Here is a 72,089-nt window from a genome sequence, read left to right as displayed (position 1 = left end):
CTAGGAGTAGTAGACTCCTAGCCAGGAGCAAAACACACCAGTTCAAGTGCATGACTGGCACACATTCAAACAAGTCTCATGAACTTTCATGCTGGTGCTGGCTTCAAACCATGATCCTCAGATTTCAGTGATTGTGAGCAGCTTGGATTTCAGGCGAGTGTAAAGGTTTCAAAACCTTTAATTGGCTCTTTTTCTTGCCTGCATTTTCACTTATTCTGGGTCTTTTTTTGTTTCATTTTTTCAGTGCATGATTTATATCTCATACTTAAAGGCCTAGTGTCTCTCCTTGAGGGTTCTTGTTTTTAAACAGGCAAGCAGTCTTCACACATTGAGCCACAGCTCAACCACTTGAGCTTTTTTTGTTGTTTGGTGCTGGTCATAGGGCTTGAATTCAGGGCCCAGTTAATATCCCTGAGATATTTTGCTCAAGGCTAGGCTCCACAACTCAGCTTTTGGCTTTTTTTCTTTTCTTGGTGTTTAATAGGAGATACATCTTATGTGAGGCCAGACACTACACAGGGGCCTGAAATCTGAGGATTGTGGTTAGAAGGGGTGGGAGGGGGAGACACTAAGTCTCTGTATGCGGCAATGTGTGGGACAGCTCAAGATGAACAGTAGGAGGGAGCTGCTGAGAGGTGGGCAAGACATGAATCGTGGGTATAAAGTACGGGGTCTGCCTAAAGCCATGCTCTAGTTGAAGTGACTTCTTTAGTCACTGAGAAGATGGACCCCTACCTGGGTTGCCATCTCTTCTTCTCACCAATCATAAACGCACAGGAAAACTTTGCCAAGGTGCCTTCCAGACACTTTGATTCCTGGAAATGGCTCTACTGATGGAAAGAGAAGCTAAAATCTGGTTTCACATTTTTGTTCCTCAAATGCAGCACTCTGCAAGTTGCGACTACTGCCAAATTCTTGTGAGGTTAAAACAGAAACCAGAGATAGTCCCATACATATCATAGTGAAGGCCAGATCCTTTTACCTATGCAGTGGCCAAGTGAGGAGTTACCAAGTGAGGAGAATTAGTGCAGAAATGGATTCTTGTACCCAGGGCAGTCCTAGTAACCTAGTATTTTCTCCTTTACCAACAGGTATACTTGCAGGCCTATGCTGGCACCAGAAATATTCTTTTCTCTCAGGAATGTGTGTGTGTGTGTGTGTGTGTGTGTGTGTGTGTGTGTGTGTGTGACACATTGAATTTTAAAGTGTTGGACAGAGGGATTATCATTTAATAAGACAGGAAATGAGTACATTTCTTTTAAGAAAATGTGAGAAATTATTTCGATCACAGGCCTAAAAAAGAACTTTAGTTCTATAGGTCTGAAGTTTAGGGAAGCTGGATGAACTATTTGGGGTACCATGAACTTACAAGACTGAGAGACAAAGTGGGTAGAGGGACAAAGTGGATGAATTCTCTGTACCAGAGAATTTCAATACTTGTGACAAATTTCAGAGGATAGCCAGAGACAACCTAATTCTTCTGTTTGTAAAAGGACAGTACAAAAGACAAGGAATCAAGGAATAAGCATTATCAGAAGACAGGGCATAAGCCATCCTCCCTAAAAGCCTTTTGCTGAAAAGTAAAAGGATATTATCTGATCACAAAACTCACATCATGGGGAAAGACAGCATATAAGGATGGAAAGGTGACTTTGATCATGATGCATTACACTCATAATCTACCTTGTGGAATTGAAACTCCTTTACACAACTACATAAAAATAAATAAACCCATACACACACATACTCGTGAGCCTGATACTGGTTGCTCACACCTTTAATCTAGGTACTCAGGAGACTGAGATCTGAAGATTGAGGTTCAAAGCCTGCCTATGTAGACAAATCAAAGGGATGTATTAATTCTTATCAATCAGTAGAAAGCTAGAAGTAGAGGTGTGGCTGCAGTGATAGAGCACCAGTACTGAGTGGGTATTGGGTAAGAAAGAGCACCAAGCTCTGAGTTCAAGCCCTAGTACTAACAATAACAACAACAACAAAACACACAAGGTGCTCTGACTTCAAGCCCCAATACTAACAACGAGGAAAAAACCCAAAAGCCCACATATCTTCAAGAGTGGATTTCGCATCTCTCCCCCAAAAGGTGTGCTTGGCCTTTGTCCCTTTGTGAAGAGCTCTGCATTTGAAGGGAATTCACCTTGAATCTCAACTCTGGACTTTGGTAACAGTAGGACCCTAGTTGTGTCATAATATTTTACTTTCTTAATTTTATGTTAGTTTTTCAGGTGAAAACCATTAAGTGTATTATTAAGGCTGTTAGACATAATATACCCAAATGTATAAAAATCAACCTATACTAGAGGTACCTGTATACCAATATGTATCTGGGTTCAATTCACAACAGCTATTGTACATCAGCCTAAGTGCCCATCAACAGATGAATGGATAAAAAAAGGTGCATGCTAACAAAATGGAGTATTACTTCAGCCATAAAGATGTATGAAATTATATGACATATGCAGGAAAATGAATTAAACTGGCTATCATCATGTTAAAGTAAGCCAGACAGAAAATATCACATATTTTTCTCCTATGTAGAATCTAGATTGATAAGTACAATGAAAAGATAGGAACCTAATTAAGAGACCATTTTGTGGAGGAAGAATCAGATAAGTATGAAATGGAGACAAGAGAAGGTGATGAGGGGACAATAGGATCAAAATGTGTGTGTGTGTGTGTGTGTGTGTGTGTGTGTGTGTGTGTGTAGAAGTGGCATAATAAACCACATAATTTTGTACAACAACAGAAAAATATTGCATGAAGGAATATATGAGTATAGACATTCTATCTCCAGAAAAGAGATAACAAATGTAGCCAGGATACTGGTAGGAATGTATTTGTTCATGACTATGGAAATCAGCAGGGAAATGCCTCATGAAATGAAATTTTCCATACAATACAGCCATACTATGGCTACATACTAATAAGAACTTACCACAGAGCTATTTTTGTACTCACACCTATATTAGCATTGTACACAACAATCAAATCATGAATATAGCCTCAATGACCATCATCACGAGGATAAATAAACATAAAGATATTAAATACAGGGGCTGGGATAGTGGCTCAGTGGTAGGGTGCTTGCCTTGCATGCATGAGGCCCTGGGTTCGATTCCTCAGTACCGCATAAGCAAAAAGAAAAAAGCCAGAAGTGGAGCTGTGGCTCAAGTGGTAGAGTGCTAGCTTTGAGCTGAAAAGCTGAGGGACAGCGCCCAGGCCCAGAGTCAGACCCCTCGACCGGATCCCCCCCCCAAAGAAAGATAATAATACATTAGTATAACATACTTATAGACATTATATCAAATATTTTATATTCAACAGAATATTACTTAGCCATAAACAGAATAGAATTCTCTTCCTTTGCTAGAAAATAGATAGAATGGAAGGTTATCTTTTTAAATGAAATAATCTAGTCTCACAGAAGCAAATATCACATTTTCTCTCTCACTATATAAATTAGAAAAAAAGAAAACAAAGGACAGTTTAAAAAGATCATGAAAGTAAAAAGAAGCATGGGAGGGTGGAACAGGAAGAGGGAAAGTGATAGGGTGAAGAGGAAGGGGTATAAATCAGAATAATGGGTTAGATCAGCACTACTTACTAGACCCTATGGTGAAAATGAACTATACAAATTTTGAATGGTAATGGTAGAGCGAGGGAAGGGATAACATTCTTTAAAAACAAATGTACTCTTTTTTTTGTCAGTTGTGGGGCTTGAACTCAGGGCGTGGCCACTGTCCCTGATCCTCTATGGCTCAAGGCTACTGCTCTACTACTTGAGCCATGATTCCTTTAAATTTTTGAGTGGATACTGGAGATAAGAGTCTTATAAGGTCTTTTATGCCTGGGATGGCTTGGAATTATGATCCTAAGGCTGAGTAGCTAGGATGCACTAGCACCCAGAGAGAAATGCACTCTTTTATATAACCCCTCTGTACATCATGTTCATGGTGACTCACCAGGTCCAGGTGACTCACACCTGTAATCCTACCTACTCAGGAGGCTGAGATCTGAGGATCAAGGTTTAAAGCCAGCCCTGGCAGGAAAGTCCATAAGATACTTATCTCTAATTAACCACCAGAAAACCAGAGTGGTGCTATGGCTCAAGTGGTAGACCCATTTACCTTGAGCTGAAGAGCTCAGGGACAGTGCTCAGCCTCAGACTTCAAGCCCCATGACCAACAATAAATAATAATCAAATAAATAATCAAATATATAAAGCACAAAAAAGGAGAATAATAGAGTGACAAAGAGGAGAGACAGAGAAAATGACAGGGTTAGAGACTGACTCAAGACCAGATGGAGAGGGAAAGGAAATGGAAGCAGGAGGTGAGGGGAAGAAGGGAAGGGGAAGTGCAGTAGGAGATGGTATGGGGTGGAAGAAGAGGATGGAAGAGAGATGGTAAAGCAAGAAACAATGGGAAAAGGGAAGAGAGGAAAGAGAAGAAGGAACAGAAAGAGAAGTAAAAAGCACTGATCGCCAGCCCAGTACCAGCACATACTCAGAAAAACACACAAAAAGGAAAAAGGAAAAGAAAGAACACTGAGACATTATGAAAATCAACAATATTTCCATCCCCACCCAGCCTCTTCACTGAACACTGCTCCTTAAGGACTTCAGGATTCCTTAGCTTCCTCCGGAAAGCTCTCCTGTATCACTGCCATCTCTGTCTATCAGCAAGCTGCCCATCCTTTGCCCAATGTGGCCTACATTGCTTCTCTCACCAGAAACTCATTTCATTTTTGATCTGAGCTCTTCTCCTCAAATACCACTGAGCTGGGCCATTGATTTGACGAGAGCTGTAGCCCATCTCCTCGTGAATTCCTCCTCAGTTGGCTTTGCTAGCTCAGCCTCCTGACCCCAGTGCACACATAGCAAAGACCAGGTGTGCCCAACTCCTCCCCATCACACCCTTGTCTCCCAAGGGTAGCATCAGCCCTCAGCAGTACCTCTGTGTGGAAAGTCTGATGCCTGTGTATGAATCAGCAAAATAATCATGGGGCAAAGGGTCATATTCAGTCTTACCAAATTTCTCTATGTCCTAGGAAGGGTCCATCCACAGGTACCATTGTATCTCCATGGTTTCTCAGGTGTCTTGCCTCCTTCCAAGCCTTCTCTCCTCTAGTTGAATGGAAGAAAAAAATGTTTTATTTTGTATACTTTGTAATGCCAGACATCACCTTTGCAAGTTTAGAGTGTTCTAATATTTGAAACTCAGTTTTCTCCCCACTGTGGTTCCCTGAGGACAAAAATCATGCCCTACTAGTCTTCCATGAGACTTATAGGCTTCCCTTGGGACTGCCAGGGGAAAGGAAGCACCATACCCAAAGCCTGGTGCTCTGGGAAGGGGGTGTCAGCTGAGGGCCTCTCTGGGGACTCACAGGATCTCTACTAAGATCAGACACCTCTCAGGGCTGACCCCCTACCACTGTGAAAATGTAATTCTGTTGGGTCTTCAACTGTCCCACAAAAGACTGACAGGGTCCGAGGAAAGCTAAGTGCAGTGCTTGCCGTTCCCAAGCCTCCCTCAGCCCAGGAGACAATCAGACACAGCGGGGAGCCAAATCCAGCAAGTAGAAAACTCATTTATTAACAGAGAGCAGCCCCTTTTAAAGACAAAAAGGGTGGGTGGCATGGTAAGGGAGGAAGAGGAACCAATCACTATCAAGGTCACACCCTATCATTCACCTGAGCCTTCATGGGCTGGTTAGGCACTGATCGGCAGATCAATTGGGCTCTGCCCACTCTACTCTCTCCCAGCGCCATCTTGGCTGCCCATGTGCTCCACAGATTCCCCCCCCTTTTTTTTTTTTGTTTTAATGGCAGACCCACCTAGCACAGTAATAAACATCAGTCCCACCACAGTTAGAAATGTCCGAAGCAGTTCAATTAATTCCTGGGCACCTGGTGTCTTTTAAGTAAGCCAGTTCCTTGTATGTGCCTTTAAGCTAGCACAGGGGTCAAGATGACCTTTGAGCTTTACTGTCAGCTCCCAATGGCTCCCAACATCTTTGTTTAAAGAAGCGAACCTGCCTGTCTTAGGTTGGGTGTATCGCCTTGTCTGCCTTACCCGTCATCGGGAACTTCTTCAGAGCAAAGCTGAAGGCCCTGTCTTAGGTTGGTCAGACTGACACGCCCTCTTACCTGTCTCTGGCTGCGATTCCTCTGGGGGGGGGGGGGATTCATTCATTTGGAGCTTGTAACTGGCTGGCTAAGCTCATAAGAGTTTTGCAGTGCATGTATAATGCAAGGAAGGCATAGAAAAAACCATCAGCAAAAGCATTACCAGGCCAGGAAATGTCACTAGTAGTCCTTTAACCTTAGTGAAGGATGGGATAGCAGTCTTTGCCATTTCAGAGTCTGGAGGTGGGGATTGTTGTAATCCAGCTATTTGCCTGTGGGGTTGGACAAGATCTAAACTGGAAGCATAACAAAAGGTGGTTGTTTAACAATAAGTATGGATTCAATGCTGCTATACAAGCAATTAGTAAAAGAACAATTAAAGCAGGTAACATTAAAATAACTCCTACAAAAATATTAAACAGTCCATAGGGTGGTGATCAAAATGAAGGTCAGGCCACCAGGTCGAAGGGACAGCTTCTCTTGTGGTGTTCCTGACGATTTCTGCATTGTCAGCGTTGATCACTGCCCAGGTCACCTGTTGAGGTTGATGCAGATTCCATAGGGCCGTTCACAGGATTGGGAGTCAGGACAGCCAACAGCTGGAGTGTCAGGACAGCCAACAGCTGGAGTATCGCCATCTGCAATTGTTAGAGAACACAAGAGCTTCTCAAGGGCTGGTTGCCCTTAGGGATGGTTAATAATTGTCTTTCTGGCTTTTGTCTTTAAAACACAAGCCTCGGCCATGGCCTTTTTTTGTTGTTGTTGTTGTTGGTTAGCTTATTCTTGGGCATCCTCCTGTATAGAGGAAACGGGTAAAAAACTTAAGGTTCCTGGCAGGGATCTAAATGGGAGAGGACTCCCCTATGGGGAAAACGCATCCAAATCCCCTGCCCATAGTAACTAGGGGGTCAGGTCCTCTTCATTGTTGTGTCAGGGGGTCCTTCCACCTGACTTTCCCTTGGGGCTTAGGGTTTAGCTGTCCCAAGTGCTTCTGAAATCTGGATTCAGTTGCCTCTTTTGAAAAATTTAAAATGTTAATGGTAAACAAAGCTATCTGTAACTGTATATGGGGGCTAACTCCCATTTTTTGTTTTAATAATTGCTCTTTAAGACATTGATGATTTCTTTCTATAATTGCTTGGCCTTGGGGATTATAGGGAATTCCTGTAGTATGATTAATATGCCATTTGACAAAATCTCTGACATTGCTTTGCTAACAAAACAGGGTCCATTATCAGTTTTAACTTGTGCTGGTATACCCAAGGTGGCAAAGCATTGAAGAAAATGTGCTTGTGAATGTTTAGTTCTTTCTCCTGTATGTGCTGTTGCCCAGCATGCTCCTGAGTAGGTATCTATAGAGACAAAGATATATTTAAACTTACCAAAGGCCAGGAAATGAGTAACATCTGTTTGCCAGAGGACGTCGGGTTTAAGGCCTCTGGGATTTACCCCTGGTGGTTGTAACGGGGTACTTTTAAGAAAGGCTGGCATGTTTTACAGGTATGTACTAGCCTTTTGAGGTCCTTAACAGGAATCTGAGGAAATCTATGCTGAAGACCTCTCCAATTAATATGGGTTAAATCATGCAAACAGGTAGCCTCTTGTAATGTTAATGCTTGTGGGCCAGTAGCTAACTGGTTTGCCCACTTATTGCCTAGGGAAAAAAACCCAGGAAGATTTGAATGCCCTCTCAAATGTTGAATATGCATAGGGACTCCCCGCCATTCTAATAGGCCCTTAAGGGTAACCATAAGGGGGGAAATAGGGTTTTCATCCAGCTTAATATGTGCCTGGGGAATATGAGGGAGCAAGTTAATCATATATAGGCTATCAGAATATAAATTAAAGGGTTTTTGAAGGTCCTGAAGGGCCATAATTAGGGCCAGCATTTCCTTATATTGTGCTGACCCTTGACAAGGTTGAAATCTTTGTTGGCTTGGGGTCTTTTGTTGCTCCTCAAAGGCTGCATATGCAGAGCCTGCTTTACCCGTCAGTAAAAACATGGAGGGCGCCAGAAATAGGCGTAGGAGAAAATAGAGATGGTATTTTGAGGGGAAGTCGCCATAACATGACAGTCCATTTGGATGGCCCATAATGGCAGTCAATTTGGCCTAGAAACCCTTCCAAGGAGAAAGCAAGACAAGCATTGGCTCGAGTGAGCCACTCAACGTCTGCCATCCGAAAAGGAAAAACAATGGAGTGAGGGTCGAGGCCATAATGCCTTTGAGCTTGCGTCCTTCCCTTCACAATAGCATCTGCAAGTTGGTCTGCTTGAGAGTACACCCGAGGTGTGCCCCCCAGGTGAGTGTGAACCCACTCTAATGGCTCCCAACTTTGAGTTAAAACTGCAGATATTAATGTGACCCCGGCAAACAACCAAAGGGAAATGGGCTCACTAATAGAATACCTCTTTAGAGAAACTTTATCCAGAGCCTTTTGGAACTGCAAAAATATTGTCCTATGGCTGTCTGTAATTGTAATAACTTCTTGTGGCATCCTGTCTTTTAGCAGGGCAAATAAGGGCACAAGACTATCTTTAGGGACAGAAACCCATGGCAACAGCCAATTGATTTCCCCTAAAAGACTCTGAAGTTGGGTTAAGGTTAGAGAGGCTGGAATATCCAGTAAAGGCTTAAGGGGACTGGTCTGAGTCAAGGTAAGGTGGGTCCTGAGCACCTTAAATGGAGCTACCTTTTGAATTTTATTAAGGGCTATGGTAAAACCCACCTTTTTTAATATTGCCAGAACCTGGGCCAGAAGGCCCTCCAGGCAGCTTGGGTCTCAATGCCCCAGAATCATATCATCCATGTAGGCATAGACAAGGGAGGTATCTGAACCCAGCACAGGCCCTAAAATTGTGGCCAAGTATTGTTAGCAGAAGGCCAGACTATTGGCCATACCCTGTGGCAGCACCGTCCATTCAAACCTCCGATCAGGCTGGGAAAAATTAAGAGAAGGTATAGAGAAAGCAAACTTCTCCCAGTCATCTGGATGCAGAGGGATAGAAAAAAAAAACAATCTTTAATATCAATCACAACCAAGGTATATTCTGAAGTTATAGCAGGAGTCCAGGACATGCCTCTTAGGGGTATTCCTACTAGCTCCATCCATTCATTTACCTTACATAAGTCTTGGAGCATACGCCAAGCCCCGGAGGTTTTTTTTTTTTTTTTGGTCCGGTTGTGGGGCCTGAACTCTGGGCCTGAGCACTGTCCCTCAGCCCTTCAGCTCAAGGCTAGTGCTCTACCACTTGAGCCACAGCGCCACTTCCGGCTTTTTTCTTTTTGCTTATGTGGTGCTGAGGAATTGAACCCAGGGCCTCAGGCTTGCAAGGCAAGCGCTCTACCACTGAGCCAACTTCCCAGCCCCCCGGAGGCTTTTTGAATAACAAATACAGGTGTGTTCCAAGGACTTATAGAGGGGCGAATATGCCCGAGGATTATCTGTTCCTCCACCAGAAGGTGGAGGGCTTCAAGTTTAGGTTTGGTCAATGGCCACTGCTCCACCCAGATTGGGCTTCCTGGCTTCCACCTAATGGGAGGTACTCGGGGGACAGTGGCCTTTAGGATTGGGGGTGCACCCGAGCGGGTCCCCTATGTTTTTCTCTGTAATTATGAAAGTTAAAAAAATCCCTTTCCTTAACTCCCTCTCGATCCTGTTTAAGCCTTTGTGCTTCTTCCCCATCCAGGATATCATCATATGATGCTCGATGGTCTGTAGTGACCACAGCATCCATTTGTCTTAGCATATCTTGTCCTAGTAAATTGGTAGTGAAGTTCTTTGCCCCTAAAGGGCGTATCTTTCCCTGTTTTCTATCTGGGCTAGTCCATGTCATAAGGGCAATCGTCTCTTTGTATTGTGAGTTGCCCCCTACGCCCAATATCGGGGGCCCAGGTGCAAGCTTCCAGTCCAAGGGCACTTCCTCCTCCCTGAGTATGTTTTGGTCTGCACCAGTGTCAATTAAGCAGTGAAACCTCTTTCTGCCTATGCGAATACTCATTTTAGGGCAGAGTCCATCCACCAGGGGGACGGTCCAATGGGCCTGGGCTGCCCTGCCATGAGGCTGCCTGGGCCTCACAGCAGAGGGGGTTTCTCCTTGAGTTAAAGGGGCTAGAGGATGCCCGTCCCCAAGTTTAAAGACTTCTCATTTAAATCAAACTTGTATCCCTCCATGCCCCTGGGGCAGGGTGTAGGGGGTGGTTTGCCCTCAGGCCGGTTGGTGGGGGATTGTTGTAAACAGTCCCTCTTAAAGTGCCCCTCCAGCCTGCATTTAAAACAAGTCCCTCTCCCTGATAATCTTGGGGTTCCTTGGCCCTGGGCTGCCAGCACCTGAGTAATAGCCTCAGTCATTGCAGACATCTGAGCCTGTAAAGCTAAAGCTAGTGATTGGGACTGGTGCTGTTGCGTTCCCACATCCTGTGAGGCTACCACCCATCTGCTCAGGGAACTCTCTCTCAATCCCACGCAGGCTATGCGGTGGTCTGCATTCATCCCTTCCCAGACCAGCAGCTTTACAAACTGATCTCGGAGGTTCCCTGTCGGCAGCTTGCGGTGAACACTCTGTTGGACTCGGTCTATGAAATCAGGTAGAGACTCACCCGGTTTTTGTCTCACTCCTGCTATGGGGGACTCAGTAGGCCCATCATCTAGTTTGTACCACGCGGCAAGTCCTGCCTGCCTCACCTGGTCATGGTACGGGCCAGGTATTGCGGCCTGTTGGGCACTGGTAGAGTACCCTTTCCCCATCCCTGCTAGCATGGCATAGGTAATAGGTATCGCTGGTTGAGCCTGCCGGTTACTCTTTGCCCGCACTCTGCATTCCTCCTTAAAGTAAGCACACCATTTAATAAACTGAGAACTAGTAAGAACGGCTTTGGCCACATCCATCCAGTCCTTAGGGACACACGAGTGATAGGCAATGTCTTGTAATAGGGTCTGGGCCCAGGGAGAGTTTGGGCCATCCTCCGCCACTGCCTTGCGGAGCTCTTTAAGATCCTTAGCTTCCCATGGATACCATTCCAAGGGCCTGTTAGCTCCTGGTGCCAGATTGACTGGATACGCTTGGGGAAGCGAATCCTGTGGCCTAGAGTCTGGGCTCTCGAGTGGCCCTTCCTTTCAAGAGGAGGTCTCCGAGTAGGTTACTTTCCCGGCCCTCGGCCCCTCCAATGAAGGTTGGTAGGGGTCTGGGTCTTCCAAGTCCCTCTCACAGGTGTCATAGGGCGCAGTATCTCCCCTCCAATCGGGGGAATAGGGAGGGGGCTAGGACCATCAGTATCAGCTGGGTCAGAGGGGGTAATTTTTACCCTCGTTTTGACTTCTACTGTGCACATCTCAGTGCGTTCTCGATCGGATTTGACCCTTTCCTTTTCCTTCTCATTTCCCAAGTCCTCCTGTACTCCTTCTAGGCCTAAGGTTGCCTCCTCCTCCTTCTTCTGTGATATAGCATTACCCATATTTAGGGTTTCACTTACCCAGAGAGATCGCTTAGCCTCAGCCGGTATCTTTTCTTTCGTGCCCCACGTTGGGTGCCAGATGTTGGGTCTTTGTCCATCCCACAAAAGACGGACAGGGTCCGAGGAAAGCTAAGTGCGGTGCTCGCCCATTCCCCAGCCTCCCTCAGCCCAGGAGACAATCAGACACAGCGGGGAGCCAAATCCAGCAAGTAGAAAACTCGTTTATTAACAGAGAGCAGCCCCTTTTACAGACAAAAAGGGTGGGTGGCATGGTAAGGGAGGAAGAGGAACCAATCACTGTCAAGGTCACACCCTATCATTCCCCTGAGCCTTCACGGGCTGGTTAGGCATTGATCGGCAGATCAATTGGGCTCTGCCCACTCTACTCTCTCCCAGCGCCATCTTCTCTGCACATGTGCTCCACATAATTCTCTACTTGTCCATTCTCCACTTGCAGCCCAAACCAACACCCTTTCCTTCCCCAAACATTTGTAAGTTGTCCCTCACACAAGTACACAAATTTCTTTGTAACAACAAAAAAAAACAACTGAAGGCTGAAGGTTCATGTGTATAACCCTAATTATTTCACATGCTGACACTGAGAAGATTGCAGATAAAGCCAGCTTGGGCAGACTCCATGTCCAACGCAGTAGAAATATCAGACCTAGAGGTATGACTCCACTGGGAGAATACTAGAGAGAAACATGCCCATGGCCAAGAGAGAGAAACTGAGGGAGGGAGGGAGAGGGATGGAGGAAGAGAACTCAAATGAACAGAGAGAAAAACAGAGAAAAACACATACATACACACATACATAAAGACAGAGAGACAGATTCAGGAGAAAGGAGCTCGTGAGAAGGAATGGAAAATGGAGAAAAAATCATTAGAGGGAGGAGAGTAGGGGAAGTCAAGGAATGTGGGCATAAGAGAGATGACAGACAGTAGAAGGAGGCTGCAAGGAAAGGACACAGAGGGAAAGGAGACAGAAAGAGAAAAGAACAAACTTCAAGCCTTACTTCCAGCACACTCCCAAATGCATACACACGATGAACTAAAAGAAAGACAATAAAAAGTATGGAGAAATAATGGACATAACAGTACTTCCCTCCCCACCCACCTTTCACTGAACACTGATTGATGAGGAGTTCTGGATTCCTTACATTCCTGCTCTCAGCTCTCCTGCAGCATCAGTATCAACCCTGTCTTGCACCAGGTACCCATTATTTGGCATATTTTGGCCCTTATTTTTTCTCTCACCTGAAACCCATCTCATTCTCTTCGAAGAGTTCCATTCCACAAATACCCCTGAGCATTTCCACTGATCCACCAGGAACCCCAACCCTCCTTCTTGATGTTAATCTCATCAGTCTGCTCTGCAGTCTCAGCCTCCTGACCCTGTGTACATATAGAAAACACCAAGTGTGTCCAACTCCTCCCCATCACACACTTGTCACCCAAAGGCAGCATCACTCCTCAGCACTGCCTCTGTGTGCAAATCTAATGCCCTGGCTGACCTAATACAAATATCCTAGTAGTGAAGGCTCATATCCAATCTTACTGAATTTCTGTTCTTGTGGGAAGGCAGCCATCCTAGGCAGGTTCCATCCACAGGTGTGATCCATCCACAACCCAAGTCCATCCAGCCCCATCCATCCACATGCACAGTAGATCGCCATGCTTCCTAAGTTGAACTGTTCCTTGACAACCTCTACCTGAAAGGAAGGGAATGTATTTTAATTCAAACACTCGGTCATTCCAAAATTGAACTCTTGATTTTCAGAGTGTTCAAATATTTAAAACTTGGCTAAGTTAGATCTTTGGTTCTGTAAGGGGAAGAACTGGACTCTGAATTCTTCTATGTGGCTTAGTCTTTACCTGGGAACTGCCAGGGGAAAGGAAGCACCATGCCCAAAGCCTGCTGCTTTGGGAAATGGGGAATCATCTGTGGGCCTCTCTGGGGACTCATAGAATCTCTACTAAGACTCTAACACCTCTCAGTGCACTTGTACAGTGCACAAGTTAACCTTCCTTGTCCATTTACACCAACCCACCATCCTCTTCCTCCCACAAAGATTTGTAAGGTAACCCTCACACAGTGGTTCCTCAGAAAAGTACACAAATCCCTTTCATGTTAGAGAAAGAAACCTTTGCCATACCAGACTAACAAAGCCCAATGCATTCTCTGATGCTGTAGGCTCTTGCCTGTGATCTTACCTATCCCACAAATTGCCACCTAGAAGACTGCATTTACAGCAAGTCTGGGAAAATTAAGTAGAGAAATGCAAACCTGGAAGTGTGACTCAAGCAGTAGAGAATCAGACATGACCATGAAAACTGAAAGAAAAAGAAAAAAAGGGAGAAAGACAGAGAGGGAGAAGGGGAGAGATAAAGAACACCAGAGAGCAGGAAGAGAAGGAGAGGGACTGAGAAGAGGGCATGAGAAGAGGGAATGAGAATGAGGGCATGAGAAGAATAAGAAGAGGGACAGGGGAAGTAGAGTAGGAGTAGTTATGGGGGCATAAAAACAAGGTTAAGAGAGAAGGCAGAAGGGGGAAGGTGAGAAAAGTGGAGAGTACAGAGAAGGAAAGGAAACAGAGCATAAGAAAAAAGCATGGATGTACCAGCACACACTCACAAACACATATACACAATGAACAAAACTGAAAAAATAAAAGAAAATGGATTGAGAAATAATGGAAATCAATGGTAATTCTCTCCCACCCCACTTCTTCACTGAAGAGTGGTCCATGTGGAATTCAGGATTCCTCAGCTCCTGTCATTTCTCCTTTACATTTAGTGTCCACCCTGTCATTTCTCATGTACTCATCTTTTCCCTCTTGTGGCACACATTGAGTTTTTCACCAGAATCCCATTTTGTTCTTTCATGGGAGATCTGCTCTCCCCAAAGAGCCCTGAGCAGTACCACTGATCCACCAGGAGCCCCAGCCCTCCTCTTGCTGCTAATCTCATTAGTCTCCTCTGCAGGTTCAGCCTCCTGACCTAGTGTACACATAGAAAAGACCAGATTTTCCCAACTCCTCCCCATCAAACACTTGTTACCCAAAAGCAACATCAGTCCTCAGCACTACCTCTTTGTGCAATTCTAAATGCCCTAGGTGAACCAATACAAATATTGTAGTGTGAAGGCTCATATTCAATCTTAACAATTTTTTTTTTCTTGTGGGAAGGCAGTCATCCCAGGCAGGGTCCATCCACGGGTGTGGTCCATCCACAACCAATGTCCATCCAGGCTATGTCCTTCCATAGGCCCCAGTTTATCTCTATAATTCCTCAGGTCTCCTGTTCTTTGACCACCTCTAGCTGAAAAGAGGGGAATATGTTTTAATCACTTTGTGATTCCAAAAAAGTCATCCTTCCCTGTCCATTTACACCAGCCCATCACTGCCTTCCTTCCACAACCATTTGTAAGGTGAACCATACACAGTTGTCCCTCACATAAATACACAAATATCCTTTCAAAATAGAGAAACCAACCTTTGCCACATCAGATTAACAAAGTCAATTGCATTCCCTGATGCTGTAGGCTCTTGTCTGTAATCCTACCTATCTCCCAAGTTGACAACTTGAAGACTGCATTTACAGCAAGGCTGGGAAGATACCATCTTCAAGTAACTAGAGAAGTGCAAGCCTGGAAGCGTGACTCAAACAGAAGAGAACCAGACATATCCATGAAAACTGAGAGAAGAAAAAGAAAGACAGAGAAGGAGAAAGGGAAAGAGGGAGAGAGGGAGAGATGTAGAGAGAGAGAAGGAGTTAGGGAGGGGGAGGGAAAGAGAGTGAGAGATTCAAGAGTAGGAAGAGAGGGAGAGGAAATGGTAGAGGGTAGGAGAACAACAAGTGGAGGAAGAGGGGAAGTAGAATAGGAGTAGGTATGGGAGGAATGAAAACAAGGGAAGGGAGATGGCTGGCCAAGGCAGGGGGAAGGTGAGAAAAGTGGAGAGAGGACAGAGAAGGGAAAGGAAACAGCATAAGAAAAAAAGCACTGAGATGTAGCAGCACACACTCACAAACACATACACACAACAAACATACAAAAGGGAAAAAAATTAAAGCCATTGAGAAATCTTACAAATCAACAGTAATTCCTTCCCACCCACCTTCTGCAGTGAAGAATGGCCCATGTGGAATTCAGAATTCCTCAGCTCCCTTCTTAACCTGCCTCCTGTCACTTCTCCTTTACATTTAGTGTCCACCCAGTCATTTACCCTGTACGCATCTTTTCCCTCATGGAGCCCTTATTGGGTCTCTCACCAGAATGCCATTTTGCTCTTTCAGGGGAGATATGCACCCGAATAGCCCTGAGCTGGACCACTGATCCAACAGGAGCTCCCGTCCACCTCCTGCTGAAAATCTCATCAGTTTTCTCTACAGGCACAGCCTCCTGACATCAGTGCACACATAGCAAAAGCCAGGTGTGCCCAAATCCTCTCCATCACACACTTGTCACCCAAGGGCAGACAGCATCAGCTTGCACCAAACTTTCTCTGTGGAAATCACATGGCCCTGGCTAAACCAATACAAATAACCCAGTGCTGGAAGGTCATACCCATTCTTACCGAATTTTCCCTCATGTCCAGATGCAGTCATCTCAGGCAGGGTCCATCCACAGGCACCACTATATCTTCACGCTTCCTTAGGTCTCTTGCTCATTCACAGGTTTCTCCACCTCTTGCTGATAAGGAGGAAAAGTATTTAATTCATACATTTTTGTCATTCAGAACCGGCTCTGGATGTTCAGAATGTTCTCAGACTTGAAACTGTTTTCCTAGCAAGCTGATTCGCTAAGGAGAAAATTTGGGCTCTGCTATTCTTCCATGAGGCCTAAAGACCTCAAATGAGGACTGACCAAAGCCTGGTGTTCTGGAGAAGGGGGTGTCAGTGGGAGGACTCTCTGCGGATGTGTAGGTTCTCTACAAAACCTCTGACTTCTCTATGTGCTGACATACTTGCACCATGCACGTTTTTTTCTCCCTGTCCATTCTGCCCCAAAATCCATCAACCCTTTCCTTCCCCTACCATTTTCAAGGTGTCTCTTACACCTTGACGGACAGCCCTCAGATAAGTACCTAAATCTCTTTTCTCAATCAGCAAAACAAACCTGTGCAACACCAGATTAACGAGGTCAGAAGCATTGCTGCTGATGGTGGATCATGCCTGTAATCATAGTTCTCCCAGAAGCTGATGCTCAGAAGATCATAGTTAAAGCCAGCCTGGGCATACTCCATTTTCAATTAAGAAGAAAAATGCTGGCTTGGAGGTGACTCAAGTGGTAGAGCACCAGCTATGAACATGCAAACTCAAAGAGAAAGATACAGAGGGGTAGGAGAGAAAAAGATTTAAGAGGCAGAGGAAGAGAGAGGGAACAGAACAAGAGAAGAGGGAAAGGGGAAGAAGAGGAGAAGATGAATGACCTGGAGGGAAGTTAGCTGGAAAAAGGGAGAGAGACAGGCAATGGAAAGAAAAAAGAGACAGCAAAGGAGATAGAGAAAGAGAAAATCACTAAGTTCAAGGGCCAGTACCAGCACACACTCACAAACACATGCATACAACAAACAAAAAGAAAGTAAATAAAACAAAAGGACTGAGACAAGATGGAAATCAACATTACTTCCCTGCCCACCGTCCTCTTCACTGAAGATGGTTCCATCCAGAGTACAAGAGTCCTTAGCTTCCTCCTCTCAGCTCTCCTTCAGCATCAATGTCAACACTGTCTATCACCAAGATGCCTGTTATATGACCACTTTGGCCCTCACCAGAAACCCATCTCATTCTTTGAGAAGAGTTCTGCTCCCTAAATACCCCTGAGCGGCACCACTGGTCCACAAGGTGCCACAGCCTTCCTTCTGCAAATCTCATCATTATGCAGTGCAGGTTCAGTCCTCTGAGTCCAGTCCCCTCATAACAAAGGCCAACTGTGCCCAACTCCTCCCCATCCCACATTGTCACCCAAGGGCAGCATTGGCTTGCACTGACTCTGTGCAAATATAGTGCCCTGACTGAACCAAAACAAACATCACAGTGATGAAGGTTCACATCCACTCTCACCGGATTTCTGTTCATGTGGGAATGCAGTCAGCTCAGACAGGGTCCATCAACAGGCACCATTATATAGGCATGCTTTCTCAGGTCTCCTGTTCCTTCACATAATTCACCACCTCTAGGTGAAAGGAAGGGAATTTATTTTAATTCATTCACTTTGCGATGCCTAAAATGGAAATGTGACATTTAGAATAGTTGAATATTCGTGCTGGGAAGGTCCTCAGTGGTAGAGTGCTTGCCTTGCATGCATGAGGCCCTGGGTTCGATTCCTCAGCACCACATAAGCAAAAAGAAAAAAGCCGGAAGTAGCGCTGTGGCTCAAGTGGTGGAGCGCTAGCCTTGAGCTGAAGAGCTGAGAGAAAGTGCCTAGGCCCGAGTTCAGGCCCCACGACCGGACCCGCCCACAAAAAAAGAATAGTTGAATATTTGAACATCAGCTCCCCTAGCATGCCAGTTCCCCCAGCAGAAAAATTAGGGTCTACTCTTCCATGAGGCCTAGACACTTCCCCTTGGAACTGCCAGGGGAAAGGAAGCATCATGCCCACAACCTGGTGCGTTGGGGAAGCGGGTGTCAGCTGGGGGCCTCTCAGGAGACTCCCAGAATCTCTACCAAGATATAACATTCAGCTCTGACCCTTTGTGCAGTGCACATGTCCCTCCCTCTCTGTCCATTTGCATACTACGCCACCACCCCCTTCCTTCCACTACCATTTGTAAGGTGTCCCTCACACAGCTGTCCCTTACATAAGTACACAAATCCCTTTCATAATAACTGAGAAAACAACCTGTGCTACACCAGACTAACAAAGTCTAATGTGTTTGCCTGATGCTGGAGGTTTTTGCCTGTAATCCTAGCTATCCTGAAAGTTTACCTGTAAGATTACAGATACAGCAATTCTAGGAAATTCCATCTTCAATTAACTAGAGAAATGAAAGCCTGGAGGTATGACTCAAGTGGTAGAGAACCAGCTATGACCATACAAACTGAAAGAGAGAAAGAGAGAGACAGAGAGTGGAGAGACAGGGAAACAAACATTGTCAGAGACTGATTCAAGAGCAGGAAGAGAGGGAGACAGAATGGGACAGGAAGATTTCAGGAGGAGGAAATAGGAAGAGAAGAGGAGGGAGAAGAATGAAAGGGGAAGAATACGAGGAATGTAAGAGGGAGAAAGAAAAGTAGGGAAGGTAGATGGAATGGGGTGGAGAGGTGAGAAAGGGAGGATAAAGAGAGAGAGTAAAGAAGACAGAGAGAAAAGCACTGAGTTCAAGTCCCAGTGCCAGTACAGATGCACAGACACAAACACACAACAAACAAACATGGAGAGAAAAGAAAAAGCATTGAGAAATCAAGGAAATTCAAAGTACTTTCCTCCCCACCCACCCCCATTAATAAACACTGGTCCATGTGGAGTTCAGGATTCCTCAGTTCCTTTCCTGGCCATCCTCTTTTGAGTTGTAATACAGCATCAGTGTCAGTCCTGTCTTTCAATAAGGTGCCAATCCTTTACCCTCTTTTGGCCCTCCTTGGGTTCTCCTTGGGCCCTCCTTTTGGCCCACCAGAATCCCATCTCATTCTTTGAGGGGAGATTTGCTTCCCAAATGGCCCTGAGCTGGATCTGATTTACCAGGATCTCCAGCCCACTTCCTTCCACAAATGTCATCAGTCTGCTCTGCAGGTTCAGCCTATTGACCCAGAGCACAAATAGCAAAGGCCATGTGTGTCCAACTGCTCCCCATCACTCCCTTGTCACCCCCCCCCCCCCCCCGTAGCTGAGCCAAAACATATAACGCAGTGGTCGAGGGCCACATCCAATCTTACCGAGTTTCTGCTCATGCTCAGAAACAGTCAGCCCAGCCAAGTTCCACCCACTAGCAAAGCCCACGCAGGCATCCATCCACAGGCACCACTGTATCTCCATACTTTCTCAAGAATCCTGCTCCTTCACAGGTTTCTTCACCTCTACCTTGAAGGAAGGGGTATCATTCTACTTCATGTATTTTGCCAGTCTAAACAGGGACTCTGGTTGTTCAGACTGTTCTCTTATTTGAAACACAGCTAACCCACCATTCTGGTTCCCCTTAAAGAAAATGGAGGCTCCCGGGGAGGGGGAGAAGTTGCAAATCAAACAACCTGTCTTGGTAATAGGGTCTCTTTTACGATGAGCAAATAAACAAGTCTGAAATAAGGGATTCTTGGATGATGGTATTATGTTGGGATAATGATGAGGTTTAGATAGAAATCACACCCACAGAAAATTGCATTGAATAGGAGGAAAGTTGGGGCAGAAACCACTGACAGTGCATGGAGTAAATGGAGACAGGTCCCTCTCCATTCCCAGTGAAGATTTGCTCTTATGTTCCAACCCAGCCAGTGTACCTAGTGTGCTCAGGAGTTGTACCCATTCACCTGAAGACTGCCGAAAGAGAAGCAGGGTCCAGGATGCCTCTTGCCCCTCAGATCCATAGGCTCCTATACCATCAAGCTCAAGGGTCTCACTTTAAACCTAAATAAAGAAATGAACTAGAAAGTAAATAGGCAGACAAGCAACATACATAAAAGGTGAGATGATGACCTGCTGCAGCATTTGGGACAAAAACATCTTTAGTGTTCAAGGGACAAATGTGAAAGGTTGTTCAATGAAGTGACAATACTCAAGTAAGGGATCGATGTGGAATTAGCCAGCTCAGAAAGTACAGGCAGCTTGAGATCACCTTTCAGCTTATCTTTTAGCATTGGAAAGCCAGTGCAGTGTCCTTTCTTGGGAAGGAATCCCAGCTGGAGAATCCCCTAGCACTTGTCACACAACCTGGCCATGCTGGCCAGAGACTTCTGCAGTGTGAACTTTCTGCATGACTCCTTCTCCTGTAGCTCTTCAAATCCACACATCTCAGATTTTCCTCAACCCAGTTAGAGTCACCCTGAAGGTCTGAGTTTGGTGGTTTTCAATTGTGCTGTTTCAGAGTTCTGCACCACTTTCTCTGGGACAGCTTTACTTTCAATCTGTGGACATTACTTTGGGGCCTTCACACAGCAGCAGATTCTGCGAAATATGGTGACTATCCTGTTAGCCACCCTCCTCCAGCCCTGTCTAATGTTCCACCTGGGGGCTGTGGCCTCCCCCTAAGGCTGCCCAGAGGGAAGGGCATTTTCCACTGAGTGCGAATGCTCCATTCTGTCAAGCAGCTAAAAGAATCCTGGCCCAATATTAAGCTGTAACTGTAGCTCTGAAGGGAGTAGAGAGGAAAGACAGGCAGACTGACACTTTGGGTTTTATTGAGAGGTAACTGATCATCATTATCATCGTTTAACTGAAATTCTGAGGACACACTGAAGGCGTTATGTCCTGCAGAAAAGCTGGCTCTCCTTTGTGGAGGGAGAGTTCTGGTGGGATTGTCCTCAGGAGTTGTGCCAGGTGGACTATCCAAAAGCATCAGTTTCGATTCCACACTTCTGGTATTCTCTAAGTTTTCTTGGATAAGCAGGTAGGTTTCCATGGCTTCATTGAATTCTCTGTCCTGGATTGCCTTTTCAATGCCAGCTACATTGTACCCCATGTCACACATGACTCTGATAATGGGATCCAGCTTGTCAGGCAGTGGCTCATCAGGAAGCAGGCCAAATCCCACACCTAGAGCCAGCCATGGGTGTTCCATTATCTCCTCAATAGCAGGCCTCAGATTGAAGTCCACAGTCAGCAGATTAGAAAGGAGATCTGGTCTCTTTGCAGATGGGTGAAGGGGAGCAGTGTACTGGCCTCTAGGACTTGTAACCCCATGTCAGCCATATTACTCCCCTCAAATGGGAACTTTCCCATTGTCATCACATACAATAGCATGCCTAAGTCCCAAATGTCCACCTTGTACCCATCGAACATTTTGTGTAGGAACATTTGTGTAGGTCACCCTGTCACTCAGCCCAAATTCACTGACCTTGGCATTGAGATTGGCATCCAACAGGATGTTGTTGGCCTTCGGGTCTAGGTGTGCAATTCCATTCTCATGAAGGTAGTGAATGGCACTCATGATCTGTTTGAATAGCCTCCTGGCTTCAAACTCTAAAAGGTGGCTGGAGGAGGATTTTTTGATCCACCTCAAGAGATGGCCCCGAGTGGCCAACTCAGTGACAAGGTACACACAGTCTTCATTCTCCATCACCTGGAATAATCGGATGATGTGTGGGTGACGTACAGTTTTCACAAAGGCCACCTCATTTTCTATCTCATGGCTTTTCAGCTCTTTCTTTCAGAGAACTTTGACCGCCACTGTGGTGTCTGTGAGGCAGTGATGGGCCAGATTCACATAGCCATAGCTGCCATAGTTGATGATCTCTGTCAAGTTGTACAGTGATCTCCTCCTTCTTGGGGGAAGAGCTAAATGAGACTTGGTTGTGCATTAACATCTTTCAGCTGAGATGACAAGTGATCAAGCTTAACTATTACCTAAGATGATCTAAATGAAGTTGCCAACTAATAAATCTTACGAAAAGGTAAACTAACAAGTAAATACAACCCCCAGACTAGGAAATGAAATCCCCAAACCCAAACAACACAAACACAACCCCGACACCCAAAGAAAGCAACCAAGTAGCTCTGAGTTAGTCCAGCGGGTCACCAAGGAAAAGCTCTCAGTGCTGTAACTGACAGAGTTGGAGGGCAATTTTCTCTTATGTATCCTGCTGGGCATACCTCACAATGGCCTGTGACATCAAGAGGAAATGGACCAATCAGAAGTCAGGCCATTGACATCAGTGAGAAAATGGGCCAATCAGAGCCCAGGGCAAACTCACTGGCAGTTATGCACTTGGGCCAGGAGGATCATTGCCAAGGATGCTGGGCCCATCCACAGATGCTGCTACTGCTACCATGGCAACCATGTAGGGACCACGAGGACATTGGCCAATGGCCATTGTCCTTATTGGAGACTAGGCATCCTAGGATGGCCACGGTGGGGACATCACTCAGTGGAGCCTATCCTTGGGCAGAAATTAAAACACTGCCCTTTGCACTTAACATGTTCTATATCTAATTACAACCAACCCTGAGATTTGGAGACTTTGTAACGACTCAACTCAGTTTCCAAATGAGAAGAGACCAGATACCCAGGATTAAATGATAGTTTTATCCACATCTGTCATTCTCATTTCTGTTCCTAGTTTGTATGGTTTCCTGTGCTTTTTTGTAACTTTTTTTTCATGTTTTTTTTCAATCGTTATTTGTCCCTCACAGGTCAGAAAAAAAGTAATTTGCTTTTATATCTTTAGTACAGTTGTGTCAAATTTTAATATATCTGTTCTAATAAAAACCATATATGAAATATAAGTATCTCAGAAGCAGAGTCCGATTTTGTGGACCTGAAGTTTATTCTACTTGAGAGGTCATTTATTAATATATATAAATATATGTATATATGTATACACACACACACACACACACACACACACACACACACACACACATATATATATATATAGGCCATGGAGCTTGAACTCTGGACCTGGGCGCTGTCCCTCAGTTTTTCAGCTATGGGTTAGCACTCTACCACTTGAGCCACAGTGCCACTTGTGGTTTTTTGGTGGTTTATTGGAGAAAAGAATCTAATAGACTTTCTTGTCTGGACATTCTTTCAATTGCTATCCTCAAATCTCAGTCTCTTGAGTAGATAGGATTGCAGGCATGAGCCAGCACTGGCCAGATATCTCACAGGTCTTTTTTTTTTTTATTGTGAAAATATTGTACAGAGGGGTTACAATTACATGGGCAAGATAATGAGCCTTTGTTTCCCCTTCCCATCCCTTCTCATCCTCCACCCTTGCTCATCCCCCCCTCCCCACCCCCGCCCCGGCACCAAAGTTGTCAAGTTCGTTTTCGACATAACGACTTGTACATCTCATTGTTGCAATGAGATTTGTTTTTTCCCTTCACCTCCACAAATTATACCGACATCAAATACAGTGAAAGCAGGGGTTATACTATGGGGAAGGGATATACAAAGCAACAAAGGAATCATCTTATAAATGTGTTAGAAACAATTGCTTGAAAGAAAAAAAAAACATTTGAATACATATCTTAGGGTTCATTTCCCTAACATCACCTTATCTGACCTTTTCTGTTTGACTCAGACATATACTAGATATTGCAAATAAGGGAAACCATGGGACCTATGTTTCTTTGGGCCTGGCTTACTCCACTTCATATAATTTTTTCCAAGCCTTTCCATTTCCTAACAAATGGGGCAATGTCATTCTCTCTGATGGAGGCATAGAATTGCATTGTGTATGTATACCACATTTTCCTGATCCATTCATCTACTGAGGGGCATCTGGGTTGGTTCCATATCTTAGCTACAGTAAATAATGCTGCAATAAACATAGTCGTGCTGGTAGCTTTAGGGTGGTCTTGTTTGTAAACATTTGGGTAAATGCCCAAAAGTGGGATTGCTGGGTCATAGGGCAGCTTTATGTGGAGTCTTTTGAGGAGCCTCCATACTGCTTTCCAAAGTGGTTGAACAAGTTTACACTCCCACCAACAATGCAGTAAGGTTCCTTTCTGTCCACATCCCCCCAGCATCTGTTGTTATTAGAGTTCTTGATTTTAGCCATTCTAACTGGGGAGAGGTGGTATTTCTGTTAGGGATAGGGAGGTTGAGTATTTCTTCATGTGTCTCTTGGCCATCCTTCTTCCTTCTTCAGAGACTCTGTAAGTCTTTAGCCCACTTATTTATTGAGCAGTTGTTTCTTTGAAGATTTGTTGTTGGGGGATTTAATTTTTTGAGTTCCAAGTATATTTTAGATATGAGACCCTTGTCCATTGTATGGCTAGTGAATATCTTCTCCCAATCCGTAGGCTTTCTATTGATCTTGCTAGCTATGTCCTTTGCCATGCAGAAGCTCTGCAACTTCATGCAATCCCATTTGTCCAACCTTTCTTTGATTTGTTGTGCTTCCGGGCCTCTATTAAGAAAATTTCGGCCTGAGCCAAGGAGGTCTAGGGTTTCTCCCATTCCATCCCCCAATGTCTTCAGAGTGCTTTGACTCCGAGGTCTTTGATCCATTTGGAGTTGATTCTGGTGCAGGGTGATACATAAGGATCTAGTTTTAGTTTTCTACAAGTAGTTAACCAATTTTTCCAGCACCATTTACTGAAGAGGCTGTCTTTCTTCCATTCTATTATTTTAGCTCCCTTATCGATGATTAGTTGGCTATAGGTCTGTAGGTTCATTTCTAGGTTTTCAATTCTATTCCATTGGTCCTGAGGTCTGTTCTTATGCCAGTACCAAGCTGTTTTGATTACTATGGCTTTATAGTGGAATTTGAAATTTGGTATTGATATTCCACCAGCAGTGTTCTTTCCATTGAGGAGCGTTTTTGCTATTTGGGGTCTTTTATTGTTCCATATGAATTTTTGGATTGCCTCTTCAATTTCCTTGAAGAATGAGGTTGGAATTTTGATAGGTATCGCGTTGAATTTGTAGATAGCCTTGGGAAGTATTGCCATTTTCACGATGTTAATCTTTCCAATCCAGGAGCATGGGAGGTTTTGCCATTTTTTAAGTTCTGTTTTGATTTCCTTTTTCACGATTTTAAAGATTTCATCATAGAGGTCCTTCACTTCTTTGGTTAAGTTAATTCCTAGGTATTTTATTTTTTGTGGGGCTATTACAAATGGAGTTGCTTTCCTAATTTCAGCCACACTTTTCTCATTGTTGGCATACAGAAAAGCCATTGATTTTGGTGGGTTAATTTTATACCCTTGACAGGTAATTTCTCTACTTCTTCTTGGCTGTAGTTAAGTTTGACGGAGGATATGGAAAACAACTTTTATGACTTCATTGGTAAAAATAAATGTTCTGTAAGTCATACAGAGCAGGGTTTTGGACAGCTAGCATAAAATGTTGCATACTGAATTTATATCTTTCAATAAATAATTTTTTAAACTACAGAGATTTTACACTAATATATACTAAAATATTTTCTCAGAAAAAATTGATAATGCTAGTAGTAATCTTAACCCACTTGTCATGTTTCTGGAGAGCAGGTTTAAGAACACTGAAAAAAAATATTGCATCATGACATGCTCAAAGCAATGAATAGCAAGTAAATAACAATCAAAACTATGAGGTACTGGTTTTATAAATTAAATGATTCATATGGTGAAGATAACAGAAATATTTTTTTAAATCCTAAAGAAAATCTACTTTTGTCTCTACAATGCATAAAGGACTGCCTTTAATGAAAGCCTGTAGTTGCACATAACATAAAAATTCTCACAAAGGTTGTATAATTTATTTGCATTTCCTTTATAATGACCATGATTAAATCTGAACTATTATAAGCAAACCACCATCTAGAACCACATCAAATCAAGATTCTATTTTCCATGATGACAGATCAAGGAAAGCTTATGCAGTCATCTACTTTGCAATATTGTGTAGCAATGTGACTAGATAATCATTCAGAGCCATGAACCAGGCTAACTGGAACATAAACAAATACACAGTATGAAACTTGGAAATGTTTCAGTAGTTGTCAGATCCTCTTGACTCAAATCACTCAAGCTCTTTGTAAAACAAGATTGAAACTTGGTATCAAGTGTTTCTTAAGTCTATGCTAAAAGAGGGGTATGGAAAAAATAGGAAAGTAAGACATTTTATGGGCATGTTACAGGGTCATAGGAGCACTTCAGGAAGAGAAAAAAATAGCAATACAAGAAATAACTTGCAAACTAAATTCTTCAATAGCCATTGATGTATATTATTGCATCGACATGGTCATTGTGAATTGGGCTCACCTCATCCAAAAATAGACTCTGTTGAGGAGTAAAGTCTTCAAGGTGAGATAACAAAGGAGAATTTTACAATAAAATGTCTAAGGTAGTATTAATAGAGAAAATTTAGGCAGCTAGATGAAGGTAAAAAAATGTGTTGATGGAAATTATCTTGCAACAGACCAAAAAAGCTTTATAAAAGCAAGGAATACTCTAAAGCCCACTGTCTTTCAAGTCCTCAGAAGCAACCAGCCTTACTTGGTGACCTCTTGACCTTGAACTTGTAGTCTCTGGACAGAGATGGTAATTTTTTTTGTTGTTAAAACATCTTATTTCTGGTTCTCTGTTATAGATACCCAAAACCTTAACAGACTAAAAATTATGCACTAAATCTATCTCAATAAACTATTTGAACTATTTGTCTTTCTAGACTCTGGGCACAAATGCAGTATATAAAAGGACTAGGAAAAATATCATCAACCCTCAGTGAACTATTAGGAAAAGAAGAACTCAATGAACTTCATATTACTGCCCTCTTAAATGTCATGAGAATGCTAAAGACAACAGGAAAGAGGAAAGACTATAGCCAGACACAAATGGATCTTCACGGTAATCCTAGCTACTCAGGAGGCTGAGATCTGAAGATTCGAGCTTAAAGCCAGCCTGAGCAAGTCCATGAAACACTTTATTTCTAATTAACCACCAAAACCCAGAAGTGGAGCTGTAACTCAAATGGTAGGTAGAGGGCCAGCTTTGGGGGAAAACATGGCTACTAAGGGATAGTACCTAGGCCTTGAGTTCTGCCCCAGTATTAGCATTAAAAAAAAGAAGAAAAAGATAGTAGTATTTATTTATGGTACCATAAAGAATCGTTCACAGCAAACATGGATAGTTGTTCAGACAACCATTTTCAGGTAATGTAGAGGATGATATGGTTGGTGAAAAGCAACAAGGACTAGATGTGAAAGAATGCTGAATGGCATGAATGAGTAGTAATTATTAGCAATTAATTGGTGGCCATGATACAAACTCTTTAAGGGGAAAAGTGAACTCAACTACATAGTACTGTCAAAAGCAGTACTTCTAAAAACTGACTTGAGTGAGAAATGAAAATAGCAAACAATAATATGAAGCATAAAAAGGTTGGGAAGTAGAAGTATGGCTCAATTTTTTCAGCACCAGCCTCAACAGAAAAAGCTCAGCAAACATGCTTATAAAGCCCAGTACCAGCATCAGAAAATAAGTCCAAATCAACACTTAGATTGAGGAGTTTATAACGATGTTCCTGGTGAATGGTATTAATACAAATCTAAATTTTGAAATAAATATGTTATTATATATGAAAGGATTTTTTTTGGCAGTCATTGAGCTTGCACTCTGGACCTGGGTGTCCCTGAGCTCTTCAGCTCAAGGCAAGCACTCTACCATTTGAGCCACAGTGCCACTTCCAACAGAAGTCTTTAAAAATGGATTCTACCTGTTTCTTGGGTGATACTAGAATCTGACTCTGATTACTATACAAAGGTAATCTACATCATTTTTGGAGAGTGGTTTGAACACTTAAATACCTGCTTTTATCTGAAACCACTATCTCTAAGTTATCACTGGATAGTCATAACTTCATTTTTTTCTTGTTACTCAAGATTATTTTATCTACAGTATATGTATCTGTACTATCCAAGGAACTTTAAAATAGATATAACTGTAGGTACCTTTAAATATTCATTTATATTTAAATGGACCACTCTGTTTGATATGCCACAGATAACCTTACTGTCTACAGAAATCTCTTGGCATTGAGCCTTGGCTTCTTTTTATTGCCATATATTTGGATGCTCTAATGAGATTATAAATCCCTTGAGGACTATGGATTATATCATTGCTTTATCTGTTCTTTGCAAATGGTATAGTATCCTGAAGAGCTATGATTAATATTCTTAAGGAAGAAAAGATGAAATTACTTTCCTGTTACCATAAGATACCTGTTTATTTCCACCTTCCCCAATCTGGTTGTTTTTTTGTTTTTTGGTTTTTTGTTTTTTTTTTTTAAATATACGCTTGCCTAATAAATGATTGTAAGAAATCTCTAAGTGCTCAGGTCTGATGTTTCTTTTTAGCATCAGAGTTAGAGACTTTTTAAAAATTTAATATTGTGTTATTATAAGGGTGATGTCAGAGGGGTTACAGTTACATAAATAAGGTAATAAGGACATTTCTTGTCAAACATTGTTACACCCAATATTGTTTTATGTTTAACATAAACTCCATTTGTTATTTTGAAAAAATTGTTTTACATTGCATCATATATGAAAAGCAGATATAATCTACTAATAAAACAGATGTATTGAATAGAATTTAGATCGAATAATCTATACCTGCACCCCATGCACTGAACTATCCACCCACCTACCAAAGCTGAAGTGTAATTTTTTCTTATGGCACTTTCTAAAAAATGATTTCAGAGAATGATAGAAAGCAATGTGATGTGAGTCTATTTTTCTGTTGCCTTACAGGTTAATCATAGTGTAGTAATAGCACAAGCTATTTTGAAGGGTGGCATGCTCACTAGACAGAGATATTAATCATGTCTTGAGTCTCTTAAAAACCTGCACACCACACATCCTTAAGCATACACATATACCTTTGTTCAGCACTAAAAGCAAATGCCTGTAATGTTAAAATTATATCTTTAGAATGATTAACCTTGATTTTTGCACACTTTTAGTTCAGTTTCTTTTCATCATCCCCCTTTCTTCCCTTTCTTAGGATCTGTTCTGACCTTGCTGAAGGAGTTCTATATGCTATTTCCTTTCAGTAGTTTTGGGGTAAAAGTAGTGAGATTTTCATAAGGAAATCTCTGACACCTGTCAAACTGGTTGTCACACATTTTCTGTGTGCCAGTCTCAACATTTCAAACACTTCAGTGCTTCTTACATCTCAAGAATATGTGAGTCATGGAGGCTGAACAACACACTGCTGAATCATGAGTGGGTCATGAAAGAGATTAGAAAAGAAATTCAAATGTTCATGCTATTCAACAAAAATGAACACACAAAATACCAGCTCCTCTGGGGCACAGCAAAGGCAGTACTCAGAGGCAAGTTTATAGCTCTGAGCTCCTACATCAAAAAATTGGAGAGATCTGAAACTAACAATTTAATGACACATCTAAACCTCCTTGAAAAAGAGCAGCAAGATAAACCCCAATCCAGTAGATGAAAAGAAATAATCAAAATTAAATCAGAATTAAATGAATTAGAATCCAAAAAAACTATAGAAAGAATCAACAAAACAAAGAGTTGGTTCTTCGAAAAACTTAACAAAATTGACAGACCCTTAGCAAATCTTATCAGAAAAAGAAGAGAACACTCCCAAATTAATAAACTCAGAGAGGAGAATGGAAACATCACCACGGAAACAACCAAGATTCAGAACATTATAAGGGAAAACTTCTCAAAACTTTATGCTAATAAGTTTGAGAACTTGACAGAAATGGACCTCTTCCTAGCAAATATTGACATGCTAAAACTCAACCAAGATGAGTTAAACTATCTTAACAGGCCCATATCAAGCATTGAAATAGAAACAGCAATAAGAGACCTCCCAGCTAAGAAAAGTCCAGGACCAGATGGTTTTACAGCGGAATTTTACAAGGCCTTCAAAGCAGAGCTCACACCAATTCTCCTCCAACTCTTCAATGAAATTGAAAGAGAAAGCTCACTATCGAACACATTCTATGAAGCCATCATAACCCTCATCCCAAAACCAGGCAGGTACTCATCAAAGAAAGAGAACTATAGACCCATTTCTTTGATGAACATTGATGCAAAACTTCTCAACAAAATTTTGGCCAACCGACTTCAACAATTCATCCAAAAAATCATACACCACGATCAAACAGGATTCATTTCAGGGATGCAAAGCTGGTTCAATATATGCAAATCAATTAATATTATTCATCACATCAACAGGAGCAAGAATAAAAACCACATGGTTATTTCAATAGACGCTGAAAAAGCATTCGACAAGATCCAACACCCCTTTATGATGAAGGTTTTGGAAAAATTAGGAATCCATGGAACATTCCTCAATACAATAAAGGCTGTATATGACAAACCTACAGCCAGCATTATACTCAATGGTGAAAAACTAAAGCCATTTCCTCTTAACTCAGGAACAAGACAAGGATGCCCACTCTCTCCACTTCTCTTCAATCTAGTATTAGAATGCCTAGCTACAGCAATAAGACAAGATGCAGACATAAAGGGGATCCAAATATGGAAAGAAGAAATAAAACTCTCCCTCTTTGCAGATGACATGATCTTGTATTTAAAAAATCCCATAGACTCCACTCCAAAATTACTCAAGCTGATTCAAAACTTTGGCAAAGTAGCAGGTTATAAAATTAACCCCCAAAAATCCATGGCTTTTCTGTATGCCAACAATGAGAAAACTGTGGCTGAAATTAGGAAAGCAACTCCATTTGTAATAGCCCCACAAAAAATAAAATACCTAGAAATTAACTTAACTAAAGAAGTGAAGGACCTCTATGATGAAAACTTTAAAAATTTGAAAAAGGAAATCAACACAGAACTTAAAAAATGGCAAAACCTCCCATGCTCCTGGATTGGAAAGATTAACATCGTGAAAATGGCAATACTTCCCAAGGCTATCTACAAATTCAACGCAATACCTATCAAAATTCCACCCTCATTCTTCAAGGAAATAGAAGAGGCAATCCAAAAATTCATATGGAACAATAAAAGACCCCGAATAGCAAAAACGCTCCTCAACGGAAAGAACACTGCTGGAGGAATATCAATACCAAATTTCAAACTCAACTGTAAAGCCATAGTAATCAAAACAGCTTGGTATTGGCATAAGAACAGACCTCAGGACCAATGGAATAGAATTGAAAACCCAGAAATGAACCTACAGACCTATAGCCATCTAATCTTCAATAAGGGAGCTAAAACAATAGAATGGAAGACAGACAGCCTCTTCAGTAAATGGTGCTGGCAAAACTGGTTAACTACATGTAGAAAACTAAAGCTAGATCCTTATATATCACCCTGCAACAGAATCAACTCCAAATGGATCAAAGACCTTGAACTCAAAGCAGACACTCTGAAAACATTACAGGATGGAATAGGAGAAACCCTCGGTCTCCTTGGCTCAGGCCGAAATTTTCTCAATAGAGACCCGGAAACACAACAAATCAAAGAAAGGTTGGACAAATGGGATTGCATAAGGTTGCAGAGCTTCTGCAGGGCAAATGACATAGCTAGCAAGATCAATAGAAAGCCCACGGATTGGGAGAAGATCTTTACTAGCCATACAATGGACAAGGGTCTCATATCTAAAATATACTTGGAACTCAAAAAATTAAACCACCCAACAACAAATCCTCAAAGAAACAACTGCCCAATAAGTAAGTGGGCGAAAGACTTAAAGAGTAGCTTCTCTGAAGAAGAAAGAAGGATGGCCAATAGACACATGAAGAAATGTTCAACATCCCTAGTCATAAAAGAAATTGCAAATCAAAACAACATTGAGATATCACCTCACTCCAGTTAGAACGGCAAAAATCAAGAACTCTAACAACAACTGATGCTGGAGGGGATGTGGACAGAAAGGAACCTTACTTCATTGTTGGTGGGAATGTAAACTTGTTCAACCACTTTGGAAAGCAGTATGGAGGTTCATCAAAAGACTTCACATAGAACTCCCCTATGACCCAGCAATCCCACTTTTGGGCATTTACCCTAATGTTTACAAAAAAGACCACACTAAAGCTACCAGCACAACTATGTTTATTGCAGCATTATTTACCATAGCTAAGATATGGAACCAACCCAGATGCCCCTCAGTAGATGAATGGATCAAGAAAATGTGGTATATATACACAATGGAATTCTATGCCTCCATCAGAAAGAATGACATTGCCCCATTTGTTAGGAAATGGAAAAACTTGGAAAAAATTATATTAAGTGAAGTAAGCCAGGCCCAAAGAAACATAGGTCCCATGGTTTCTCTTATTTGCAATATCTAGTATAGGTATAAGTCAAGCGGAAAAAGTCAGAGAATGTGATGTTAGGAAAACGAACCTTCAAATATGTATTTTAATGTTTTTGTTTCTTTCATGCATGTGTTTCTAACGCATTTATAAGATTATTTCTTTGTTGCTTTGTATGTCCCTCCCCCACAGTGTAACCCCCGCTTTCACTATATTTGATGTCAGTATAACATGTGGAGGAGACGGGGACAAACAAGTCGTTTAAGGATTCAGGTGGACCTGTTGCAACAATGAGAAGTACAAAATGTCATGTCAAAACCAGCTTTACAATGTCGGTGGGGGGGGGTATGATTGGGTGGGGGGGAGGGGGGAGGCTGGGAAGGGAGGTGAAGGGTAAACAAAGGAGGAGGCTGCAATGCTTGGTAAGAAATGTATGCATTATCCTGCCCAGGTAATTGTAACCCCTCTGTACAGTATGTTCTCAAATAAAATATAATAAAATTAAAAAAAAAAAAAGAAAAGGATATGTGAGTATGCAGAAACACTCCAGCAGTGCTAAACTTAAACAGAATCATTTATGAATGCCATCTTGGCACTAACTAGTAAATTAATTACAAATTCATATTCTCTTATGGTTTGTCCTTAGGTTAAATTTGATGTCATATTTCCAATTTTTATTTCTGAAAGTTCAATTTCTTGTTCTATGCTAATGTATTCATTTCCCAAAACTGACTTTATATTGAATGTCTTTTAAAAAATAATCCACATCAGTAAACTACAGCTGAGCAAGTTAAATAAGATAAAATTGATTAGAACACAGATCTGTAGACTTTAAAAAATATATATACTAACAGACAGTAAGAATGACTTTAAAGAATACTTTGATCTCTATATAAAGGTTCTGAAATGTATCACCAGTGAGGCCGGTTTCTTTTCAGTACATTTCAGGGCTTTAAATATTTATACTTTTATCTAAACTTAAAGGATAGTAATTTATCAAGACAAACTAGAGACAAGTACAATGACCAAGTCTAAAAATAGTCAATAAAATATTTTATCATTTTATGGTAACTTCTAATTATGAGTAAATAATTATAATAGGCATGACAATACTCTACACTATTATCATGTTTTAAAATAAAATAAAATACCATTAACATTCCTTAAAATAAATAAATATAAAAATATGGACAACATAAAAAAAATAAAAATCAAAAAGAGGAAGGAGAAGGAAGGAAAGAAGGAAGGAAGGAAGGAAGGAAGGAAGGAGGGAAAGAGGGAAGGAGAGAAGGAAGCAAAAAGAAGGAAGAGAGGAAAGAGCGAGGAAAAGGAAGAGAATGGAGGAGAAGAGAAAGGAGAGGAAAGGAAAGGGTAAGGTTTAGAAGTATCTTGAATCTAATCAAAATACTAATAACATTGCTGTATGAATTTACTCACCCTTTCATTTAACAAATATAATATCAGAATAATTATTTTATTTTCTGGTCTAATATTTTAGTTTTATTAGTCGACATATTGTTTCTTTTGGCAAGATAGAACCTAAATATCATGGCTAATGATAGAATATAAGGAACCTGAGTTAGTTGACCTGAATACTTAACATTTTCTATTTTCCTTTTAGTGTTTAAATCTAGAATTTACATTTTCCCATTTGGATTCAAATATGTAAAGGGTAAAACCTCTCTGTCAAAAACATGCAAGATGTTGCATTGCTTGAAACATTTTACTACTCATACCCATACTCTCTGTTGCTCTAAACACACAAACTACCATGTATGTGTTCATCAGCTCTGAAATGGAGCTGGTGGCAGACAGCACTGGAAGCAGAAGCTAGTTCAGTCATCCACATTCAGTAATGCATTCCTTTTTTTTTTTTTTTTTTGGTGTCAGTGGTGGGGCTTGAACTCTGGGCCTGGGTGTTGTCCCTCAGCTCTTCAGTTCAAGGCTAGCACTTTACCATTTGAGCTGCAGCAACACTTCCAGCTTTTTCTGCTTATGTGGTGCTAAGGAATCAAACCTAGGGCCTCTTGAATGCAAGGCAAGCACTCTATCACTGAGCCATCTTCCCAGCCCATGTATTCTATTTTGAGAAAATCTTCTGCAATGAAATTTCCCTTAAAAGTATACTACCTAAACCGAATGTGTGTACACCATTGAAGACTCTTCATGATAGGCCAACTTGTTAGGTTTTTTTTTTTAATGTTTCCGTTAAGCCTAATATTTTTGAACAAATTTTCAAATTCATCTTGTATTACAGTACCTCCTAAGCTTCAGCTACAAAGCCATACTTTGTAAACCCAGTTTTTCACAATTTACAAATGAAATTGCCAATGACATTTTAATAATTGGTTCAGGTCTCTAGGTTTTTTAATGACAAACATTTCACAAGTCTAATGCCTCTGAGCAGCTGTCTATAAGAAGTTAACTTTTCTACACTGGGACTATCTATCATTTGGGATACTGGACATCAAGTTCTAGAGCTTAAATATTGTTTTGTACTTTTTATGGTCTGTAGTTCTTTAGCCTACTCAAAAAGATATATTTCAGCTAGCCAAAACTCTCCTTTTCGATACCCACTTCTCATTATCCTTATTTCTAAAATCTCAGATATGCTGATTAGGCAGCCCTTGTCCCAGGTCATTTTGTACATAAAGATACCATTTCTTTCCCACTTTTGCCCTCTTCTCAGTACTACATAAATACTGTACTATTTAGGCTTAAAATGCTCTCTCTGATAAGAGAAAATAGGGCCAGAATAATTTCAAGATGAAAGCTATTGATAATACTTTGTAGTAATCTTATTCAAGCACTTTGGAAAGTAGTATGGAGGTTCCTGAAAACACTCCACATAGAGCTCCCCTATGACCCAGCAATCCCACTATTGGACATTTACACAAATGATCACAAACAAGACCCTACTAAAGCTATCAGCACAACTATGCTTATTGCAGCATTATTTACCATAACTAAGATATGGAACCAACCCAGATGCCCCCCAGTAGATGAATGGATCAAGAAAATGTGGTATATATACCCAATGGAATTCTATGCCTCCATCACAAAGAATGACATTGCCCCATTTGTTAGGAAATGGAAAAACTTGGAAAAATATTATTAAGTGAAGTAAGCCAAGCCCAAAGAAACATAGGTCCCATGGTTTCCCTTATTTGCAATTACTAGTATATATCTGAGACAAGCAGAAAAGGTCAGATAAGTTGATGTTAGGCGAAATGAACCCCAAGATAAGGATTCAAATGTTTTTCTTTTTCTTTCTTGAGATTGTTTCTAACATAGTTATAAGATAATTTCTTTGTTGCTTTGTATGTCCCTTCCACACGGTATAATCCCTGTTTTCACTGTATTTGATGTTGGTATAATTTGTGGAGGGAAACGGAAAAACCAAATTGTTTAAATAGGGATACAGGTGGACCCATTGCAACAATGAGATGTACAAGACATTATGTCGAAAACGAACTTTACAACTTTGGTGGGGAGGCTGGGGAGATGGGAAGGGATGGGAAGGGGAAACAAATAAGGAGGCAACAATGCTTGATAAGAAATGCACTCATTAACTTGCCCATGTAATTGTAACCCCTCTGTACAGTGTTTTCACAATAAATTTTAAAAAAGAAATCAAAAGTCTGATAAACACTTTGTTCTCTTCCAGTAGAATCCTCTCTTCATTTAAAGAACAAAATAAAAAAGGAAACCAAAGACAATGATCTCTTTCTTGAGACTTAGAGAAAAGTCAGAACTTTCATTAGGAAGTAATAAGGATCATTATATGGCAGTGTCCTTGGCTTTCATCTGAGGAATTTTTTTAAAATGTCTTAACATTTATGGGACTTAAGAAACATGTTTTTCTTTGTAGTTCATATATAAACATTTGCTTATCTAAAAAAGAAGCCCAAGTTGGGGGTTGGAGGATGGGGGAAAGAAGCCTCAGAAGTCAGAAACTTTGATTTATGTAAATGGTGAAAAATAACTCAGAAAATCTATGACTCCAGACACAAATGAAGAGAAATGACAAAGGTATCAAGGCAAAGAAAGGACAAGATATTTCACTGGTGGCCACAGCCCTCATTCAAACTGTGAGCACTAGGTAAGTCCCTCCTTCTAGACTTCTAGACTTCATTACTAAAGGAAGTTGGTACCAAAGTTCTTAACATTTTAGTTCGATGTTTTGAAAAAAAGAAGTTTTCTAAACTAGTTCTTCCAAATGTTTGTAGATCTAAAAATATTCAAAGAAATGTGGCATGAACACTGAATTAGAAGAAAAGAACTTGTCTGTTTTCTAGCTTCCAAAATTAGGAAATGAAATTAGGAAACAGAGGATGGAATGCACACACACACACACACACACACACACACACACACACACCACAGCTGGTAGCTGTTACATAATGTGGACAATTCTTGAAGAAAGAATAAATAAGCCAAATAATCATCATATCTGTGTTTTAATTATTTTAATTAATTAAATTAAGTCCAATTGATTTAATTAAAGGTACGATTCTCTTGGATTTGTCAGCCTAAAGTGGATTTGTACCATGATCCTCATCACTGAGCCTCCTCATTGGCTTGGATTATAGGCATGAACTACAGGTGCCCCAGCGTCAAATCTGCATTTTATTTTATTTTTTGGTCAGTCATGGGGCTTGAACTCTGGGCCTGAGTGCTGTCCCTCGGCTCTTCAGCTCAAGGCGAGAGCTCTACCACTTGAGCTACAGTGCCACTTCTGGTTTTCTGGTGGTTTATCACAGATAAGAGTTTCATGGACTTTCCTGCCCGGGCTGGCTTTGAACCACGATCCTCAGATGTTAGCCTCCTGAGTAGCTAGGATTAAACGCGTGAGCCACCGGCACTCAGCATATATCTTCATTTTTTTACATTTATGAAAGTAAATGGTCATATTTGGAATAGGTTAATTTTAGCTTGTTTTTGCATATTTTAATTCAGTCACTTGAATATCTGAAATGCAAAGTTTGGGTTTGATTCCTCAACACCACATACGCAGAAAAAGCTTGAAGTGGCGCTATGGCTCAAGTGGTAGAGCACTCCCCTTGAGCTGAAGAGCTGAGGGACAGAGCCCAGGCCCAGAGTTCAGCCCCCAGGACTGCCCCCCCCCCCAAAAAAAAACCCTTTTACTTAAAGTAGAACTTTCAAAGATAAACATACTATAAAAGGCATTTTACTTCATATTAGATGCAAAATGCATCTACACTAATACTAAAATTCTCCAGTCTCTGAACATTGCCTCTTCTCTATACATATTTTTTTAACTAGAAGCTTATTTTTGTTTGTGTTATTTGGTACTGGGTCTAACATTTGCTGATTGTATTTGCTTGGGTATCATTCTACCATTTGAGCGATGCTTCTAGCCTGGTTTTATTTTAGATGAGATGCACAGTACCTCAGACTTTTCATCACTAAAGCTGGCCTTGAACTGTTAGCATCCAAATCTCAGATTGCTGGGTAGCTAGGATTGCAGGAATGAGTCCATAGCTCTTGGCTTTAGATGCTTCTTTTTAAGGTAATATTATTTTTTCTTACTTATTACGCACTAATTTATGTAATAATTAAATTATTTAATTATGGGTTATACATTCTGAATTGACACAAATTTATGTAATAATTAAATTATGTAATTATCAATTTTAAATTCAAGGGTCATATGTAGATGCAAGGATTTCAGAGACTCCAGGCAATCATACCCCTGAATCTGATAGAATAGAAGTGGACAAAGTTTAGAAAGGACTCTTTGAAGGGGAAGATGAAGAGATCCTTGAGTACTGATCATTATGAGTGAGAACTGTCTGCTCAGTCTGTGAGTCAACAACATGCCCTTACCTTGTAACTCACTTGATGGTTTATATCTGTAATTCCTAATCTAGGCTGTTGGCTACTGAGAGGCAAAATTCTTTTTTCCATATTTATGTTTTATTGATTTCTGTATTCAGACAGAGAAACATATCACAACTGCTTATTCACCAAAACAAGACATTACAGAAAGCAGATGCAGAAACAGGAAAATCCAGCTGCATCTTGCTAAAAGTCTTTTGTAAGAAATTTGCAAAGATGGGAAACAAAACCACTCTTCTAATTTATTTGTTTTTTCTTTACAAATATGGTTATATTTTGTAAAATAAGTTCTTTCCAAATTTCATATTAAATTTTACTATCATTGTTAATTAAGGTTCATAAATTTAACAATAGATCATTAATAAATTAGGGATTATTGTCATTTAAGTGGATAAATGAAAGTTAAATAAAAGTGGATAAATGAAAGTTAAATAAAAATTAATTCCTAATATGATAAATATTGGTATATATTATTCAGAAAACAAAATCTATTTTGGGGAATCAATCTTCAGAATTTTAGACGGTCAGATCAAAAATGGGCAAGAACTTCCTCAAATGAAGCAAATTTGATCAGGAGATAATAATGCCATGTATCTTGGTACAATTTTTCTCGTGGTTTTGCTAAAATAAAGTACAAAGACTAGGCCAGAGACATGCCTAAAGAACCTTTCTTTCTGGTTGGCATAATTTGAAGTAGAAAAGATCTGAGTATTGAGTAGCTCAACCTTATTATCTTAGCTGCCCAGGAATCTGAGGTACATAGGATAACAAGTAAGCAGCAAAAAGCTGGACTGGTGGCATGGTTCAGCTATTAGAGTGCCAGCAAATCAAACAAACTGGAGTGAGAATGCACTACCTGCAAATTAATAAAAAATGAAATTCTCATCTCAGAGTGAGTGGCATTGATTAAGTATGTTTAGCACTTAGTATGGAGCACGTTCTATCATATACTGCAAATCACTTGTAGAACACAGAGTGAAACAGAACTCTTCTGGTTATTATAATTGACATTTATACTAACAATATCTATTAACTAAGCAGGGACAGGAGCAAATTCCAAACAGAAAATAGTGTTCTCCAAATAAAGTACAAATTCTTCTTCTATTTGGAATAAAGCATGATGCATCAACATGTAAACTATTTATTACTTTGATCCAAAATATGTATATATTTGTTACTGAGCTGTATTTTACTATATCTGCAAATATAAATTATTGGTTTTACTCCATAAAATTTTCTGTGTCAAAGTCACACACATACATATGCATGTACACACATGTATGCATGCACACACATGTATGCATGCACACAAATACTTTCCTACATTCTGTTGAATATTGATTCAACAATCTCAATTGAGAGGTGGTGGGATGGGAAGAGGAAACAAAGGAGGAGGCAACAATGCTTGATAAGAAATGAACTCATTACCTTGCCCATGTAATTGTAACCCCTCTGTAGGTATTTTCACAAAAAAAAAAAAAAAAAAAAAAAAAAAAAAAAAAAAGAATCTCAATTGTCACTCAGGCCATCTAGCATGTAAGGAAAACCTAATAAAAACTTTCAATACACTAATGCTACTTAGATTTATACCTATGATTTACTAAATGATATAGAAATAATGATATCATGACTTCGAATATATAAAAGCTATAATATATTCAGCCTATTATTATTTAAATGTCAAAGCTCTAATATAGAGGTAAATTTGGTTTAAAGTAGAACGTTTCAAACAAAAGAGCAAGAAATATGTGGTTAAGCAGAGTGAGGAACCGAAGCTTCTGTCTGTGGCATGAAGCTTGATAGGTTATGAATTGATCTCTTGATATACTAAGAGAGGGAGGCCCTCTGACATGACCTACGGGGAATAACTAGAGCAATCTGGAGCCAGGATTGTGTGAAACAGCTGGTAAGTGACAGAAGAACTGTGCCTTGGACTACCAGCCTGTCATAAATATTGCACTCTTAATCAGAAAGCATCTGTCTTTTTATTTCCTTCCCAGCCATCTCTGCCTCATGTTTAATCGATGCAGAATGCTTCTCTTAACAGTTGCACTAGCGTTTACAAATTTAAACCTTTATTTAAATGAAGCTTACAACCAGAGATGTTTCAATTAACAGCACAATACCTTAGAAAAGGGAATCACATTAACATTTGGGCAAATTCAAAGCTTGTTTTGCACTGGTGAAATTTTGTTAATAGAAAATTAAGAGTACAGATGCCACAAGGAGCTAAAGAAGACTGGAGTTTAATTTTAGAGAAACAATATATCTGAATGGGACTCACATAAAATATTGGAAAAAGATGTTAAAAATGTAAAGGTTCATTAAAAATAGAACAAATAATGTCCTGCCAACCTGTAAAAGATTATTTTTATATCATTCACTTTTTCCCTACTGTATAGCTTTCCTCTTATCAAGATTTAATAATTAAAAAGGGGTTTATTCTGTTATCCATGGCTTTGCGATTCAGCTTCAGTTACATATAATTGATCATAATCTGTAAATATTCAGTGAAAAATTCCAGAAATAAACAATTCATTAGTTTCAAATTGCATCCTTTTATTACTGATAGCATAGTGAGATTGGGAGCCAGGTTTCCTCATCCTGGCACAGAGTGTAGCTCACTTTTCTGCAGTGTATCTATACAGCCTACACTACTCTACTATTCTGTCAGTCATCAGGCTGACTGATGCTCTCACTGCAAAAGAGCTCAAGTAGCTTTTCTTTGATTTAACATTGGGTCCTAAATGTACAATAGTGTAATTGAGAGCTGTATTACAGTATATTATGAAAACAATTATATTATCATTTGTCAACATTGTTATTCACTACCTGGCACCAGTTTGTTTTATCATAGTCATGTATGGAGAAACCAGTCTTACAGAGCTCAGAGGTCTCTGCCATTTCAAGCATGCATTAGGGTTCTGGAAAGTGTCCTCAGTAGAAGGGTAATAGTCTCATATTTGTCCTTACATGGTAAAGAGCATATATTTTCAGAAATTCTAATATATACAACATAGCAACATGGGCTAATTTATAGGTTATTCCTTCAAAATGTGGATAAAATTTAGTTACTTTAGAGTACATATAACTTTGTGTGTGAAAGCAAGAGAATTGTTCATTGTAGATATTTGTTTAAAATGAGTACACATAACCTGAGTTTCAGTGGTTCATGCCTGTAATACTAGTTACTAGGTGGCTGACATCTAGAGGATCACAGTGCAAAACAAACTTGGTCTGCAGAATCTATGAGATCCCAATCTAAAATAAATAGCAAAAAGCCACACCAGAGGTATGGCAGAACATCAGCAGGAATCATCCAGCAAATAGCATAAGAACCCTTTCAAATCCTGGTACCGGCACCCCCCAAAAAATGTCATAGATAATATAGAGAAGCCAAGTGAATATTGAATGTGATATAAATCTGTAAAACCATGGCCTCTCTGTACTCTATTCTCTCTTATTTATTTATTTATTTTACAGAAAGAGGAATTGAACAATTACTCTTCTTAACTAAAGTTTAATTTTCTATTTTTGGGGAGAGGAATATCTGTATTGGGGATGGAATTTAGGGCCTTATAGTCTCCCTCACAGCTAGTGACTATCTGCTCACAGCTGGTGCCCTACCACCTGAGCCTCAACTCCAGTCTATTAACTGCACTCTTAGACAAATACCATGGCAGATTCTTTGGGAGAGATCATGGCAAACTTGAGAGAGCAATGTTCAGTCAGCTGATTATTTCCATGGAAAAGGAGAACCCTAATATTTCCAAAAAATTATTTTTAATATGGAAATTAAATTGGTGGACTGAATCTTGCCGTTGGGCTTCTAATTTGGAACCTTTTATGCAATAGTTTAAAATGTGGGCTGAATGCCAAACAGATCTGAAGGGAGCTTCTGTACTGACTGTTTAATGTCTTTGTGACCTTTGATATTAAATTCCATTTCATTTTCAGTGAAAAAGGAGTTAATGGTAGTAGCTAGATTATAACTTATAAAAGATTAAATTATAAAAGAGGTATACCTTGTTATAATAGCAAGCTTTCAATAAATGGTAGACATTGCCTAGATGAAGATAGAGAAACAGTTGGGAGCTGGTAGCTCATGCCTGTAATCCTAGCTATGCAAGAGGCTGAGATATAATACTCAAAGTCAGATGGAGCAGGAAAAAAAGACACATCTCCAATTGATCAACAAAAAAGCCAGAATGGAGCTGTGGCTCAAGTGGTAGAGAGATAGCCTTGAACACAAAAAGCTCAGGGATAATTCCAAGTGTCTCGGTTCAAGCACCAGTACCATCACTAAATACATAGACAGACAGAAAGACAGACTGACAGACAGACTGAAAGTTTTCAAGTTAGAGAAATAGAGGCATGTAATTTGAAAATGGATCTCTGTAGCTTGACAAATGATATACAGATACATGAAAACTTGGGGTTCCTAATTCCTAGTGTATCCAGCTATCTTCCTAAATATTGACCATTAAAATTATATTTTAATTGTAATTCTAATCAAAATTTGAAATAGGCTTTATCTTAAATTAGTATTACTACCCCAGCCTGTTTATGAGGGCCACTTTTTTGGAAGACTTTGTTCCAGACTTTCACTTGAATAGTTAATATTTGAAAGCCTCAAGGCCATAATTAATGAAAGATGAGGAAAGATAGAGAAATTGTCGCAGATTATGTAAGCTAAGTAGACTGGATAACTAGGCAGGCTAGATTAGATTTTGTGATGGAAATAGAGTATTAGTGAAAATGCTGTTGAGTATTAATAAAGCCAATGAACTAAAGCAGTTTAGTTTAGAGCATTACACCTCTTGGTAGTTACACTAAGGTACTGTGGGTTTTCAGCCTTAGGAGATGCTGATAAATGACAGGTAGCTCTTTGAAATATTTTTGTAATTATTTTATACATCTAAAATTATTTCAAAATTGAAAGTCAAGGAACTGTATTTCCCCAAAGTCTCTTAAGTAGACTATAGGTACTGTTAGTGGTTTGGGAGGGCACAAACTTCACAAATTTGAAATGTATTATGATATTGAAGCTAGTTATCATGATCCTTACAGAAATCCTTTTACTCTCTTACTGTACATTCTTCAAAGCACACCTATGCCTCAAACTTGGAACCAGTAAGTTAGTAGCTGGTGACCTTTGTGTCCTGGAAGATATTTATTTAGTATCTGGGGACAATTTACCACAACCAGTTAAGTATTGTTGATGTTTTGTTGCTTGTATTTATTGAATTAGCATTTTTGTGGTTATCTTTGTGTTATAACATACATTCTTCTCACAGCCATGCATCAATAACTTCAGAGATTTGTAGGGGTATAAAATTTGAGACAGAAATGTTAATGAATTAGCTCTGAATTGCCAACACAAATGTAAACTGAGAAGAGTAATCCATTAAAAGGAGAAATTGCAAGTATGTACTATTGAAAAGCTGAGTTTAAATGATTTGTTACATATGTATGTTGTTTGATAAGAAACTTTGTAAAAAGTAGCTGCAAGAACAATGATATTTTCTTCAATGGCATTTCCACAGAATGTTTCAGGACATATTTTGTAAAACTAAGGAAATGGATTAAAAAAAAATGACTACCACAGACCTTGTGTCCAGAAATCTAGACTTACTTGTGTAAACTTGGAAAATAAGTTAAATTCTAAAAGTTTTAATTTTCTCACTAGAAAGTTAGGGTAAGAAAATACTTAAATCACAGCAGTAGTGAAAATTAAAAATAAATAATACTTAGAACAAATATGAAAGTTTCATTAAGTGTCTTACACTTGCTTTTATTGTTATTGCTCCTGTATTATTGTGACATATTGGAAAAATTACCTGTAACAATGTGCATTATAAAAGAATTGAAAAATTATATTTTAACATTCAAGCAAATTAATGATGGGACTCTAATTTCCTTAACTTCTTTACTAATTGACATAATATAAATATTATTACCACAGATAAAACTCTTCTATAGTTACAATTCCTCATAAAAGCTGTATCCAAGTGTTTTGCTATAGGCTAACCCAGAAATAAAGGTTAGTATTTGTTCTTTGGGGATTTCACACAAAATCCTCTCATCCTAAGCATTCAAATTTTGTAAGGGAAAAATCCATTAAATAATTCTCTCAATCTTTGCTACTCATTAGGCTAAAATCTGAGGACCAACTTTGAAGCCAGCACAGGCTTTGAAACTCTTCTCTCCAATTAACCTGCATGGGAAATGAGGATCTGACTAAAGTGGTGAAATACCAGCCATGAGCCAAAAAACCTATAGGACAGCACCAAGGCCCTGAGTTAAGCCCCAGTACCCAGTAAACACACACACACACACACACACACACACACACACACACACACACACACACACACACACAATTCTCTCTACAAAATCAGTATGAGCAAAGTTATTTTTCATAAATGATTGGGTCTCTTTCTAGCTACTTTTACAGAATGGTAATAAAAATATTTTTGATGTTGAGAGTTAGATGTTTGGGTGTCACTGGAATATTTGATTAGCTCCTTCAGACTAAGCTAGATCAGCACAGTGTTGTTAGTTCTCACCACATCACCAGGCCTTGTTTCCAAATCTTCTCCTATTCACACCTGAGATCCACCCACTGTTGTTCATCAGATGACATCCTAGGAAAATTTTTAGTTGTCAATTGTTAATAAGCTCCTCCCTTGCCAGGAAGTGTCCTAATCTGAAAAGTTGGAAATTTTCCACCAATACGTTGTCCTGCAGTCAAATAATTACTGTGATGGTTATAGCTGACGGAGCCACAATCTGAGCTCAACATTATCTAATGCTCAGTTTCATTTAAACCCCACCATAGTTCTATGAAGTAGATTCCTAAGTACACCCAAGAATCTCATTTGTAAAATTATGCTGAGCAAAGTGCAATACTTTGCCTACAAAGTGTCAGAGTCAGAATTTTGTCCAATTCCCAAGGCTATACTAGATTAGTTCTAAATTCTTGGCAGAAAAGTATAGCAAAATGAATTAGAAACATGGAAAATCTGCTGGTGTTCAACTTGCTAATGAGATAGGAGCTGAAACATTGGGATGGAGGAAATGATATGAAGTATTAGAGATATATCAGGTGGAAAATTGAAAATGATTTGATTTCTGAATTCACTGGAGATTTCACAGGAGAAGAAATACTTCTCCAACTGTGCTTGTTTTTAACCAATGGCATGTTAAAATCCTAACATACAAAACCAGACAAGTCCAGAAAAATGATCTTTCCCATTTCTTATAATTCATCTCAGCACAACAGGTTTCATCCATAGTTTCTCCCTTTCATGAGTTTGGGTTGTCATTATTATGTGTTATGTATTAGAGTTAGTGAGGATTGACTATTTCCATGGCATTTAAAAGGGGAGGGCTGAGAGGATCGCTACAGAGAAATGTGAACTAAAAGTTGCTAAAAAGCTACTATGTAACTAGAATCAAGTTTTCCACAGATCATGGAAAGACATTTGGCCCATCACTATTTCAAGAGCAACGTAGGCTTCACTCAGTTAAATAGTCATAATTATTTTAATGTAAAAATTATTTCAAACTGACTATTCTCTAAACCTTCAAATAGTTCTCAATAATGTGTGACCAATTTGTAAAGAAAGATAAAATATCTCAAAAGATTTATATTTATACTCTCCAATGATATAATTCTGAGATGAAAAGTAATGACATCTATCCCATGGATGAACACAAGCTAATTAAGATAAACCATTCTTTGAAATATTTCTTGGGATTAAGAGGGTGGTTTCCTTCTTCAGAAACTGTCATCTCTTTTCCAAGCAGGCAAACTATTGACAGATCTTGGATGGCTCATTCACAAGGCTCCCATAACATAAAGCTGATGAAATGCATTTTCCCTCAGGCCAAGAATGGAAGATCTATGGCCTATGTCATCTGTTTCTGTGAATACCAAAGATTACAATTATGTTTTGATGTTAATTCAACAACTACAAATTTCTGGTTGCAAAGCATACTGTGAAAATGTGACTGACAGCATAAATCTTTCCCAAATTGAATTCGACACAATTGGAAAGAGCTGATGTTTTCAAATACTGTTAAAAGCCTCTGAACAAGAATAACTCTCTCATTGAAGCCACTTTCTAGAGTGACCTGTTTGGTATGACAGACCAGAAGCCATGATGAAATTGAATTCGTCCCAACAGCTTCACTGCCTATGACTGTGTTACATTGCTTAGAAACAATCACCTCCAAGGCCTTCTTGTCCTCATACACGAATTGCACAGTGGGAATTCCAAGATCGTTGATGAAGTACTGGGCATCACCTTAGATCTGTACAGAACTGACATTTTTCTCCCAGCAATGTGCTCTTCTGGTACAGTTGAACTTAATTTTCTGAAAAAAATTAAATGTTTAATGGGTATTATGTTTTGCAGGCAATCTCTAAGTCATTGCTGCTCAATATGGTCCATGGTTCAGAGCATTAGTGTAGCACAGGAGTGTAATACTTAAAACATACATTCAGAACTACCCTGTAATAGCACTCGGGCATTTATCCACAGGAGAGTAAGTCAGAAAATGATAGAAACAATGTACCATACTCTTTATAGTGTCCAAGCTATACAAAGAGCCCTGATGAGCCACAACTGAGTGATGTATCAAGAATGGGACATATACACACATATAAATTTATATATATATATATAATATATGATACATATATTACTACATAACATGCACACACAAAAAAGGAATATTATTAACCAAGAAAGAATAAAATATAAAACAGATGGGTCTGCCATCCATTATATTATTTGGAATACATTATATGGAATCCATTATAGTAAGCAAAGTAAGCCAGATTCAGAAAGAATTTTTTTTTGTTTTTGGTTGGTCGTGGGGCTTAAAATCTGGGTTTGGGAGCTGTCCCTATGCTCTTCAGCTCACGGCGAGTGCTTACTGCTTGAGCCACAGCGCCACTTCTGGTTTTCTAGTGGTTTATTGGAGATAAGATTCTCAAGGAGTTTCTTGCCTGGGCTGTCTTTGAACTGTGATCCTCCGATCTCAGCCTCCTGAGTGGCTAGGATTACAGGCATAAGCCACCGGTGCTCTGCAGAAACAAAATATTGTAGGTGTTTTCTCCTTTAGAAACACTAAACCTAAAGCAGAAATATGCGCGTTCACACCTAAGCATGACATATGAGCATATATAAACCTATGGACACGCATGTATATGAACATCACATATCGTTCTGAGTACAGATTATGTAGGTAAGAAACCTGATAGGATCCCTTGAGACAACTTGTAGTGGAACAAGAATGACTGTGAGGGAGTGGACAGCTGTGTGGGTGTAGGAGCTAACAGGTGGAGTAGGTGACAAGAGAGAAGAAAGGAGAGGAATATGGTCACAGTACTTCCTATACATGTGTGGAAATGCAACTGTGAAGCTGGCTGAAACTGGTTTGGGAGAGGGGAGAGTAGGGGTAAATAAAGGGTTGACTCTAATCAAGTTGTGTGTTTATATACATATATATGCATACATATGCACATATATAAATGCTCATATTAAAAATGAATCCCCCAAGCCGGGCGCTGGTGGCTCAAGCCTGTAATCCTAGCTACTCAGGAGGCTGAGATCTGAGGATCGCGGTTCAAAGCCAGCCCGGGCAGGAAAGACCATGAGACTCCTATCTCCAATAAACCACCAGAAAACTGGAAGTGGCGCTGTAGCTCAAGTGGTAGAGCGCTCGTCTTGAGCTGAAGAGCTGAGGGACAGCGTCCAGGCCCAGAGTTCAAGCCCCACGACCGACAAAAAAAAAAAAAAAAAAGAATTTCCCTTGCATATTCAATTGATGCTAATAATAATAAATAAAATTTATGACTAAGGAAACATGCAAGTGCTCAGTGTTGTGTGTGGTGGGCATGTTTGGATTTGGAGGCAGACTATCGAAACCCTGTTCTGGGGTCCTGATATCACCAAATTGTGAAAGGCTTTGGCCACTCATGGTTTCTGATTTCGTTTTTGAAGTATTTTATTGTACGTGTATTTTGACTAGAACAAGTTTAACTAGATTTTTTTATAAAAGGAATTTTGACTCATAAATGTTATACATAGAAGTTTTTCTATTAAAGGATAGAAAAGTAGCATGTAACTCTATTCTTAAAATATTTTTCCCCAAACTATAGACCAAGCAAGGAAATTCATGCCTATCATCTCAGCTACTCAGAGCTATCTAGAGAATCATAGTTTAAGCACAGTCCAGGCATAACATTTTGAAAACTCCATCTAAACCAATAAATCTGACCTCTGTTCTATTGTCATAATTATGCAGGAAGAATGAGTAGGATCTCAGTTTAGGGTAGTCTAAATAAAAATGTAAGGCTCTATTTGAAAAAAGGCACCAAAGCAAAAAAGCCTATAAGCATGATACAAGTAGTACCCCAACTACCACGTAAATGCAAATCCTAATACAACCAAAAACATAAATGATAAATAAGTAAAGTATTTTTGAAAGAGCCTATAGAAAGAAATCCTTCATTAAGTTATGTCGGCAGAGAAGCAGCCATAGAGAAAGGAAACTTAAGTTTGTGCCTCTCTGTGTGTGTGTGTGTGTGTGTGTGTGTGTGTGTGTGTGTATACCAGCTCTGGGCCTTGAAGTCAGGTCTTGGGCGCTGTCCCTTAGCCTTTTACACTCAAGGCTAGCATTCTACAATTTGAGTCACAGTTCCACTTTGGGCTTTTTGCTGGCTAATAGGAAATAATAGGAAATAAGTCTTCCCAGGCTGGCTTTGAACAGAATTCCTCTGATCTTAGTTTCTGGAGTGACTGGAATAACAGCTGTGAGCCATTCAGGCTTAGTTAGGTATTTCTTTTTTTTTTTATTGTAAAGGTGATGTACAGAGGGTTTACAGCTACATAATGAGTACATTTCTTATCCAACAGTGTTACCTCCTCCCTAATTTTCTACCACGTTCCCTCCCCTTGACTCCATTTATTCTCCAAGTAGTAAAGTTCATTTCCAATATAGTGTCTTGTGATTATCACTGTTGCATTGGTTCACACTTTGTCTTTTGCCTAAGTAACATTGTCTAGCTTATAAAAACAAATATTTTACTTTGCAAAAATTAATTAAAACATTAAATACTATGAAAGGCTTACTATTTTATTATCTTTTTAATATTTTTATATTATACGGTTACTGTATAGAGGAGTAAGGTAATGTGTACATTTCCTATCGAGCATTGTTTCCCCCTCCTTTGTTTTTTCCCTACTATCCCTCTCTCCCCACCTCCCCAAATCCTACTCCCCTCCGCCAAGTTGTAAAGTTCATTTTCAGCATAGTGTCTTGTACATCTCATCGTTACAGTGGGTCATCCTGTATCCTTGCTTCAGCATTTTGTTATTTCCGTTTCCCTCTCCAACTTAGAAAAATGTATATACAAGATGCATTCACCAAAATCAAATACAGTGACAACAGAAGTTATACCATGGGTGAGGAACATACAAAAGAAACAAAAAATCACATAGTACATTGAAAACAACAACAACAAAGAGAAACCTCTTATGATTAATTGTTATCTTTAAGTAGTGGTACAAACTGTTTAAATTCTACATGTCAGTGTATGAGTTGAATGTATCCTAATCAAATATCTCCCCTTCTTTCATTCTCTCCTATCTCCTCCAACCTCATCCATCCCTCCAACTTACTTCATCCATGTTCACATATGTACATTGAATATTATGACTCACCCACCCTTCTCTCCATTTGTCTATTCCTCTTCCCATAACTCTGCCCCCCCAACACATGCTCTGGCTTCCTACAATTCATTTTTTTATTAAACTGTAAAAACAAGTTTTTTATAGTTACCATTATTTAAAATGCATTCTTTAAGTTGTTCTGAAATCTAGAGTCTATGCCCAATGCAGGCATCCTAGTCATGAGACAGAAGAAACCTAGTTTCCCAGGCAGTTGCTGTGGGTCATGGGTATAACATTTACTGTCAGGCATGAGGTAGGGGCTCATGGCATCTTGTCTCTGAATCATTACACTGACTTTGTAACTTTGCAGGTTCCTTTACCATGGTATCATTCCTAAAATAAATTCAAATATATCCTTTCAAAACACTTGAAGGTCAAAGTGTGGTACCACACACTGAATGTCCCAACCACAATAAAAGTGGATTTTGTTCCCACATGTTTGGTATCTTCTGCAGCATGTCACTAATAATTTCATTTCAGATATTCATCACTCTTAATGTTCAATGCTTTCAATGTCTGCTGGGCATTCCTCTAAAGAGCTAAAAGATATACCAACAGAATAATGAATAAAATCTATTCACAGAAGAAAAAAATATAAATGGCCAATAAATTTAGAGATCAGTTTTAAGTGTTATCTGTTTTGACCTAGCAATTCCTTATCCTATTTTTTTTCCTTTTTGGTGATAGCCTTGGGATTTGAACGCAGGGCTTTTCGCATGCTAGGAAGATACGCTGAAACTTGAGCCACATATCCTAGCTTCTTTTGTTTTTGTTCTTTTTCAATTAGGGTCTTCTGCTTATGTCTGAAGCTGGCCTTCACTCCTGTAGAGTCATGTATCCTCAGGCCCAGTTTATTTGATTGACATGGTAACTGTTGATTGGTCATTATTGATTGCTGTTTGCTTGAGCTGCTCTCAAACATGATTTTCTAATCCCTGCCCCAGAGAAGCTGGGATTATAGGTGGAAGCCACTGCACCTCACCAAGCAGTTCCTTTTAGAAAAGTCAACCTTAGTAGACTTGCAAAAAACTTCCTTATGATTTCCTTTGAAGACTCTCTTATATATAAACTCCACCACAGGTAATAGAGCTTAAAGCAATACATAGTGAGCTTACAACGTTCTTTCCTGATTTGCTGAGGAGAGAAATTGTGAGGATAGAGCCAATGAATGCTTTGAAAATATAGAAACCATAAATAAAAATAAATACCTTAAGAATTAAGAATGAGTTTCTTAGATATCAGTTTCAAGTTCTGATAATGGCTCGGTACAGGGTTATCTTTGTCCTTTCTTCTGTGTCCCTTATTAATTAGTGTTTCCTCCTTGTCCTAGCACCAAGAAGTGTAATTTGCATACATTTACAGTACAGAGAAGACCTCTTCTGGCCAGAGTCAGTGCTAAGCTAACATCATGGTTGACAGGAATCCCAGCTTTCCAAGTGAGCAACTATTTTCATTAAGTCTTTCACAAGACAGAAAATCAGCTTTGTGGATTAGGTTGTTTGGTTGCTTTCAGGACAATGGAACTTTCAGGAGCAATACTTGGCCCTTGCAAGTAAGGAAATAGTCTAAAGATAAAGTGGCTTGACCACAGTTCCACAGCCTGATGTTATTTAATGTGACAGGCATTAGAACTTGGGTGGATAAGGAAACTCTTACTCCAGTGCTCTTGTGGAGAAAAAAAGCATCCTCATTTTTCCCAAACATGAATGAATTGTCTTTGTCTTATGAGGTGGGAAACAAGAACAGCATGCTTTGAACTGTTGGCCAATTATACATAGGTAAGTCAAATGAAGATGTAAGTGCCCTACCCCAGAAAGTTCATGTGCACATATAGCCACAAATAAAACATAGGATGCTCAAAGAATTATCATGATCATCTCTCTTTCTCAGATCACACTTGCTTCGTGTATTAATTTTGTGGGAAAGTAAAGAATACTTCTTTCTGTTCACTGAACCTGCATGCAATGTGGTGACAGCATTATGACTGAATATTACTCTAGCTGAGCTTTTGGATCCTAAGAAAAAAATCAATCAGATCAGAAATGTGTACTCACCCCAGGAAGCTGTGATCCTACTGTGCTCTTCAGTGTGGCCATGGGTTAAAGCTACCCCACCATCCCTGTTACAATTGTGTCTACCTTGTAGCCCTTCCAACACATAGAGAACTTAGAACAGTTTGGATGTGATCAAGAAGAGGAAAGAGAAAAGTATCTCATCAATAGGATGTTGAATAATTACAACATAATGCTGCATCACATAAAGGTCAAGTAATACATATTACTTGTTTAAGCAAGAGCTTGTTTTTTGGTGTCGCCAAACATACTTCCCAGCATGTACAAGACACACCTAGTCCCTTTGTATTTAAAAGCAAGTTGATTCAATATTTTTGGCGAAACCATTCAGTTAATTCACAGGAAGTCCAGATCTCACTAGAGAGCCTTCTCTGAATTTGAGTGATTCACTAGTTTATTTCCTGCCTAGGAAGGCCATTGCATTCTTTTTCCTTATTGTAATTCATGAAACTATACATGTGTACAAAGCTAAACAAAAGAGATAAGTAGATTTCAGGCACTGGTGGCTCATACCTGTAATCCTAGCTACTCAGGAGGCTGAGTTCAAAGCCAGCCCGGGCAGGAAAGACTGTGAGATTGTCTCCAATAAACCACCAGAAAACTGGAAATGGAACTGTGGCTCAAGTGGCAGAGTGCTCGCCGTGAGCTGAAGAGTTGAGGGCCAGAGTTCAAGGCCCAAGACCAACGAAAAGAAAAAAAGAGAAGCAGAGCAAAATTTGCTAGTCAGTAGTAGCTCAAATATAAACACTCAAGTTTTTTAAATAAATACTTGGAGTTTCCCTTTCATGAAGAGCCAATCTCTGTTAATGGTGCTGTAATGTGAAACGCCATTGGGTAGAAAAACAATATACTGTGGGTTTTTTTTGTTTTTCTGTTTTTAATGTATTGACAGGTCTCAAATGCAGTCAATAAATGCAATCACAGGTCTGGGTTTCTTGCCTCCGCTAGTGCATGACAACAGTTGCTTTGGGATTTAGTAAAGGAAAAAAAATCCATTTGGTGAGGTGTACTTCAATCTACTCATTCTAGTACCTGTGGGTCCCAGTAGAAATTCACACTGGGAAATGATTATCCAGAAGCAAAGACAGTAATAAAAGTTCAGTGATGTATCTCACAACAAGAAATATATATCAAATTTACAAGCAAGGGTGCATGTGTGATTCTTAGGCACTGAACATTGCTTATCCAATATTGCTCATGTTGAAATCTTGGCAGTTTATAATAAGATCATAATATTTAAGATTCATGAATTTATTATGAGAGAAATAAATTAGACATTGAAGACAGGCAGCAGTGGCCACACCTGCATTTCCAGCTACTCAAAAGCCAGATTAAACAGATAAATACATATCCAATTAACCCGTGAATCGCTGAGCTACAAGTATAGATGAAGTGTAGAACAGCAGCTCTGAGCCAACAAACTGAGTGAGGATAAAGTTCTGGGTTCAAGGAAAAGAAAAGAATGAGAAGGAAAAAAGGAAATTAGACACTGAAATAAGTCTGCTAATGATATCATGAGGTCTCTTTTGGTATATAAAAATCAATTTTATCCAGCTGGGCACTGGTGGCTCATGCCTGTAATCCTAGCTACTTAAGAGGCTAAGATCTGAATACTGCAGTTCAAAGCCACCCGGGGCAGGAAAGTCCATGAGACTCTTATCTCCAATAAACCACTCAGCAAACCAGAAGTGGTGCTGTAGCTCAAGTGGAAGAGCACTAGCCTTGAGCTGAAGAGCTCAGGGACAGTGCCCAGGCCCAGAGTTCAAGCCCCATGACCAACAAAAAAAAATCAATTGTATCAAGTCAGTATTTTTTTTCTGATCCTAGAGTTTGAACTCAGGACTTGGGCGCTGTCCCTGAGCATGTCTGTGCTCAAAGCTAGTGCCACTGTGAGCCACAGTGCCACTACCATTTTATTTTTCTGAGTAGCCTATTGGAGATAGGAGTCTCACAGACTTTTCTGCCAAAGTTGGCATTGAACCCCAATTCTCAGTTCTCAGCCCTCCTGAGTAGCTAGGATTACAGGTGTGAGCTACCAGTACCCAATAATTTCAATAATTTCAACAACAAAAATCTATCATGAGTAGCTCACATGTTGTTTACTTGGTGATCAATAGGACCCCAGAAAGCTAATTTCTACTATGATTATCTCTATTTGGGTGTAGCAAAACTGTGAGTTCTTTATATCAAGCTTTAAAGAGAAAAAAAATCATAGATTGCTAGGGAACCAATGATTCAATGAAAGCTGTATTCTAAATTGAAGACATACACTTCGAGATAAAGAATTAACTGGATGAAATTCACAAAATTCAATTACAAAACAGTATACAGATATGTACAGGCATATTCTGTAGCAAGAAATGAGCCGGAATATGGTCAAAAGTGTGCAGTCAATGATCAAATAGTTGGATACATTTAAACTCTAAAAATGAATAAACCGCTCTGCTTGAGTTTTTGATAAATTTCTTCTAAATATTAAAATTTTCATGATAGAGAGAGGGCCAGGACAATTTAGAAAGATTGGGAAGCATATATAACATGCTTATCATGAAATAGAAAAGTTAAAACCTATAGTATGAAATATAATAGTAGTTATGTTGTTAATATACACTGATAGTTTATGATAAATACTAGGTAAAATCATTTATATGATTTATCTCATTTAATATCCATATTTAACAGTGTAAATAAAATAACTGATGATCTATTGTCACACTTAATAATTTGTTGTAAAGAGATTTTTTAAAATCAATTAACCTTAAATGAACAAATCAGCTTTACTTCTAAAAGGAAAAAACTTGCCCTGTAGGTTGTTACAACCCTATGTAATCGGAGCACTCCAGAGATTCGTGTGCTTTAATGCAGCAATGTACAAATACACCTAGGGTGGGCAAATAAAGAGAACATAACTGAGAAAGATCATCTTCAAAAGAAAATCTTCCTAAGTCTGGCTTAGGTTGTACTTCTTAGCTAGCACTTTCCTAATAGAGTCTGCCTTCGCTACACTGGTCCAATCACCTGCTCAGTTGACTTCTTCCTTAATTAAACTGTGAACCCCTTGAAAGCAGTAATTAGGTTTCTTGTGAGTATATGTCACTAGTGGGGATTACCAGTACTCCTGCTCTTGCCCAGTTTTGTTACTTACTACCTGCTCAACACTTGAACCACAATTTTGTTCAAGATTTTGCTAGTTATTTAAAGATGTGGTTTTGAGGCCTCTTCTACCCAGTAAGGCTTCAAAATGCAATCTCCACATCAGAGCTTCCCAAATAACAAGACTTGCGGTTATGATTCACCAGCCTCTTGATCAGTAATCTGTGTTAATTCATCTTTATCTTCCAAGAGCCTCCATTCTCATCTTTTACAGTATAAGTATTAGATTTAGGTGTGTTAATTGAATAAATAATCAGAGGTAGAACTTGATTAATGAATGGATGCAATCTGCATTGAAGGGTTGCCTAATCTTGGGAGAATTTACGAACATTATATTGAAAATCTGGACTACTTGGTATGAAATAGTGTTTTACCCTATATGCATAAGGTCATAAGAAAAATTCCTATTTCATACATGGGTGATTCCTCTGGAAGATGGTCATGAAATAAAAGATATTTGTCATGTATATTCTTTTTGTTTTATGACTTATCTGAAAGATCCAATGATATCCATCAACAAATAAATTTACCCATGTATGCACAGAGAGTTGTTTATTGAATACAACAAGATTGATTTTAGCCACTTTGGCAGGTGAAAATTAAAACTTATCTTGCTTTGTTTTACTGCTTAGTGATATGCAAAGTCACAAAAATAAAACAGAAGTATTTCATATATTTCTTAGGAATTAGAGGTCAAATGTTGTTTTATAATACCATGTCATTGTCTTTAAAATAAAGTACTAGAATGAAAAGTTCAACTTGAGACTGAAAAATATTATTTTAGCAACCAATTTGAAGTTAGTGCCTTGTCTTTGCAGATTATATCAGATGGTACTATTTTCTTATGCATGAAAAATTTATAAAGAAATCAGCAATTTATATTTCATGCAATTAATTAGAAGTGGTGATTAAAGTTTCCTGATTTTTGATGAAATCAAAAATGAAATAAAAAATCACCCATCTTGTAAATTTAATCCTTAGTAGATGGCTCGGTTTCTTAGGGACACTGGATTGCAGTTGGGATCTTGGAATGCCTAAAGAAATACATTCTCAATTTGTTGCTCCATTTGCTTACTTCAATTTTCTAATGGGTAACTACTGAGAAATGTCTGTACCTACACTGCCTACAGTGTGTCATGTTGTAGCAATGAACAAAATTTCCTTTAATACTTGACTTTTTTAAAACATTGCATGATACAACTATGGTTTATAAACTTCTATCCAAATCTTGTTTGCTTTTTTAAACATTTGCTCTTGTACATTATTTTCATTTGAAATAATTCTTGACAGTACTAGAGATTTGAACAAAGACACCATTTTGTTTTTGCTAGGCAAGCACTCTACTACGAGGGCCACTCATAAAGACTCTTGGGATCTCAAGATGGTATGCAAGACAACTAGGAATTTGTTTGTTTGTTATTATTTCTATGAGAATCTTAATAACATGCAAAGAGAAAGAAAGTCACATTGATTGGATAAAAATCCAAAGGCCTGTGAAATACCGAACTAATATTACTGATTCTTAGACGGCTTCAAAAGTTGCTTTAGAAGTTACATTTCAATACACACATGTAGGAGATTTCGGGAAATTCTATGTGAAAATTAGCTTGGATTTAAAATGTCATTGGGGTGAATGTAAAAACATTTTGAACTGACTGAGCCTTCATTTCAAGAAGAATGAAATGAATAGTTAGGTTAGAAAGCTTGTTAAAAGGAATGTTTTTTTTTTTTTTCAAAATTCTATTATGTACAGTAGTGAAGACAACCTTGTAATGTCAATATTGAATTTCATGTTTTTCATTTTTGTGGTTTATTTTATGGCTTGAACTCTGGGCCTTGTAACTTGCAAGGCAAGCACTCTCCCACTTGAACAATACCCATATACCTTTTTGATTTGATTATTTTTTGGATAGAGTCTTCAGTTTTTTGCCCTGACTAGCCTATACTATGACCTTGCTTCTTATTCCCTCACATAGTCTGGATGGCAGTTGGTATCATCATGTCCACATGATTGGTTGAGATGAGTTCTAATTTACAGCAAAAGCTGGTTCTAAACCTCTATTCCTGATCTCCCTCCTGAGTAGGTGGATTGCAAACATGCAATTAGATTTCTAGATTTTCATCTTTGAATTATGGTAAAATAAAGCAATGACCTTAAATTTATGAAATATACATTAAATAATTTTGAAGAAAATGTTAACATCTGCAATTTGTTGTGAGACTGTTAAGGTAATTTTCTCGGAAATAATTCAGAAGGAATATGTGCCTGAAGGAACATTATCATAAAATTATTAAATTATAAACACTATATGTTAATAATTGATCAATTCAAGCTTGGCATGGTAGTACACATATATAATCCCAGCACTTGGAAAGTGAGGCAGAAGAATTACCAGTTTGAGGCCAACCTGTACTACATGGAGAGATCCTATCTCAAGAAAAACTAGAACAAAAAACAAACAACCAAACAAATAAACAATTGCTGAATCTAAATAAAAGGGAAATAATTTTGTATCAGTTTTGCAAATATAAATTTCAAATTATAATGTAAAAATTACTAAAAGGCCAGGTGCCCGTGGTTCACACTTGTGATCCTAGCTACTCAGGAGGCTGAGGTCTGAGGATCACGGTTCAAAGCCAGCCCAGGCAGGAGTGTCCATGAGACTCATCTCCAATTAACCACCAGAAAACCAGAAGTGGTACTGTGCCTCAAATGGTAGAGCACTCGCCTTGATGCCCAAGCCCAGAGGTTCAAGCCCCATGACAGACAAAAATAAATAAATAAAAATAAATGGAAAATTATAAGGTGGAAGGTTTGCACAGAAGTAAAATTGAAACAACATTATTCCAAGGGCAATAATAATCATCTTAAGGAAACCTTTTGCATTTGTAATTAACTATGAATAAAATTTCTAAAAATGCTAATTTGTCTGTTCTCATTGTTAGAATAATTCTAACGTTGTCCTAATTCTCATTTTAAGGAGGAAAAATTTGGAAAACAGAATAAGTCCAGTTTAAAAGACTTTGCTTCATATATATATATATATACATATACATATATATATATGGTAACTCTATCACAGACTGTGTGATCTGCCCTCATCAAGGTCATAAATGCAAGCTGGTGGTCTGTCCTGTATTTACTAGCCAGCTGTCAAGCTGCAGGAATTTGGGTGGTTACAGAGAATCAGTTTTCTAAGATGTCTTGTCTTTATTTTCATAGCACATTATTGGTTTTCATTCCAAGGTCACACTGGGTCATCTTGGCAAGATCAACAGTGCAGGTGCACAGTTTAAGGAAGGAAATGCAGGAAAGACTATCGGCTCGTGCACCATTACAAGTAGAAAAGGGGAAGAAATCCATGTTGGACATGTAGAGTTGAGAAAATCATTAGGAAAACAAATGGGTCTTTCATACTTTCAGGAATAATATCAAAGAATGTAGATTTTATTTTGAAAGGCACAGATGTCAGATGGGGAGAGAGAACAAGAAAGAATCTATGTCTGATTCTGGTGTGTGGACAAATATTTTAAATAAATGATATGTCTAACAAAAATGACTCGACAATCTCAGCTTTAATGCCCTTAGAGTGGTGCTAACATATGGGCAGGTGATTTCTTGTTTTATTAAACAAAGTTTCTTGAATTCATACAGAAATAGGACATCATGATAACTAGAAGCAGGAGCTTTCCAACTAGACTCTCTGGATTCTTTTGTTTATTTAGAAAATGAGGGACTAGTATTCATTTTCTTATTTATGTTATTGTCACCCCTTCTGAACAAAACCTTTACAAGAAAAAGAAAAAGAATATGAGGGACTGAGGAAAGTTTCTGGCAGTTCCTCAGTTTCCACAGAGATGGAATGAGTGTCATGACTGTGTCTCTCTCACTGGGCCAACGTAACAGTTCACAGTAACAAAGTGCAAGTGAAACACTCCCAACAATGCTTGAATGTACTTAACATTCACTTGATTGTACTGCAAATCACAGGATCAAAGCTGAGGAACAGTACTCAAGCCTTGAGTACAACTCTCATCACCAGCACCCATCCCCCACCCTCCCACCACACAAATGCACAAAGACACACACATACACACAAAATCAAGAAAGATAATGTAGAAGGAATCATTTACATAATAAATGAAATGTGAACAATATATGAAACTAAACAAATGGGCATAGAACGGTGAACAACATAAATTGTTTTAAGAATTACAGGTAGTAGCTGGGCGCTGGTGCCTCACACCTGTAATCCTAACTACTCAGGAGGCTGAGATCTGAGGATGGCGGTTCAAAGCCAGCCAGGGCAGGAAAGTCCGTGAGACTCTTAGCTCCAATGAACCACTAGAAAACCTGAAGTGGTGCTGTAGGTCAAGCAGTAGAGTGCTCACCTTGAGCTGAATTGCTGAGGGACAGCACCCAAGCCCAGAGTTCAAGCCCCACCACTGACAAAAAACAAAAAAAGAATTAGAGGTAGTTCTTTGTAACGAAGGTATGAAGTACTTGGGATACTGATCATTCTTGTTTTTGTTCTTTTCCTTTATTTTAGCTTATATTATTTTATAGTGTGAGATTTCATCGTTACATTTCCATACACATTTACACTAAATTCTAAATAATCTTATTCCATCTACCACTCTCCTCCCCTCCCTTATACCTCAAACAATTTCAACAAGTTTCATTGTTCTATTTTCCTATGTGCAAACAATATATTTGGACCATATTCATTGCTTTTACCCTACTTATTAAAAACCAAACTCCTACCACTATTACCCATACCCACACAGCCTATTAAGTCTAGTCTTAGTTACAAGACATTTCCTCTCCTCTCCTCTCATAACTTATATGTCCTCTCAGAGAGCCCGAAACCTTTTATAACATGGATATTGAAATATCATTTACCAACCTAACTGACAATTTATGTTCAAGTTTCTGTTTTATTCTCTTAATTCAAAGGTATAATAAGAGGATAGTGGTGAAAATGAATAGCCTTCAGTAATGAATAATAAATTCAAATTCTGTAGCATTTGTGCTTTTATTCCTAATTTTAATATTTTTGTGGACATATTCAATCATATATGTATTTTACAATAGTCACCTATAAATTTAGCCATAGAAGACATAATCTATATAAACTGTCCGTAATGGACGTATATAGTCAATTATTGCTTAAACAAATTCTCCAAATAATTTTTTGCAAAGAGAATTTTTAATGGTTTTCTTTATAGATCAAGAAAAAAATGCACATAGAAACATTCCTCCGTAAGTCAGGCCCATAGTAATTTGAATTATGTAAACAAACCTTTCAGTCAGCCCCGTCTTGGAAGCCACTCACAAAACAAACCTATTTCATGCATAAATTATATGCAGATCCATCCCTCTAAATAAACTTTGTCCTAATATCAAATTTGCAGATTCTATATGTCTTAGGAGCGTTATTGACAATATGACAGGTGTGAAATTTAGTGTTACTTAAATAAAAATTTTATCCTCAAATTTTCCCAATAAGCACATAAAATTGAACAGAGTAGTAAAATATCAAATTCTCATCATGCAGATTCAAAAGCTCATCAATATTTTTAATCTACATTCTCCTTAACTAAATAATTTTGAAGAAATACTAAGTATTGCTTTTATTTCCACTGTATAATTCCACGGTTAATATATCTGTTTTTTCACTCAAAGCTTGTGCTATACTATTTGGGCCACATCAACAGTTCCAAAAGTGTTTTCATTTTTTGGACCTTTACTTATTTTTTTTCACTCAATGCTATCATTCTATCACTTGATCCATAGTTCTACTTCTTCAGTGTAAATCTTTAAATAAGAAATATCTCTCTGTTATATCAGGAAAATTTAACATCTAGTCCCTTGTTGTTGTTATTATTATTATTATTATTAAATACTTTTATTCAGTTGTTGAATTGCATGACAGTCTGGGTAGGTTTTTATGTGTCATTTGAATGAAGGATCATCATAGGACTTTTATTTCTGTAACCAGTTCTCCTTTACTCATTTGCCATGCATTTTTAAAAAAGTGGTTATTTCTAGGGTATTACTGTGTTCAGTAATAGTTATTTTGGCCTCCACCACCATTGTGATGCAAATTCTCATATAGGTCTTGTGCAAACTAACTCTAAATCTCAGAATGCTGATGTGGCTAGATTAAAATTTCTATGAGTGCATATTAGTTGCTGAAAATGTATTTCACTGTAGTATTTTTATGTATTCATGTTCTTCATGTTTATTAGAATATCCTCCTCTATTGTTTTCTTCCCCCATGATACACACAGTGAGTATGATTCAGCATAAATAATGATGTTATGCCATTTGCAGGAAAATGAAAGAGAATGGAGATCACTATGGTTAGTGAAAAAGGCTTGGTGTTAAAGGATAAATGTCACATTTTCCTCTTGTATGTGGAATGTAGACTAGTCTACCTGACTACAAATGTGGAATATTCAAAGGATAAGCAAGAGGGCTGAGGGGAAGAGAATCATGAAAGAATATATTGTGTCTATGTATGAAGACATCATAAGAAAGCTCACTAGATTTATTTTTTTTCACAGTACTCATAGGTGTGTTATAAACTTCCATTAAGTGGCAGCTAATTCCCCATCCCTCACTACCTAGATTCATTACTTCATCAGGAATTGAAAATGGTAGTATTTCAAATGTATTTATATATTAGCAGGATTTTTTTCTAGAAAGAGGGAATTTCCCTTTGGTATAGACAAGTAAAATCCTTGATTTTTTTTCTCCTTACTTACTTCCATTGAGAGTGACAACTTTGGTCTCTAGCAATCTCAAAATGCACTCAATAGACTAATATTTCCACATCATAAATTCAGAGATTGTTTCACATTCACATATATGAAACATGTCAGATTTAATTGTCTTAATTTCCCTAAGAAAGTATTTATTTTACTAAATATTACAACAAGATGATATCTACACTAGAAAAGTAATTTTGATGTATAAAACAAAAATACTAGAGGAAAGGATTGGAAGTATCGCTCAGTGGTGGTACTTGACTAGCATGAGTAAAGTGCTACTTTCAGTATATATTTTCTATTTGACTAATTAATTAAACAAAATAAGATACATTAGAAGATGGAAGATGTACATATTGAGGAATGTTATACATAAGAAAACACTCAGACTTTTGAGGAACCTGCTGTTTTCCAAAGTGGTTGAATAAGTTTACACTCACACCAACAATGCAGTAGGGTTCCCTTTTGGCCACATTCCCTTCAGCATCTGTTGGTACTAGAGTTCTTGATTATAGCCATCCTAACTGGGATGAGGTGGAATCTCAATGTTGTTTTGATTTGCATTTTTTATGGCTAGAGAAGTTGAGCATTTCTTCATGTGTCTATTGGTCATCGTTATTTCCTCTTTAAGTCTTTAGCCCACTTATTAATTGGGCTGTTGTTTCTTTGAGGATTTGTTGTTGGGGATTTAATTTTTGAGTTCTAACTGTATTTTAGATTTGAGACCCTTGTCTGTTGTATGGTGAGTGAAGATCTTCTCCCATTTGGGCATTTACCCAAACCACCACAAATAAGGCCATACTGAAGCTACCAACACAACTATATTTATAACAGCATTATTCACTGTAGCCAAGATATGGAACCAATCCAGATGCCCCTTAGTAGATGAATGGACCAAGAAAATGTGGTATATATTCACAATGGAATTCTATGCCTGCATCAGAAAGAATGACATCACTCCATTTGTTAGGAAATGGAAAGATTTGGAAAAAAATATACTAAATGAAGTAAGCCAGGGCCAAAGAAACATAGGTCCCATGGTTTCCCTTATTTTCACTAACTAGTATGCATCCAGGATAATCTTACCAGACAAGTAGAAAAGCTCAAAAGCTATGCACATATGACCATATAAGATCATGCTAAGCGAAATGAATCCCAAGATAAGGAGACAAGAAGTTTTATCTCTCTTACTGTTGTTTTTAATGTACTTATAACGTACTATGTGATTTTTTTGTTTCTTTTGTATGTTCTTCCCCTCTGGTATACCTTTTGTTTTCACTGTGTTTGATTCTGGTACCCTGCATCTTGTATATACTTTTTTTCTAATTTGGGGAGGGGAGGGGAAATAACAAAACACTGAAACAAGAATACAGGTTGACCTATTTTAACAATGAGATGTACAAGACACTACGTTGAAAATGAACTTTACAACTTTGGGGGAAGGAGGAGTTGGGGAGATGGGGAGGGAAGGGATGGTAGGGGAAAAAAGCAAAGGAGGGGGGTAACAATGCTCAATAGGAAATGTACTCATTACCTTATTCATGTAACTGTAATCCCTCTGTATAGTATCTTTACAATAAAAATATATATAAAAATAAAAGTTTATAGGCTGCTAATAATACAAAACTTGTTAAAAATAAAATAAAATCATGAAACTCTACTAATAATTTTATTTCAGAAAATCTACTCTTATTTATTTATGACTATTTGTCATATTATATCCCAAAACTTTTATATGATTTACCCTATAGGCTATTATCAACTGAGTAATTGGTGTATAAGGGTATCTAGTCTTAGAAAGGCTACAATAATTGTTATTGTAACAACTTGCTTAATTCATGACCTTCAAGTCTTCAAGGTATCTGTGAAAGACTCCAGGCATTTGGCCTTTTCTCAAATATATCAGTATGCATGTGTGCTTACCTAATTTACTAAATTTTGAGAAGAAACTATGCTTTCTCATTCCTCTACCTTCCCCCAAAATGTCAGAAATCAATGACACACTTGAGTTGATCAATGAGCTGCAATGAAAAGATTAGAATTGGGAATCAAAGCTTTTATTGCCAGAAAGAAAGATTTACTTTATCTCTCTGAATTTACCATCTTTTGGATATGTTTTTTTCAAAACTTACAGGATCTAAAATAATATTTAGTATACTTTTAGTTTAATTTTTGCCCCAATAAACTTCATAGCCATTGGAGACATTGCTATACATTATGACCTTTAGCTTTGAAATTCCAGGAGCTATTCATTTGTCAGAGCCATTAAATCCAAAATTTTATGGGAAACAAATTTTAGAGGAAAAACAAATATTTTAGAAAGCTAAAATTGGTCATAAAATACAACAATCTAAATAAAACATGGATTGAAAATAATTACCACCTACTTTTATATGTGTTTTGACAAGAGAATCAGGAATAATAATACAGAGCTTATTTCAACAATAAATTACAAAGTTATTATTTACACTATATTTTATATAATTATATAATCTAAATTAATTATAGTCATCATTCAGAAACTTTTATCAGTATTTTAAATGGTTGAATGTTTTCCAATGGATTGCTTTCTTTGTACTCTTTATTTTTCCATATTCCTGACTCTGTAGCTATCAGAACTAATTCTTAATAGCAAATACTCACTGGACATAGAATTTCATAAATATGTTCCTCATTTCACTGAAGATTTTAATTCTATATTCTATATACTGTATCCTAAACAGATTTGTTCTTCAATAAAGAAAGAAAACGCTCTTTATTCCCTGAGGGGTATTTCATTTCATTTCTGCTTAATGGCATTTCTTATCATTCTATTCTTTAGGATGGTAATGCTTGAAGTAAAAATGCACTCAAATGCTTCGAGGACAGGTTACCAATATTTCTAATAAAAGATACCATTGGCCATAAGCAAATTAGACTAAACAACATTTAAAAAAATTTAATTGTGAAAATACTGTACAGAGGGGTTATAATTACATGGGCGAGATAATGAGTACATTTCTTATTGAGCATTATAGCCTCCTCCTTTGTTTCCCCTTCCCATCCTCCCCCCCCCCCCCCCGCCCCGGCACCAAAGTTGTCAAGTTTGTTTTCGACATAACGACTTATACATCTCCTTGTTGCAAAGGGTCCACCTGTATCCCTATTTAAACGATTTGTTTTTTTCCCTTCCCCTCCACAAATTATACCAACATCAAATACAGTGAAAGCAGGGATTATACTGTGGGGGAGGGACATACAAATCAACAAAGAAATAATCATATAAATGTGTTAGAAACAATCGCATGAAAGAAAAAAAGACATTTGAATACATATCTTAGGGCTCATTTCCCTAACATCACTTTATCTGACCTTTTCTGTTTAACTCAGACATACACTAGATATTGCAAATAAGGGAAACCATGGGACCTATGTTTCTTTGGGCCTGGCTTACTTCACTTAATTTAATTTTTTCCAAGCCTTTCCATTTCCTAACAAATGGGGCAATGTCATTCTCTCTGATGGAGGCATAGAATTCCATTGTGTATATATACCACATTTTCTTGATCCATTCATATACTGAGGGGCATCTGGGTTGGTTCCATATCTTAGCTATAGTAAGTAATGCTGCAATAAACATAGTCGTGCTGGTAGCTTTAGTGTGGTCTTGTTTGTATAAACAACATTTTCAACATGGTACAAAAACTGTAAAATTATAAATTACTGGAATTAAAGATGGTACATATTTGAAATTTTACCAGGCTTCATAAAATACTTTAATATTGAGGTCAAAGTAATATTGGGCTAGATTTGCTTCTTTTGAATTTTATTTAAATATTCTGCTATTTCTGATGAAAGCCAGCCTTGGCAAAATTTATTCCTTAGATTCAAGAAGAATTCATGACACTCTACTTTCATTGATACTGTATTTGCGTTGGTGTATGTGTGTTTTACTTGTCTGTTTTGTTTTCTTTATCACTCTAGCTCTGTAAGTTAAGTGGTGAGTTGACATTATAAATTAATATTAATATAATTAATATAATATTATAATTAATACAAACAAATTAAAACTTTTACTAAAATAACTTAAGTGAACTTTTTCTTTGGTCCTGAACTAAGAATTGGTCAGTACTAAAGCTAGGTTGAGAGAAAATATTACAGAATGAATGAATGGTACTCTGTGTACAGAGCCTGTCTTTGTATATAAGTCTTAGAATAAATGGGGAAAGAGCTTGTCAGGAAAAATCAACCTTTAGAAAATAGGGTGGGAAAAGGGAAACCTTGGCTGGAGGTCAGGTTCAAGGGCAACCTTTAAAAATTATTTTTATTTCCTTTAAGTAGTTGTACAAAAGAGTTGCCATTCAACAGAGTGGTTAATGAATACAGTGCCTACAAACCTCACCCACCTCACCCTTTCCCTCACTTTTCTTAATTTTTGCTATGTATTTTGGTCACTTAACAAATTAATATATATGTATATAATGCATCTTAATCTGTGTCATCATCACTTCAACAACTTCACTCCCTTTTGACTCACTCCTTCTTTTATTTTTCTAAATTCTGTAGCATATACAATTCATTCTTGGCTGCATTCTACTCATTTCCCCTGTTCATTCTATAGATTCTCCTAAAGGGACGAATGGACCAAGAAAATGTGTCATATATACACAGCAGACTTTTATTCATACATCAGAAAGAATGGAAAGACTAGCAAAAAATATATTAAATGAAGTAAGCCAGACCTAGAGAAGCAGAGGATGCATAGCTACCCTCATTAGTGGGAACTAGAATGTGCCTATGAATCTAGAAGTAAGCACACTGGGTAGCACCCAAGTGGGTATAAATGAATTAACTGAAGTGTAAAAGAATATATGGAGAAAGCAAATAGTATAATTCTTTAGAAAGACTAAGTCAAAGTCTAACTAAATAACAACCAGGAAATAGGACAAGTAAGGGGGTAAGCAACAGGAGAAAGGAAGATGAGTAGCCTTTAAAAAACGACAACAACAACATATTTTTGTCAAGGTGATCTACAGAGGAGTTACAGTTACATAAGTAAGGTAGTGAGTACATTTCTAGTAGAACTTGTTACACCTCTCTCATTTTTCTCCCACTTTCCCTCTCCCCCCCCAAGTTTTACAGATTATTTCCAACATATTGTGAATATTGCTGTTCTGTGACACCAATCAATGACACCATGGGAAAATTACTTTTTATTTTTTTACAAAATACCAGGAAGAATATATCTGTTTGAGCTGAATGTGAAGAGATTTTAATTGAATTTTATACCCAAATGAAATGGTTGTTATTCTTCACCTTTAGAACTATAGTTCACACAAGTAAGAAGATCAGAAATGGGTTTCCATGTTTAAGCAACTCCAAATTATCAGGAAATAAAGAGTTTAACTTGTATCAGAGTTATTTATGCCATTTTTAGGATGTGAGGAAAACCACAAAATTGACATCCAGTGACTTTACAAACTTATGAAACACATTATGATGTTTTGTTAAATGTGCATATTGTATTTGAGTAATAAACATATTCTACATTTCACATAATTCCAATTTCCTTATGGTAAACCATTCAAAAATCTTCTCTTGTAACTGTTTTAAAATATATACTGTATTATTATTGAGTATGGAACCTATCTGACCACATCTTTTACTTAATGTCCACTACTACTATTATTATTACTATTATTTTCCACTCAGGGTTGATGCTCTACCACTTGAGCCACACCTCAAGTCCATGTATTTGCTGATGAACTTTTCTGCCCAGGATGCCTTTATATCTCAATCCTCCACATTTCATTGTCCTGAGTAGCTAGCATTATAGGCATGAACCACTAGCACCTGGCTCAGCACTGCTCAACAAGTTTTAGTGAGGTCTCATTAGCTTATTTAAAATAAGTTTGAGAAATACTTTTAATAATTGTGTGGCTCAAATTGAACATACAACCAGCCAAGTCAAAAATATTTTACATAAAATAAACTAAAGTTATGAACATACTGCCTTATATTTATTGTAATCAATCTTTGAGAAATATACATATATACAAAAATAATATGTATATAGATGCACACATGTGTATTAATTTTATTGTAAAGGTGATGTACAGTGGGGTTACAGTTACATGTCTCAGTTAATGAGTATATTTAATTTGGAACAGTGTCACCTCCTCCCTCATTCTCTCCCAGTTTTTCCTCTCCCAACTTTCTCCCCCCCAAAATTGTATAGTAAATTTCCAACATAGTGTTTAATGGGTTCCACTGCTGAATTGGTTTATCCCTTGTCCCACGGTTTCTGTGCTTCCCCATCCCTTCAAAAATCAGATAAACTTATATACAAGACAAGGGGTACAGAAATCTAAAACAGAGAGAGAAGGAAATAAAATAATGAAAACAGGAGAGAAGAAAAGGGGAAAAAAGGAGCCACAAACAGTATAATAAAAAAATCTCTTAAGTCAGGAGCCGGTGGCTCACACCTGAAATCCTAGCTACTGAGGAGGCTGAGATCTGAGGATTAAGGTTCAAAGCCAGCTCAGGCATGAAGTCTGTGAGACTCTTACCTCCAATAAACCACTCAGAAAATTGGAAGTGGCGCTGTGGCTCAAGTGGTAGAGCACTTGCCTTGAGCTGAACAGCTCAGGCCCCCGACTGACAAAAAAAAATCTTAGTTACATTTCTTGGAGTTCATTTGGATAAGGATCATTTTCTATGGCCATATACATGTAGTTATTGAGCCCTTGCAATCCTCTCCAAAGAATATCTTCCTTTGTTCTCATTGTGTGAATGTTTAGACTGATGTTTAATTAATCATGTCCAGGTGTAATTACTTGTCTTTAGAAATAGGAATGGCTAATAGACGCATAAAGAAATGTTTGTCGCCGGGCGCTGGTGGCTCACGCCTGTAATCCTAGCTACTCAGGAGGCTGAGATCTGAGGATCGTGGTTCAAAGCCAGCCCGGGCAGTAGAGACCTTGAGACTCCTATCTCCAATAAACCACCAGAAAACCGGAAGTGGCGCTGTAGCTCAAGTGGTAGAGTGCTTGCCTTGAGCTGAAGAGCTGAGGGACAGCGCCCAGGCCCAGAGTTCAAGCCCCACGACAGACAAAAAAAAGAAAAAAGAAAAAAAAAGAAATGTTTGTCATATCTGGCCATAGAGTAAATGCAAATCAAATCAGCATTGAGATTCCACCTCATCTCAGTTAAAATGACCATTATCAAGAAAAATAATAATACCAGATGCTGGTAGGGATACTGCCCTAAGAAATGCTACTGCACTGTTGGTAGAGTTGGTAGAGTTCAGCTACTCTGGAAAGTGTGGAGGTTCCTCAAATGACTAAACAGAGTTTCCCTTCAAACCCACATTCTGGGCATTTACCCAATTGACCAAAAACCAGAGGCTATACGAAAACCAACTAGCATGACCATGTTCATTGCAGTATTATTTATCATAGCCAACATATGGAATCAACCCAGATTCCCCTCAGTGGATGAATGGATCAAGAAAGTGTCGTATATATATACAATGGAATTCTATGCTTCTATCAGAAAGAATGACATTTCCCCATTTATAAGGAAATGGAACGACTTAGAAAAAAATTAAACTAAGCAAAGTAAGCCAAACCCAAAGAAACAGGCTGCATGGTTTCCCTCATTTGTAATAACTAGAACATGTCTATAAATCTACAAGTGAACTCAAAGGATAGTAAAAAACAAAGTATATATAATAAGGTGATGTTAGGGAAATAAACCTAAGATATGTATTCAAATGGTTTTTTTTTTCTTTCAGGTACAGGTGGACCCATTGCAACAATAAGATGTACAAGTCCTTATGTCGAAAACGAACTTTACAACTTTGGTGTGTGTGGGGGGGGTGGGTTGGGGGAAGGTTGGCCCGTGGGGAGGATTGGGGGAGGGCAGGGGGAGGATGGGAAGGGATGGGAAGGGGAAACAAAGGAGGAGGCTAAAATGCTTGATAAGAAATGTACTCATTATCTTGCCCATGTAATTGCAACCCCTCTGTACAGTATTTTCACAATAAAAATTTTTTTAAATAATAAAATAAAAAAGAAAGTATATATAATAAAATTTAGCTATTTTAAAAGTAAACAAAATTTGAATTTATCATATGAAAAAAAATTGTGTAATTGCTAACATAAAAGATATAGCACATTTGTTTTAAAAAGTTATTTAGGCGGGGCACTGGTGGCTCACACCTGTAATCCTAGCTCCTCAGGAGGCTGAGATCTGAGGATCAAGGTTCAATGCCCGGGCAGGAAAGTCCATGAGACTCTTGTCTCCAATAAACCACTAGAAAACCAGAAGTGGTGCTGTGGCTCAAGTAGTAGAACACTCGCCTTGAGCTGAAGAGCACAGGGACAGCGCCCAGGCCCAGATTTCAAGCCCACAACAGACAAAACAAACAAATAAACAAACAAAAATTTTTAGAAGTACTCTCTTTTCAACCTTGTATCATCTAATCAACCTTCATATCTATGTATTTGTGGTCTTTATTGTTATTATTGCTTCACAGAAATGAATCATATGGTAACAACTTCTTTGATATAACATCATTTGCTTGGCAAGTTTTTGTTTTTAAAGATCATATCATTAAGTGCAGCATCATTTTCCTGATTGTGTCTGAGTATATTTTGCTTTATGTAGTTAATTAAGCTATACTGCTGTTTGCTTACTGACATACAGAATATAACAAATTGGGGGCTATTAGGAATAAAATAAGTGTGAATTTCATGTATAGCCCTTTCCTATACACCCAAATTGTCATTTATATTAGTGAATACTTCAATGTGTAACCATTGGATCAAGTAGCAGGTCAATGTTTAATTTGACAAGAAAATGGCTTTCTGTGTTTTCAAAAGTGTGTTTCTCCTTGCTTTCCATCCTCTAAGCACTTATACTCAATCTTCATTTTTAACATTCTTGGTGTAATTGCAAACAAAAGTAGTTTTATAATTTATATGTGTTGATGGAATTATTTTACCTGTCAAAGTTGGGACTCAGCCACTGTAAGGACAGCTTAGTGTGCATCTAGAATCTGGAGTCCTTGGGGCGGTCTTATGCAACTTTTTAGAACAAACTCATTCTGTCTCGACTCAAATACAAGAAGTCTTATTTCCTCAAATCAAAATTTTTCTTTTTAGCTTAGTATAGGTACCATGTTGTTTTGTCTTCTTGAAACTATTTCTAGGCTGAAAATGTGGTCATCATAGGTCTCATCTCTTTGTGTCCTTCTTAAGGTATAAAATGCTACTATAAACCATTACTTTTCAATTTTCAAGCTGCTCACAGCAGAAGGACTGCCTTGTACCAGGTACTTAATCATGGATCACACACATTTATATTATTTGACCCTTGGTCATATCCTTAGCAAGCTCTCCATGAGTTTTATTGACTACCTGTTTCCCAGGGGTCAGCAGATTTGGGAGAGTAGTGGTCACGTTAGATGCCAAGTAAATGGCATAAATCTGCGACCTAGAGTGAGCATTCTGTGGTGACATTTCTACATTTTTTACTTTATAGTATGTGACTTTGATCCCTTTCCATGTATTGTTCACTTTTCTGTATCTAAACAGTCTACTTTTTACATCTTGTTACAGGCATATTATGAAAAATTAAGGAATGAACATTTTACATGGAAAGAGTTTATAAGAGTATCTGTATAGAGAGTTAACATTTAAATTCTCATTCATGTATCCATGCTCTTCCTTCTAATCTACCTTTTAAAATGGGCTTTGTGTTTCTGCATTTTCCTGTGGCCTCTGGTGATAATTCTCCAAAATTTTGTTTATCTCCCTGTTTTTGTCAATCTTCCTTATCATTTGACTGGCTAAGTTTGATTATCAAAGTTATGATTTAGAATATTCATATTTATTATCTTGTTGATTAATATTCACAAAATCATAAGAATTAAATATTTACATTCATATTTATCATCTTGTTGATTAATATTCACAAAATCATAAGAATTAAATATTGTAGAATGCTGCACTTAGGTAGCAGAGTTGTTGGAGAGTCACATACGCTTAGCTAGTGGAATTAT

This window comes from Dipodomys spectabilis, unplaced genomic scaffold, assembly GCF_019054845.1.
Source record: "Dipodomys spectabilis isolate Male_0828 unplaced genomic scaffold, ASM1905484v1 ptg000312l, whole genome shotgun sequence".
NCBI lineage: Eukaryota > Metazoa > Chordata > Mammalia > Rodentia > Heteromyidae > Dipodomys > Dipodomys spectabilis.
The sequence above is the reverse complement of the archived record's forward strand: the minus strand, read 5'-3'. Positions refer to the sequence as shown.